We start from the raw sequence: 72,089 nt of genomic DNA on the forward strand, positions 1-72,089 counted from the left end.
AATAGACAGAGGAGACATTCTGCTACTCAGGGCTGCAGCTGTCATTAGTGCAGCAGATGCAGTTGCATTGGCACCCAGCTGTGTAACAGGCTCACAAAGCCCTGATTATGGGTTTTAATGGTTTTTGTTTACAAATGTGATATTTAGTGTAGTTTTTTGAGCTATTGAAAAAGTACCTCTGAAATGATCACATAAACCACATTATGCACACATCTCTGCCCTTCCCATTCCCCCAATTCGAGCCATAAAACTTTGGAGGGGGGCCAGATTTCAAACAAGGTTGCCTACAGGGTCTCAGAGCAAAAAAGATTGAAGACTTCTGCTTTAGAAGATAAGAATTTTGTGGGCAAACTTGAGTTAAAAAATATTTAAACTGAAGGAAGTGTGGTAATCTGACATAGAGAACATAATTACCAAGACTGGAAAGAATGCACACGTGATTCCAGCAGAAATAGCAATCTAGGCACATTTTAGGTTAATCCAGTTCAAATATTTACTCAAGGTGTACATCCCCGGCACTGTAACTCCTACTTCCTTATAATCCATTACGGAGAGGAGAGATTTTATACGTAGAATATGGAGTTGATATGTGGTCCAGACTATTTGGGTGGCAGATGCTGAGCTTCTATTAAGGGTCTTGGGATGGAGATTCATTCTAACTCTTTGGGTTTTACATTTGGGATATTAGAGGATCTTGAGATGTTTAGCTGCAGTAAGTGGTTAATTATTCATGGCTGCACACAGCCAAGTGATACATTGTGCCGATCTGGCAGGCCAAAGAGACAGCGGATGTTAGATAGTGGATCAGTGACATGGACAAATGTGTTGTTATGGAGCTTTGGCTTGCCAGAAAAAGCATCAGAAAATGTAAGGGCTTTGTGTCTTGGCAAGACATGAGCGAGGGAACGGTAACAATGGCCCTCCTGTGCAGTGGAAAGGATTTCCACTTTTAGGAAGACCTTGAAGACTTTTCTTTTCTCCACAGTTTAGTCTGTTTTTTGTCCAGCTTTCTTAATCGTGTTGTGTTATTCAGATCTCCAAGCGCCGGGACGCCTCTTGGCTGCGGCATCCGTGCGCTATATAAAAAATAGTTAACATAACATAACATAACATTTATGAGAATGCGGAGTTAAAGACCGAGTTACGGTACGTGGATGCTGTGAAAGAGCAGGCAGTGGCAGTTGAGGATGAAACACAAGAGGAAGGCCTTCAGAGTTAAGCAAAAAGTCTGAACCAATCAGAAGAATGGCAATGGTGCTTGAGAAACAATTTCAGAAGGAGAGTCAGCCAGAACAGGTTGAACTGCTTTGGTGGTACGGTTGCCTTGATTGATCAATTTGTCCACCATTTTGAGTTTTGCACCCATATTTTCTTCCGCTTGCTAAGTTTTCCCTCAGATCTTTAGGACTAACGTTTTGAGGATTGCTCCTGTGTCAGCTTCAGACCGTCTATCCTGCTGTTCTTATTGTGACAGGCTCCAGTTAACAGCATCTCATGGTGCTTCCGAGCTCGTCTCTAAGGGCTTTCTGTGTTCAGCACCAGCTTTACCACTGGGAGCATCGGGCGAGTTAATATTTGTTAAGACTAAGCCTGGGCAGAGTTCTACTACACGGAACTGTACGAAGTGCAAAAAAACACTACGCTACGCAAAGCTCTGCGAGCGGCAGAGTGCATTGGATAAATGCTGTTTGCGGTGATTTTTAGTGCCAGGTGCTTGTCTGCATTGTGCAACCATCGCAAACAGCACTATGCACAGCGCAAGCTGGCGCTGCTTCCTTTCTGCCGCTCAAATAGATTTTTACTCGAGCAGCAGCTTTCTCAACGCGAACAGACAGTTTCTCAACACAAGTGGTCTCGAGCATACACGACCACTCACAATGAGAAATCTGACCGCATTGTGTTGAGAAATCTTGATGATGATCGCAAACAAAGAAAAATCTCACCGGGAGGTGACATTGACGAACGCGAGCAAGGAATAAAACTCCATTCTGCAGAGTTTTTCAAAACTGTGAGAGCTCTGCGTAACACGTAGTACGGAAATCTATGCAAACTCCGCGAGTGGAGCGTAGTTTACTGCCCAGACTTAGTTAAGAACCGACTTAATTACCACACCCATTAAACTAATACAGATATCCATATTTGCAGTGTGTATTTAACCATTTCCAATCTAAGGCTGTCTCAACCATCCATCCCAAATATCGAATAGACAAAGCAAGATACAGTCAATGCTTTCTCTCTTACATCCCTATCCCACTCACCCATTTCCCCCTGACATTATCGAGTTGGTTCAGGTTTTGTTTGTGCCTGGCTTATGAATCTCTATTGCCGGAGGATTGGTGGATCTCCATGGACTCCGATCTTAACACCATCCAAGCAGTGGCTCAGGGTATTAATAAGATACAAGAAGATATTGAGGTTGCCTGACAAGAAGGATGCCTTTTGTTAACTAGAATAAGAAGATTGGGTAAAGGTAAAGAATATCCAGGAATCAGTAGCTCCAGTATAGCTTTGGTTTCGGACATTTCCATGAAATCCAGAGATATTTTGGCAACTCTTAACATAGGGTCTGGTATACCCAATATAAGGACATGAATGAGTCCTCCTCAGTAGTATGAGTGAGGCCTACACATGGTTCAGGCATTTTTGGCTTAATGTTACCTTCATTTTTTGAAGAAGCCAAAAGCCATTCCTATTGATATTACAAAAGTGTTTTGTATTCTCTCAAAATGTACCCTAAGAAACTATTATCTAGGCCATTCTTAATATAAAGTCTCCCATTGTCCAATTTACAGAACGTTTTGACTAGCTTCATTAAAATGTTTTATCAGTGTCAGGCTACTCAGTGAGCTCTTTTAGGCCTACTGACAATTAGGCAAGGGAACAGAGACATAGTTAATATCATTAATTTCCAACAGCCCCAAGCTGAAGATAACTGAGCAAATGGGTCTACAATTCTGTCATTTTATAATAGGCCTCTAGAGAAGCTAAAGCTGGTGGCGAACCGCCCCACTGATTGTGAACCAGACCAGCAGGCCTGTCATTAGGGAGCACACCCCTGCTATCAATAATTCTAATTTTCACATCCGGATTACCTATAATACCCCTCAGAGATTTTAAATACTACTGCGCTGACAGATTGCCGAGCATCTGTTTGTTTCAGTGATAAAGATTTTTGTAAAAAGCAAGAATTTCCACTTATAAAAAAAGACTGGTAGAAGCTATTGTTGGCATTGATGTCACACCGCTGGGGTCAGACGTACTGTGTGAAACAAGACTCTTACTTGCAATGGAAAATGGCAATTTAGAATCTTTAACTTCCGATGTTGTCACTGCCCCGATATTTGTATTAGCTCTCTGAACCACTTGGCTATGAAGTATGAACACACCATCCTGAGATCAACGGAAGGAGGAATACCAGATTATCAGAAGTGAATATTTCAGACAGAATTGTTGGCTAAGTCAGAGGTACATTTCAACCTACCGTGATAATGCTTTGCCAATCATGCTCATCAGAAAGAACGGAATATTTCCCCTACTTATAGGGACTTTCAAGACGTATTTAGCAAGAAGATTAATTCACTCCACAACTAATATATGAAAGTGCAATTGACCTTCTACCAAGTGCTCAGATTTCACATGGCAGAAGCTACGTCTTATCACCAAAGGAAGATGTTGTTTTAAAAGATTATTTTGAAGAAAACCTGCTAGAGTATTTGTCCACCATCGGGATTCTCCTGCAGGTGCTGCTCTATTTTTCATACCAAAACCAGATGGTGAATGTCAGAAATGGATGGATTATAGATTTAAATGTGATTATCATTCACAATCACCATCCTCTCCCCCTCATTTCTGTCCTCTTGGATGAAGTCAAAATAGCCAAGGTGTTTCCCAGCTTCTATCTCAGTGAAGCCTGTAGCTTGGTCCATAGCAGGGAGGGGTAGAAAAGGAAGACAGCTTTCAACAGCAAATGTAGGCATTATGAATATCTGCCCCCACTGTCGTCCAGCATTTCGTAAACAACATATTTCAAGACATTCTAGATACTTGTGTTGGAATATATCAAGATATATTTTGGTATTTTTCACAAACTTTGCCAGACCCTAGAAGATATCTCAAGGAAGTTTTAAATATCAAAAGAATTCCTTATATGCTAAGTTGGAAATGTGCATGTTTGAAACCAACACTGTTTTGTTTCTGGACTTTTCATTGCGATAATAGAATTCAGATGGATCCAGGCAAAGCACTATCCAGCTCAGAAGGCAATTAAACAGGTATAAACATTTCTAGGGTTTGTTAAGTCAGATTAAAGAAAATGTATATCTACGTTACACAGCGAATTTGAAAGCAGAGTTCCACATAAAATATCCACATTATGCCAATAATTGCCATCATTATGTCAGAAGTGCACTTCATCAAGCCACAGATGGTTCAAAACAGAGATAGGGAGCAACAGGAAAGATGGGGTGGCGGCGAAGAGGAAGGTGCTAGGGATGTGGCAGGTGACAAGGAAGGGATGGGTGATAGAGTTTGTGAGTGGGAGAGGAATTGTCACGGTGCTAGGGACTGGTAATGTTTTGAGTGTGACAGTCACTTGATTGGCGAAAGGGACTGTGCGGTTCAGAGGATGGGAACTGTTACAGGGAATGGGGGGGTTGATAGGGACTGGGATGTGACAGTGTTAAGGAGGGTGACAGTGATAAGGAGTATAACCACCTGTCACTACCCAGGGTGAAACAGGTGACAGTGATAGGGAGTGCAACAAAGATGAGGCGAGTGATAGGTATGGCAAGGGTGATAGGGAATAGGAGTGTGACTATATTTGGACAGTCACAAAGAGGGAAGGGGTGACTGGAAGAAATTGGAATTGTGCAGAGATGGGAGTGTGACAGTTACTGGTAAGATGACAGGGACTGGTAAAGTGATAGGGACTCAGAGGGTGACAGGTACTGTGACAGCACGAGGGACTAAAAGTGTAACATGAACTAGGAAGGTAACAGATAGTGAGAGACACAAGGGCGGTGGCAAGGATAAGGAGGGTGACGGGGACTGGGGGGTGTGAGATGGGGAGGGTGGCAGTGATATGATTGTGACTGGGTTGCCTGGGAGTGCGACAGGTATTGGGATGACAAAAGGACTGGTAAAGTGATAAAGTAAAATGAAAAGCATTACAAGGATTGCAAGAGTGGCAGGAACCGCAGGTGTGAAAGACAGATAAAGGAACAGGGAGATTGGCATGATTTAGGATGAGATTGGGACTGGGACTGTGAAAGACGGAAGGTGATAGTGATAGCAAGAGTGGTAGGAACTGTGTGCAGAGATGCCTACGGGCATTCGTGCGCTATATAAATCTCTCTCACAATCGCAGATGGTGAAGAGTGGCAGGGATGGGTTATGACAGCGATTGGGACGGCAAGGTGAAGTGGAGTGGGAGGTGACAGGGATGTAGAGAGGGTTGTATGATGATCCAACGCTTACATTTTTTTCGCGTGCGTTTACAGCGCGGCAGTTACATCGCAACGGCGATCACAGTGGCAATGTTTGCATCGCACGTTGTTGCGACGCTAATGTGGCCTTCTAATTGGATAGCCTATCACATCGCAGACTTTACATCGCGCGACATGACAACACAATGTTTGTGCCCTACCACACGTGTGAAATGTTTACAGCCAATGCGTGATCCCGGATCTCATGCTTGGCACCCAGTTGGTGGGGGGGTATATATCGTATTGCCCACCGTGTCTGCAGCCATTTGTGTCTGTGTTGTGGATGTGAGCAGCCGTGACCCTGTGGACAGACTTTGAAATAGGTAAGTGTCCTGAAATGTGCGTCTTCTGTCCAAAATTGTCCTTTTTTATTTTACATTTGTCTGTCTCATTATTTGTAATGTCGGTGCAGATAAGAGATCATGGTTGTTTGTCTTGCGTATTTATCCAGGAAGATTCCACCGTTTTGTGGAGTATGCACACAAAATACTCGTAAGCCCTGCTTGGGCACAGAACCCCTGATTGTTCTCTTCAACGCGTCCACCTGCTTTATTTCGATCTATAAGTGCTTTGTGTTGATATTTACCTTTTTGTGGCAGGAGCATCACCACAAAAAGTTACATTTCAACACGAAGCACTTACAGATCGAAATAAAGCAGGTGCACGCGTTGAAGGGCACAAATAAACCCCATAGTTTGCAGCTAGAGCTTTCCTGATTCAACGTAATTCAGACCAATAAACGTTGGATTAAAAACAGGAAATGGGTAGATTAAATTTAGCAATGTAGAAAATAAAAGCTTTGTATGTCAATCTGCCCTAGTCTTCAGCTATCCCTGTAATGGGCGACGTAAGCGCAGCACCTCTGTTTTAAGTTTTTTTTTTCGGAGGTCTTTGGGTAAACCAGATATCGATTTAAATAAGCTTGCTCGTGTGTTTTTTGTTGTTTTTGGATTCAGCAAAAGGTTTTTATTTGCATATTAGAATCCATCAGTTATTGCCGTTTGCCCATAGAAAATCTACATTTTGTTTGCTGTTGGGTCAATACTCCGTTCCTATTATAAAACGTCAGCTTTGAAAGTGCTAATTTAAGACAAGGCTGTGCAACAGACTTGCGCTAAAAGGGCCCATATTACGTTATGGACTCACTGTCCTTGTTTGCACCATAGTGCATCTTTGAACTGGTTTGCCATCATGGACAGTGCACCCCGATACAAGTAACAGCCACGAACAAGAGCCTGCTCTGTTTGTAGCTCCCTCTTAGTGCGCATCTTAAAAGCCCGTTTGCAAAGTCATTCCCTCATTTGCATCGGGCCCACACTTTCACAAGATAGCTCTGGCGCACATGAGATGCTTGTTGCCCCTTAATTAATGCTACAGTGCCCCAAGTACCGTACGCAAAAATGAGGCGTACACGCCATTTGTGCCCCGGGGCACTGCATGGTGTGTAAGACAGACCTTAGTGTCTTTAATTGTTCAGTAGCTCAAGCAGCTAGATGCACAAAAACAACACTGCTGCAACAATAAGAAGCACAACAATTTAGGACAAATATTCTGGTCACACATTGCCACCTAAAGAAATCCACTTTCGTAATAAGGCAGTAATCTTTCTTTATCGCAGGTGGTAGGTGTGCGTTGTAGTGATAATGTGTGTAATGGGTAGTAATGCATAGCTGTATCTCTGTAGAAGAGGTTGGTGGTTGGATGAGTTGGTGGGTGGATGGATGGGTTGGTGGATGGGTTGGTGGATGGATGGGTGGATGGATGGGTTGGTGGATGGGTGGGTGCATGGATGGGTTGGTGGTTGGATGGGTGCATTATAATATTTAACACCCCCTGTAATCTCAACCGCTTGGAGAACAGTGGTGTGTGGATGATGGATGGGACCTTTAAAAGTACGGCCACCCTTTTCACCCAAATCTACACCATTCACGGGTACGTTAACGGCATTGTAGTCCCTTTAGTCTACAGTTTACTACCAGACAAACAATCCTCAATGTATACTGAGTTTTTGTCAGTCCTGAAATCCAAAATCCCAAACAAAAGTCCGAGAAAAGTAATCATGAACTTTGAATTACCCATGATAAATGCTATAAAGAAATTGTACATGGATACCCAAGTACAAGGATGTTTTTTCCTCTTTTCTCAGGCTATTTGGCACAAAATTCAAAAAACATCCCTTATTGAGGATTATGTGTCTGATAGTAAACTACAGTTTGAGCTTAAAAAACTATCTGGAGTTTGCTTTGTTCCTCCTAATAGTGTAGACGAGTACTACACATCGATTACAAAGTCTGAATACTTTATGGTAAACGAAGATAAATTGGCACCAATATTAAATTATTTTGAAGACACATGGATTGGTCATCTAAGCAGGTCAGGTTGCCGGAAGAAACCATATTTTCTTGTGGACTGGTGGAACTGCAACTCCACCTGCTTAGAGGGAGTAGCAAAGACAAACAATGCCATAGAGGGTTGGCACAAATCTTTAAACAAAAGTATTGGCAAACCGCACCCAAATTTCTACAGTTTTCTTGAGATTTTGCAAAAGGAGCAAAGTTACCAGGAAATGCGCATGTCACAATCTTTAGCATTTAATCTACATCCACGTGTTTCCCACCGTTCAAAGAAAATGTCTGCCCGACTTTTGGCAGTTTTAAAACTTTTCACCTTGTCTGTGCCTTCTGACTACCTTGCTTCCATCGCACATGTACTTACTTCCTTTGGGTAAAAAAGTTGGTACTTGTCTATGTTGGATTTCATCATCTGAATTCTTACTGTAGTGTACCATAATCCTATCTGTAAATTGTACACCTTTTTAAAAAATATAATTTTAGGGATATGTACCATCCTTAAATTGTTAATGCATTGTGTCATTGTTTTTTGTTGTTAATTTTGTTTGCTATTAAATACCTAGTAAGTATTTAGGTATTTGATATCAATGCAATGTAAAGAAAATAAAAATGTCCAAACGTGTTTATTGTGTTTTTTTGTATGTGACATTACATATCACCTTCATTTATATTTTAGAATTACACAATGGCTTCATTTTTGCATGGGACATCACCGCATTGTGTCCGTCTCATCATTCATAAATGGACACTTACATCCATCATGCATCCATCCACTCATCCATCATGCATTCATCCATCATGCATCCATCCACCCATCCATCCACCCATAAAGCCATCATTCATCCATCCACCCATCCATCATGCATCCACCCATCCATCATGCATCCACCCATCCATCATGCATCCACCCACCCATCAATCCTGCACCCATCCACCCATCTATCGTGCATCCATCCACCCATCCATCCACCCATCAAGCCATCATGCATCCATCCACCCATCCATTATGCATCCATCCACCCATCCATCATGCATCCATCCACCCATCCATCATGCATCCATCCATCCATCCATCCATGCATCATGCATGCATCCATCCGCCCATCATGCATCCATCCATCCACCCATCCATCCACCCATCCATCCATCCATCATCCGCCCATCCGTCCATCCTCATACATCCATCCAACCATCCATCATGCATCCATCCACCCATCCATCATGCTTCCATCCATCCATCATGCATCCATCCACCCATCCATCATGCATCCATCCACCCATCCATCCATCCATCCATCCATCATGCATCCACCCATCCATCATGCATCCATCCATCCATCATGCATTCATCCACCCATCCTGCATCCATCCACCCAACCATCCAACCATCCATCCATCCATCATGCATGCATCCATCCATCCATCCATCCACCAATCCATCCACCCATCCATCCACCCATCCATCCATCCACCCATCCATCCACCCATCCATCATCCACCCATCCATCCATCATCCACCCATCCATCCAGCCCCATGCATCCATCCAACCATCCATCTTGCATCCATCCACCCATACATCATACATCCATCCACCCATCATGCATCCATCCACCCATCCATCATGCATCCATCCACCCATCCATCCATCCATCCATCCATCATGCATTCACCCATCCATCATGCATCCATCCACCCATCCATCATGCATCCATCCACCCAACCATCCAACCATCCATCCATGCATCATGCATGCATCTATCCATCCATCATGCACCCATCCATCCACCCATCCATCCACCCATCCATCCATCCATCATCCACCCATCCATCCACCCTCATGCATCCATCTACCCATCCATCATGCATCCATCCACCCATCCATCACCCATCCATCCAGCCACCCATCATGCATCCATCCACCCATCCACCATCCATCCATCAGCCACCCACACATCATGAATCCACCCCCCATACATCCACCACCCACACATCACCAGCCCGCACCCCTTTCCAGCTGCAAACGAGTTACATACATCCACCACCCACACATCATGCATCCATGCACCCATACATCCACCACCCACACATCACCAGCCCCGCACCCCTTTCCAGCTGCAAGCGAGTTATTCCAAAGCACAATTAGTTGCCATTAATTTAGTTTTTCTCATCGTACTTGTGTTTGCACAATTATTTCCGCTGCATCGTACTTTTTTTCAAAGCCGAATTCAACCTCTTGGCATATTTCATCATGCTTGTGTTTGCACAATTATTTCCGCTGCAGGCTCTCCGTTGTCTTTGTAGTTATTTAATCATGTTTGCACAATTATTTCCGCTGCAGGCAACGCACAATTAGTTGCCATTAATTTGCACGCAACGCACAATTAGTTGCGGCGTGCTTGTGTTTTTAGTTATTTCATCGTCCGTTGTCTTTTAGTTGCATCGTGCTTGTGTTTGCACAATTATTTTCGCTGCAGGCTCTCCGTTGTCTTTGTAGTTATTTAATCGTACTTACCTTTTTTCAAAGCAGAATTCAACCTCTTGGCATCGCAGGCGTAAGCGTGCAGGCAACGCACAATTAGTTGGCATTTCATCGTCCGTAGCGTTGTAATCGCATGCGATGTTAATGGCATCGCGCCGTTGTCGCATGCGTAGTGAATGCATGCGATGCCAACGATCCTGCGATGTAAAAGTCGTGGTGCGATGGCACCACGATGTTTTGACATCGATGTAATGGGTGTTTCCCGTAGAGAGTGACAGGGATGGGGAGGGTAAGAAGACACAGTAGGGTGATAAGGAGAACAACAAGCCTGAGAGCGTTAGAGGTGGGTATGGTGACAGGGATGTGACTGTGATAGGGTTCGAGAGCGAGACGGGTATTGGGATGGTGACAGAGGAGTGGGAGTGAGATAGGACTCAGGAAAATCTACCTGCTCCCACTACAGATTTATCAGCCAAGCTAGCCACACGCTCCCTAAAGCCCCCCTACTTATTAGACAAATCTCATCTTCCCCCACCTCCAATCAATACCCACCTGCACCCAGCTCCGTCACTAGCCACCTCATTACTTACCTGAGCCATTTCCCTTCACACACCCCATCCCACCCACTAGTAGCTGTCTGACACAACTCCCTCCACATCCCTCCCCACACCTCATTCACTAACCACCAGCTCCTACAACCTTGGCTTTACTTTAGCCACTCGCCTACCTCATCAGTCACAACCTACTTGCTTCCACATCCACTACCAGCCTTACCTCTATGCCCCTGCCTCACCTCAGGGACAATCCACCTGACTCACCGCAGTCACTACTCACCTGTACTAAATTGTATTGCTAGCCACCTCTCACTTGGTGACTGGCTGCCACAGCTCTATCTCATATGTCACTACCCAGTTGCCACCACAACCCCTGCCACCACCTCAGTAAATACCCACTCCAAGCCCCTACCCTAGCAACATAACCACCACATCCCAATCCCACCTTGCCGCCTGCACTCCTGTCCCCACCAAGGCTGCAATATAGCTGCCCCCAGTGGGGTAACACAGGCCCCTGCAGACCCTGTAGTGCGGTAGAGTGGGGGAGCTCCAGGCCCCCCCTTCAGTGCAGGATCCTGGCCTGAGATTTCCTATGTAAGTCCAAAAGGGGGACCCTCCGTGCACTTTGCAGTGGGGCCCCCTCAAGTTTCCTTACGCCACTGCTGCCCCGACAAAGAGAGAAAATCACCCCAGCCCTGCTGGCCCCCGAGACACCATACAGCAGTGTACAGCTGCACTTCTCCCGTACTGTGCCCCTGGAGACGCCAACACATGTCCCCATCCAGCCCCCAAAACCCGAGATATCACCCTATTTCCACTTTTCTTGAGCCCCTCTAACCCAGAGGCACTCAGATCACACAACATCCAGCATTACCCCCATGCACCCAGCCAGCCTGCTGTGTTCTCCTTATAACTTACACAAAAGGATATTTGCCTGACCCCTTTCCTAGGGGTCTCTTTGTTTGCCTGTCGGTAGCAGCCCAGCCCCAGAGACACTGCACCTGATGCTCCATCGTCTTCTGGATGACAGTACCTAGCCGTGCCCTGGTAGATCACGATGCGGCATGCACCCGCACATGCTGAGGTAAGCCAAGAAGACGACGCACACATGCTGAGGTTACGCAAGAAGACAAAACAATGAATTGCACAGCATTTCCTTTAACGTGCAAGTATTTAATTTGCAAAATATAAGTCAGAAAGATGAGGACTGGGTCCACTTTTGCAAGCTAATTGCTGACATTTTAGTCTTACATGCAATTTATGTTTGTGTGAATTTTCACAACCCCTCCCTTCTTCCCACATACTTCGAAGGACACAAGGTTATGGAAAAAGAAAAGGCCGCAGTTTATTGCATATCACATAAAGAAAGGATCAACATCTCACAACGTTCATGGTTGGTCATCAGGGACCCATGTTTTGTCATAACTTTGCATCTCTTGGTAATCACGTCCCACTAGTCCTGTTTCGTTTTAGCAGACAATCTTTGCAGACAGTCTCACAGGCTTTGCCCACCGGGTTCCCCGTGGGCCCCCATTGGTCAGCTGCAGTTCCAAACCACGCTACTTCACACCAGCCCACAGGGGGGACACCAGAAACAAAATATAAGCTGCAGATGAGGGGGAGAGGTCGTGGCATCTTTGACCTCCTTTTAAATCTGCCACTGACGTGAAACTAAAATAAGTGGTGCAAGCATGCCTAAAACACAGGGCAGGAGACACGTACATGCTTTCCATGAGCCGGAAGGCAGATGTCCACATAGGTTTATTATTTAGGAATGTTGAGTATGTGCTAAACAAAGACAGCGTGTCAGCAGAGGCACAGTTCAGTTCTTCGAATCACTTTTCATCTTCATACACCTGTAGGCTTTAGAGTAGAGTTCTTGAATGAGTCCCCCTCGCTGCAAGAGGGAAGAAGAAGGCGGATTAATAGGTTTTACCACTGGCATGTTTTTGACATTTGTATGGTGAAAAGATGTTACCAAGCTTCAAGTCACAGAATGGGTAGCAGCCACAGGGCAAGCTTCCTTCATACACAGACAGTATAGTACAGCACCAGTACTGCAGACTTCCATTGCGCATACCGAACAAGTACAACAGGTGCAATGGCAGTACATGCCTTCCTCCTGCCCACTGCACAGTAATAGCACAAGCAGCAGCAGGACACTCCCCTTACACAGACGAGAGGTGTGCTACATCCAGGAGTTCTGTGCTGCACAAGAGGAGAGGAGGTAAATTATGAGCAGCAAGTGTCCAAGCATCCATCACAGGCACAGAACAGTCCCAGTACAAGCAGCAGCTGTACACGTGTCTGTTAGACAGACTGAAGACAGAGAGCACAGGCACCATGTGCTAGCTTCCCTTGCGCTCACACAGAACAGTCACAGTACAATCAGCATTTGTGCAAGCTTCTGTTAGACGGACACAAGAGTGAGAGCACAGGCAAAAGTGTTAGCTCCCCTGCGCTCACAAAGAACAGTCACAGTACAAGCAGCAGCTTTGCAAGCTTCTGTTAAACAGACAGAAGACTGAGAGCACAGACAATTGTGCTATCTTCCCTTGCGCTCATTCAGAACAGTCACAGAACAAGCAGTATTTGTGCAAGCTTCTGTTAGACGGACACAACAGTGAGATCACAGGCAACGGTGCTAGCTTCCCTTGTGCTCACACAGAACAGTGACAGTACAAGCAGTATTTATGCAAGCTTCTGTTAGACGGACACAAGACTGAGAGCACAGGCAACAGTGCCAGTTATGCTTGCGCACACTCATAACAGTCACAGTACAAGCAGCATTTGTGAAAGCTTCTGTTAGATGGACACAAGAGTGAGAGCACAGGCAACAAACAGTGCTCACTCCCCTGCGCTCACACAGATCAATCACAGTACAAGCAGCAGCTTTGCAAACTCCTGTTGGACAGACACAAGGGTGAGAGCACAGGCAACAGTGCTAGCTTCCCTAGCGCTCAAACAGAACAGTCACAGTACAAGCAGCATTTGTGCAAGCTTCTGTTAGACAGACACATGAATGAGAGCAAAGGCAAAAGTTCTAGGTTTCCCTGCACTCACATAGATCAGTCACAGAACAAGCAGCATCTGTGCAAGCTTCTGTTAGACAGACAGAAGACAGAGCACAGGCACACACAGAACAATCACAGTACAAGCAGCATTTGTGCAAGCTTCTGTTAGACAGACAGAAGACAGAGAGCACAGGCAACAGTGCTAGCTTTCCTTGCGTTCACACAGAACAGTTATAGCACTATAGGTAACAGTGCACACCCCCACGCAAAGACCAGTCACATCACAGGTAGCAGCACTGCAAGATTTCTTTGCTTTTGAGTATTTTCAAGATTGAATGTAGGATGACCTAAAAGCAGGTAAACAATATGACAAGACCTTGTGGAAAGTAGTAGGAATGTTAAAGTGTAGAGGTAGATAACAAAACCTGCAGAAAAGGGAGGATATGTTACAGCTGTTCAGTGTACAACACAATATACCTAGCTATGGAATCGACAGGGAGATGGAAGGCTTTCTATACTATAACGAGAACATTTAGGGGCATATTTACAAGGACTTATCTCCACAGGAACATGAGGTTTTGAGAAGTTTCTGTGGCGATAATCCCTTCACTTTGTTTACAAGGTGGCGTTAAACTACATTAAGTGGCTTAACACCGCCTTGTAAATAAGGCCCCCTTCCATGTTACACTTTTGCGTGAAAGGGGCGGGTAATGGGCGTTGCTGTGGGCATTCCGCCGCAACCCTCATTGATTTTGACGCTGCCCCCTATTTACAAGGATGGTGTAAATATGGGGCAGCTCCAAAATTAAGACCAAGGAAAACTTGGTCTTAACATGGCGAATTGAGGAAAAAAGTTTAATTTCTCCTCTTATTTTGCTGTTTCTATCTGTGCTGCATTATGCAGCACACATAGAAGCAGCAAATAGCCATGAATGATTTTTTATGTGCAGGAAGGTGTCCTTTCCTGCACATAAAAAATCATTTAAAAAATGACGTTTTGCAACTTCTATGTGTGCTGTACAATGTAGGACAAATAGGAGTTACATATCACCATTAGTGATTGTTTATGTGTAGGTAGGAGTACCTTCCTGCACATAAACAATCATTCCCTCAATGCAGGCACCCTTGCACTATGGTGCAAGGGTGCCTGCATGGGAGATAGGCAGCTGAGTTTAGTGCCAGCACTAGGGAAAACACAGGGATGTGTTGTACCATTGTAAATACGGTGCATCCATGCGTTTTCAGAGCGTTAGTAATTTTTGATTAACGCCACGCTTCGCCATTCACTTGTAAATATGTCCCATAGACTCATGAACGCAGAGGGAAGCGAAGTATACATTTCAAGAAGGATCAGTATTGAGTTAGTACAGAGCTGAAAAGTCATGCAAAATGTGAACACTGCTCTACAGATAAAACATAAGATAACATAACATATATTATTAGCACCAAGTGACAATGCTGGGTGTACTGATATTATACCACTGAGGTATAAAGAAGGCGCACTCCCTGGGTGCCTCCGGGTATTACAGTAGTCCCCACACCATCCCATAAATTACAAAGCAACATAAACTACATGAAGTGAATCACTTATGACCACTGGTTTACTTACAGCAATACAACATGTTGACCTTTGCGATGTCGGTTTCAGTGAACTGTCGAGATTGCCCAATAGGAGTATTAGGATCGGGCTTAGGCAAAATGGTGGGACTCCCATTGCGTGAGAAGGCATTCCTGTAATGAAACACAAGTATGAGCAGATGCAACGCAACTTCTACTATTGTGCCTTGTCCACATAGAGGCAATGACCCCTCTGTGAACACTCTAAGTGAAAAGGCTGGTCATCTTGCAAACACATAGTTAGAGTATTTGACAAGACTGCATGTTGATGGCAGCCTGTGAGCTGGAGTCAATGTTAGTTTCCATTAATCATGAACACCAATCGTGTTAAATCTTAAGAGCTAAGTACATCTCCATAAACTATAGCAAACTCTTTGCATTGCTTTCAAGATGGGATACAACCTTCTACATCCAGTAGAGAGGGTGTTCAATAACCTGATCTCAGATATGTTAGCTTTAGACAGAACTTGATATCTCTTTGGTAAAGCATAATATTGACCGCTCTTTCTAGTAGGCTTTTCCTTGATTACGTCTTCGATTTACCTGAGTGAGATTGCCCTTCCTGCACCATTTTCTGTGTCGCTTCAGGTGACAATGCAATAGTTTGTGACTCAACTGAATGGTCAAAAGTCATAAATGTAGCTAATTAATTATCAGGTGGTCACCTGAGGTCAAACAAAATCAAGATTTTGAGAAAATAAATACAGAATGAGTTTTTAGCCCTGAGAGAAACTTCTATTTCTCAGTGTCCTTAGTACAGAGGAATTTTAGGAGAATATTTTCAGTGTTTTCTCTTGTCCTTAGGAACCTGTGGGCTACACTGGGGATGTGGAATGATACATGACACTATTCTCATTCGTTCACTGTTTACCCTTATACATGCTTTGTATAGCAGTTGCACCACAGCAAAAGTGGCAGATATCCCAAGCCCGCTTTTTGTAAAACCCAGTAGTGAGATTTAACAAGCTTGCTTTACATATAATTAACATACTTTATCTGTGCTGCCTAGAAATGTTAGAATGACAGTGAATAATAGGTGTAGTAGGGTAGGCGTATCGGTGAAGGCATATGCAAGTGATAATGAGAGTAGCTCAGGGGCCATATTACACAAAGTGCTCCGGGGTGCAGGCGCTTGTGCAGCCCCTTCTGCAATATCAATAGCATTTACTGCACCCGCCTACAAGGAGCTCTCCAATCCTCTTTAAAAGTACAGGCGGGTGCCGCCTGCACTCTGAAAACAGGGAGCGGGTTCAAAGCAAACACTCAGTTTTTCACTTGAATGTGCTGCCCCCAGGGCATCGCAAGTTCGCGGGTGCCCTGGGGGCAGCGCATTCATCATAATACAGTGCATTTTTCTTTATTGCGCTAGGGGCACCTTTTAAAAGGTGCGCCCAGCACTATGAAGGAGAATGCACTGCATGTATGCATATAGCCCCTGATGCCATATCCAACCCAAGATTCCCAAGATCCGATAAATCATTTGTGCAGTATTTCATGAAGTGAAAACCGCTGTTCTCTGTTAAACAATGGCATCTCCAATTTTGTTTCACAAAACGTACCTCGAGTAGTGCATAATTGAAGCATAGTCATAACGTGTGCCAAGATTATTGGTGTTCACCTTCTCAAAATTATTTTCCAAGCCTAAGAAAAAATAATTACAAGAAATCATTATTCATGTTATTAAAATACGAGTTGATAAAGTCTCAAGTTCAGTTTCCCATAATATCATGACAAATACTACATTAAGGTACTAATAAGAAGTGTACTTCCACACTGCATATAGTAAGGAATGAGACAAGGAAAGCTGGATGAGGAGGCCTCTCGTTCTCAAGACAACTGAAGACTTCTCTGACATAACTGAAGGTCCTGTGCAATTTGGAGTAACCCTTGGTCCCCTTAATGTGGAAGAACATAGGAGACACAGAGAGATCAAGGAACCTGTTTGTATTGTGGGTATCATCTCTCCATAAACATCTTAATCATCTTCAGTCGCAGCTTGTGTTTGGGAAAAGAGGTGGGGCGGGGTGGGGGATGGATGGGGGATGGAGACAAATTAAACAACATAAAAAAGAACTTACTTGCTGCCCTCCACAATCGCACTTATCTGCTTCACTCCTCTCCACTGCAGGCAGGCACAGGTTCCCAGAATTTCCTGTGGCCAATATTGAAGCTGCTCACATGAGAGCAGCTTCAGGATTGGCCTGAGTCCTGATGATTTGCGCTCCCAGACAGACTGGGAGCCTGTGCCTGCTCTCTCCAACCCGGCAATGCAGCTGGGGTTGGAGAGAGCTTCGCTGCGCACCTGGGATTGGCCAGTCTGAGATGGCCGGCCATGCCCACATGCCCAGTGAAGGCAGTGCCCACCACTCCCCCTCCAGCCTGTCATCACCCTGGCCCTGCCCCAAGACTTGGCACATGAAAAATAAAAGGATAATAAAATGGGCTTTAAACCCGTTTTATTATCGTTTTATTTTTCACGTTTCTCAGAGTGCTGGCGAGGGGAGCAACGCTCCTTCGCCATAGCGGAGGAGCCGCCGCATCTTTCTGCCAGGTGCTGTTTTATTTTTGGCATCCTGGCCAGTGTCTCTCAGAAATTCTGGACAACAACAGTGTGGTGTCTGAAGAGGGTCACCCGTAGCCCCTTCCACCTTCAAGTAGTAAACAACACTCCTGGATCTGGAAGAATTCTTGAAGAAAGGATGGAAGAAAAGAAAGAATATTCTGACTGAAGCCAAACTCAGCAAGAATAGTGACTGAGACACTGATCCTGAAATTGACAGAGTCTCTCCATAGCACAGTAAATGCCAAAACAAGAAAAAGAAGTTAGTAATACATATCAGTGTTCATGGTTTATCAGCAAACTTCATAGATTTAAAGACAAAAAAACATTCTTTCTTCAGAGAATGTCGTAGTAAACAGGAAATGTGGACTTCACTGCCCACAACCCCAGCCCATGAGAAGGAAGGGTCACTGGGCCACACAGCATCACGCTATATAAGTTCTCTGGTTTCCCCACGGTGCAGGACGCACCCGGGCGAAGACAGGGCCAAGAGTGGACCTGTCTGCACACATCCACGCCCGACCAAGACCTGGGCTGGTCCCCCACTCATTGGCCCTGACTGACTTCCCTTTTAAGATATTTCGGTACCCCTTTCTTGCACATACGATTAATGGTCTAGGGGGGTGTTTCCATTTCCTATTTAATTGACTTGGCACTTATTTTGGTGCTTATTTTTTGCTCTCTGCACTTTTTATCACTTGGCCTAGGGGTCTGTTTGACAGCAGGAGGTGTCATGGGAAAGTGCAAAGTCTCCAGCTCAAAGGCGAGTATAGAATCGCATGACATCATTTTTTACACCTTTTTAGACCTGTGCAGTGGGTGTTATCGGGAAAGAAATCGACCTAGCTGAAAGGAACCTATCCTTGGATACAGGAGGTTTGACTCTTTCTCTGACTTCTGCCATCTGTTGTATCAATTTCCCTTGACCGGCGGTAGCTTGGGTGAGTCTAACGCCATCAGCGAGGGACAGACCGCTGTGCCGGCACTCTCCTGCTCAAAAAGGGCATCAGCAGTCCATCTGTCTTGGTTCCTGCTCTTCACTGGAGTGCCTTTTCACTTCCTGTAATCCACAATTGTTCATTTCTTCAATGGTGACTTCCTGGCACCAGTTTTGTTGTTTAGATACTTCGCATTTTCAACATTTGCAGTCTTGATCAAGTCAGGTGAAAAGGACGAATAATGACAAACTGCATACTTTGCTGATATCGTCAATCGTGCACTGTTGTAAAACTTGGTTTACACCTACACCATTATGCTGCAATGTATGCTTACGTTTGTTTCTTTTTAACCAGGACCTGAGCTTACTGGTCCAGTAATACCGGTTTGTTTGTGTGTCATCGTGGCTGTTCCATTTGTACCATTTATTGTCACAGTGAAAGGCTTGGCATTGCCTCCAGCTAATGACTTCACCATAAGGCTACATAACCCTTGCCTTCCCCATATACCCTCGTTCTCATAGCATCCCAAAAAAGCTGATATACAGAATACAGAGGTTCACCAAACCCAGGCAAATAAAATCAGTATATATTCTATTGCATCTACTCCGTATGGAGTAGATGCCATAGAAGACTTGATCTACTCCATACACCGTATGGAGTAGATCAAGTCTTAACCCAGCTTAGTTACCTCGCACCTTTTAGACTTACCCGGCATCACATTCTGGAGGAGGATGGTGACAAAGCCATCGCGGTCACTGCGGTTCTGCTCATGGTGGAATCCCAGGGCATGGAGGAGCTCGTGCTGCACCGTGCCGGTGAAGACACAGCCATTCCTCTGTAAGGACACCACCTGACGACCCCCGATCCGTCCAATGAAGGACCAGCATCTGCAGAAGGGGAAGGGCGCACTGTGATGAGTACTCTTACACTGGCTGCTCGCCTATACTAGACTCTCACCCGGCTACCTGTAGGCCTCACTGCCCTTCAAATAACTGGAACAAGGGGCAGAAGGTGAAATATATGTGTCCTTGGGTGTCTTTTTATAGGTTCTCACCACTTCAATATCGAAACCATACGTAAATAGCGCATCCCTTTCCTTACTTTCTAATGGCGCTTTAGTGAACCTCCTTATGGAATAAGTTTCTTTATGTTGCCACTCCTAACATACAGAGCCCATCGTTCCTCTATTGATAACCCCCCATACACCTATTACTAACAGTGCAAAGTGAGACCATCACTTATTGGCTCGTGAATCAATGGAAAACCGTCCCACTGTAACAAAACCATCCTACACCCCTCCGGCCCACCGGAGGAATGTCCGGTGCCCGCTACAGCCAGCCCTGCCCTGCCGGGATCAGTTTAGAGTTCTATCCCTTTAGTATCACAAGCCTGCAGGGTCCACAATTCGATTATCATTTATACTCAAGTTGTGTTAGCCCAACTATGAGTTTATCTGATTCATTCCAGTAAAGCCACACTACTTTTATGCAGCACTTCCAATGTGTGCTATACAATTGCTATATATTCTTCATTTCTCAGATAGAGACGTCTGTATCAGACGTGCTGATGTCAAACAGCATCCCTCACATATTCACATGCACTCACCTAAGAATCAGCCATTAGACACTGCCAACAACGGCAATCACACAACCTGTAATAAAAATTCTCATCTGGCACTATGCCAACAATGCCCTATCAGACACTGTGCCATCACATGGGCTGTCGAGAAAATACCCATCAAACACTTCCCTTGAAAATGCCACATGAAGCACACATACTGACCCATTCTGTGGTTCGATGAAGAGATAGTCGCGTTCGTTTGTTCGAGGTCTGAACGAAATACAGGTGCGTGTGGAAAATGATTGTATGGCACCCATAATCACTGCTCGCTCATTCGGGGCTAATAGGAACAAAGAATCAGAGAAACAAGTCAAAACACTAGTTGGGAGTTCACAAGATTATTGCAAGAACAGCCACACCTAAAGAGGCAGTCTACATTATTTTTGACCAACTCAATGAAACTGTTGGCATTGAAGTTCCACTTAAGTTGACCATATATGACTGCAGGCCAATGAGTAGACTAAAAGTCCAAGCTATATATGCAATAGCCACGGCTGGGTATGGCCTGCAGTAATGGCAGTTATGGGTCTCTGATTTGCTAATTCATGCCCATATGATCACAGAAATGTCCACATCATTGACATTGGTGGCTTTGGATAGTATTAGGTCTTTCGTGGATCAGGGTAAATTAGCAGCCCTGATCCTTTTAGATCTGTCTGCGGCTTTCTACACAGTGTCTCATCGCCTTTTGCTTCAGAGGCTGCATGAAATTGGTCTGCATTCCTCTACCTTGGAGTGGTTTAACTCGTTTTTAAGTAAAGATCTCATTCGATACAGCTGCCCAATTTTAAACCTAGCAATCAGGGACTGAAATGTGGAGTTGATCAGGGATCCTCCCAGAGTCTGACCTTGTTTAACATCTATTTGTCACCTTGGACTGTCAAGGCGTTAGGCCTTGAGATCTTTATGTATGCTGGTGATACTCAGCTGATTATTTCCATCGACTACAAGTACTCTGTGACTCAGGGGAATTTAAGTGGCTGCCTCTCTGAAGCAGCAGGGTGGTTGCAGGCATATTGTTTAAAACTTAATGCAGACAAAATATAAACATTGTTTTTTGGTTGGGTCTGCAAGGTATGGTATGGAATGATTCTTGGTGGCCTTTGTTGTTAGAATCCACACCAAGGTCTAAAAGGGTGGTGAAGAATCTGGGGGGTTTAATTGATGATTCTCTTTCAATGCAGGAGCTGGTTTGGTGGATCCCAGTGACATGGTGAAGGAATAGCATTCAAGTTAAGATTATGAGTAGGCTAGACTACGGCAATGCGCTATATATGGGTATGCCGGATTATTTGTTCACATGTCTTGTCTGTTCAGAATGCGGCGGCAAGACTGATTTGTAACTGGCCTAGCAGGAGTTCCACATTGGCCTGTCTCAATTCTCTTCACTGGCTTCCAGTTCGTAAGAGATTCATTTTTAGGCTAGTTTGCCACGCGCACAGAGCACTTTATAACAATGGTCCAGCAATCCTATGTGACAGAGTTACAATTTATAAGCCAACGCAGGATCTCTACTCTGCTATTGAGGCTTTGATATATTGTAGACGAATCAAGAAATCCAGAATGGGTGGATTTGGTGAAGGTTAGAACTGGGAGGTAAGAGGTCTAACTCTGGGATATCCCTTAGGGGACGAGGATGCGCTTTATAAATACTTTACTAATAATAATTTCTATGTCACAGGACATCAGTCAGTCTGAAAAGTTAATCACCGTTTTATTTTTATGGAACTGCATGCAAGTGATGAGACCAGGTTTTTCATTAATAATATCCAATTGCAGGAACAACTTAAAATCCATAAAAGTTTGTGAAACAAACAATGACTTATTACTTACAGTAGGCGGTAGAGATCTGAAAGGGCACTAGCACCTGCCCGTTGGCAGCGCTGGGCCAGCGGCACCGATCAGAGGCACATCGGTCTGCGTTTCCCAGGGGATCCACTGCGATGTCACCAAATACAAGGGGTGGCCAACCAAAGGGAGATTTACCTGAGAACAATGAAGACAGGAGAAGAGCAACTGAGGTTATATTCTGAATATTTCAGCCATCTACTGCAAAAGCTGGCAGGCTTCATGCTTGTTATGAACTCCTTTGCAGTTAATGCTTGCACCCTCCCCACTATAGCCACAGAGTACAAGCAGCTTCATGGAAACCTCTTTTTCGAACCCTCTGCCTGTAGTTATCTGTTTATGAACCCTACAAGGTCCTCTGTTAACACTGTTTCATGCCTGGAGAGCAGGAATGTGTCTGCATGTTACCACAAATTGTGAAATAAAAACAGATTTTGAAAGCAACTCACGTTAATGGTCTTAACTGAAGCATTTGCTACAAATCTCTAGGTGAAAGTTCATTTCCATAGGATAGGGTTGTGGGCGTCAAAAATACATCCTGTCATAAGGAAGTAGGATATGAATTCTGCTAGAGGTCTTGCAGTTCCGCTGCATCAAACCCATCCAGCCTTCTTCCTCCATAGAGTGACCACACCCCTGCAGGACATGCAAGATGGAGATGAGATATCAGCCATATGCATGTACAGCCTGAATGTCTGAGGAAATGCATGGTATGGCATGGTCTGTATTACATGTAGTTTACCAGCAGGATCAATTCCGTACTTTGCACTTGGTCGTAACACAGTATATACAGTGTTTTATTTATGGTTTAAAAGAAATTAATCTTTCACCTCCCACAGAGTCATCAAAGAAATGTTAATGGTTCTTGAACAATTAAAATGGGCCTGTGTGTCATGCCAAAAATGCACAGGTCATCTGTGTGAGCTTGGGAGCTAGAAGATATCCAAAATCCCATTCTGTTGGTTCCTTGGTGGCACCAAAATGGGTAGGAGGTGTTAGGATGGCATTTTCTTTAACTGGTCTTGTTGTGTTATCTTGCTTTCACGTATGTTGTTATTTCATGTTACTTTCATTGAAGCCTGTAAGAAGCTGCTTCTGATTCCAGAATGCTTAAGGTTTGGGGATCATCAGTTGCCGCAGGTAAATTGGAGACATTGGACAGGCATTTATGTACTGCCGTTTATGAGGAACAAATTTGGATTTTGAGATTAAAGACAGCATTGTGTCTTTACATTTGGTGACTAGTATTAAATGCCAGGAAAACCACGCAGTGCAGTGGCAGAGCTACAAAAAAGATTCATTGACAAATTTATAAACCTTTCCTACTGAGAGTGGAGACTAAGTGGTGGTCAGAAATAGTAAAACAGCATGTGGCTTATCGTACGCCTGAGAATACAATAGGATATTTTAGACCTACAGTATTTTTTCTAACTATTTTTATACTATAGATGAGGAAGGAAAGATGTCGGAGGATCAAAAGAAGAGGATTTTTTTGCATTTTGTTGGTCCAGAGGGATTGAAAGTATATGAACATATGGTTAAAGATACAGGTGAGGGAGGTGATGCAAATTTTTTTGATAAGGCTATAAGTGGCTTTGATCGATATTTTGCACCTAATGTGTGTAGTGGTATAACTGATTTGGAAAACACAGGAACCATCACTCAATCATGGTGGATAGATGTGGGGCATTTAAATTGCTCCCACTTATGTAAGAATATGCTAAACTCGCATGTGAACTAAAAGTTACGTGACTTTCAAGGATGTAGTAGGTTTGTATGCTGGTGAGGCACCTTGAGGAAGGTTTGACTACAGGGCCCACCTCCTCACAGTATCCCAAGGTGCAACAAGCTACCTATAATTAAGACTGAATGCAACAAGTACTGTCTTCACTAACAGTCGGGGTTCAGTAAGTATTGACTGCATAACACCCAGAGTTTATCATATTCTTTGGTCCTGAAGAAAGCCAATCTAGCTGAAACATGCTAACCACATCAAGGATAAGCGGGAGAAATGTAAATATCCCACAACTATCCCCCATGATTTTTTAATATTAATCGAGAGTCCTGAAAATATAATCACAACTTGTGGATATGAGTCTCAAGTTAATTTTATTTTCACCTTATGCTGTGACACACACACAGCCACAAGATCACTCCATCATAGAAACCAGCTCTGCTGTAATCAGGTGTCGCAGCACACCCTGGAAGCACTTGGCCACCAGGGTGGGAACCCAGGGATGAAGCATGTCACCTACTAGATAGGTGAGTGAGGGTTTGTTTATAAACACTATGGGCCTAACTACAAAGTCTGCCAAACACCTTTGCAGTCCTGGGGCCGACCGACCTCCGGTTGGCGGTCCCAACTGACTAATTAGAATGCGACCAAACACTGTTTTGTTGCACTCCTGCATGCATTACGGCCATAAACCGGCCGTAATACATGCTCCCATAGAGAAATTGGAGGTGCTGTTCATCCTTGCACCCTGTGACAGGCACCTCAAGGTACCTGCCATGAGGTGCAGGAATAAACTGGGGCACCATTGGTACCCCCACTGGTCCCCAACCAGAGGCTACACACACAAAGGTCCCCAAACAAACTTTACGACATGGTTTCCATGTTGGACAGGCCGGCATGAACACCATTCCGGAAATCGTGCATCGTAATCCCAAAGGAGGAAAGGCCCGCACTTTGGGATTACGAGCCGGTTCCGACTGGTTGACGGGCTCCTTGAGCCCCTCGGAATCCATCCGGAATGACTGGCCATTTACAATTCTGACCTGCTGATACATAATCAGCCAGTTGGAACTGAAACTGACGATTGGGGTTGGAAAGTCTCTGACCGAAGGTCGGAGGCTTTCCGACCTCCATTGCAATTGGCCCCCTTGTGTTTTCCAAATCAATGACACTTTGAACAGCAACAAAATAAGGTTATGGAAAATACATAAAAGATATAGGTAGAAGACTTGTTTTATTCTTGTTACTAATTTTTTAACTGTTGGGAAGGCAAACAAGTCTATACTTCTCCCTCTCCCTTTGTTTCATTAGTGGTATAATTTGACCCAAATTCTTTCAGAGGAAACAGGAACTTAACACACCAATTCATGAATATCTGGTGGATCTCAAAAGATTAGCACTAGATTGCAAGTTTAGACCTATACAAGAGGAATTAGTAAGGGACCAAGTTGTAATGCGTGTAAGAGATCCCACAGTTCAAGAGAGGTAAATAGGGATGCAGACGTAAAGGACATTTTAGCTATAATCAGGAAGGCAGAATTATCAAGAAGAAGCGTAACGGCCATTAATCTGACTTAAATGATACTCAGGTGGAGGAGGATCGTAAAGTGGGGACCAAGGATAATGAGAAATATACGAAATTTCAAAAGAATGAATCTAAGACTGCAGAGAAGAATAGAGGTCTTAAGTGTTATAGGTGTGATAGAGGTTCACATTTAGCATAGAATAAGACATGTCTTGCATTAAAGAAAAAGTGCTCGACATGTGGAATAATGGGGCACTTCTTGAAAGGTTGCAAAAGGAAAAAGAACTGGGTGAAATGTGTAGAAGAAAGGAGTTAGGGCGAGGAAGAATAGATAAATTCAGCAGAGATAAATAAAGTAAATGATGGTTTGGGGTCTTTCGTTTTAACTATTTGTACAATGTCCTTAAGGGGTGTTAAGATACAAATTGGGGCAGACTCAGGATCTCTCTATACAATCATAAATAAAGAGATGTGGAATAAGAAGTTTGCAACAAAACTAGGCCCTAAATTAGAAACGTCAGACATTAAGCTGAAAGGGTATTCTGGTGAAGGAATAATTCACTAGGGTATAGGTCTCTAATCTTTAGGCTCAAAAATCGGAAAACCGCCTGCAAGTTATATGTGGCAAAGAATGGACCCTCAGTTTCAGGTTGGTATGATCAAGGCAACCTGCACATACCACTTAAGCCTAACAGTAATGATCGTTGATGAAGGAGAGGTTGGAGGAAATACTGTGTTGTAAAAATGTCCAGACTTCTACCGAGTCCATCGTTTTGGCGGTTCACGATGAACTCAGGAAGGGGGTGGATCAGAATATCTCGCAGACACTAGTACTCCTGGAATTGTTGGCGGCTTTTGACACCGTCGACCACAATTTATTGGTTGAGCGGGTCGAGAACGCCGGCATCCGGGGCCTTCCACTAAAATGTATCACCTCCTTCCTCAATGACAGCTACCAAGCAGCCCGTCTCTCCGATTTCACGTCGGAGAAAAAAAGACTAACCTACGGGGTCCCCCAGGGCTCTTCTCTCTTTGCTCTTCTTTTTAATCTGTACATTTTCCCACTGATTTTAGATCTACGGAAGAGAAAAGTAGTCACTTTTAACTACGCCGATGACCTCCAGTTTGTCTTCACCATTGACTCGTCACCCTCCGCAATGGAGAACTTCCAATCAACCATGACCTTCATTAGAAACTGCATGAACTTAAACCAGTTAAAGCTCAATTCTGATAAGATGGAGCTAGTTCTCACTAGGACCTCAGCCAACCCCTGGAACTCTTACTTTTGGCCCCCTTCCTTGGGACATCCACCCTCTCCAGTCAGCTCGGTCAAAAGCCTTGGCGTCATAATCAGCAGCGACCTCACTTTAAAGACCCAGATTAATCCGGTAGTTTCCGTCTGTTTGTTTCATTTACGCAGGATTCGAAAAATCAGCAGATTTCTATCCTTCGAGGCCCTCATCCAAGTCACCCTGGCCTTAGTAATGTCGCGTATTGATTACGCTAATTCACTTTATGCCGGAATCTCTGCATACCAATCACACCGGTTACAACTTGTACAGCATCAAGCAGCCAGACTAGTTTATGGCCAGCTTAAATCATACCATGCGAAACCCCTGCTTAGAAGTACTCATTGGCTCTCAGTTGCTCAGCGCTGTCTCTTCAAACTGGGCTGCCAGATCCAGAGCTCTGTCATCCCACGGACCCGCCTTTATTGCCAACAGAATTCAGCGTTATGTTCCCTCTTGTGCGCTACGCTCTGCTAGTTCGAACCTCTTGACCTCTTGCTCATTCAAACAAAAAAAAACATGGTGGACTAAGATTCTCGATCTTGGTACCTCAGTTCTGGAACACCCTTCCCCCAGAATTGCACCAAATTCACTCCTATCCTCTGTTTAGGAAATCTCTCAAGATGTGGCTCTTCTCCCAGGCTTTTAATTAACATTTTTCACTGCACCTGTCCAAGCATTCCCGACTAGCGCCAAGAAACTGCTGGTGAACGTGCACTTAATAAATAATTTTATCATCAGTCACCGCTGTGGAATGGGTCAGTTATTTTCCTCTTTTACAGTCCAACAAGCACCTTTAAGTAAAACCTTTTGCGGCACTTGAACGTATATCACGATGTTCAAGAGAGTCAGCAAGACAGGTTTAATGGTCTGGAAGGGCAGCTAACCGGTAGGAAGCTTTGCTGCTTCCTTGACTCACTGGTGCACGCCAGTTGAAGCACACTTTTGCTCTGTATATTGCTCTGTATGTGTACATGGTCCCTACTCCGAGCCAACAGTTGAGGGTGCAGGGTCCCGGCTGACAGGCATCCAGGGTAGGCAGCACACACAGGCTGTCGGTGAGGTGGATTCAGGTTGGTGTCTGCAGCCACAGGGCAACCACTGAAATGTTTATGGGCCACTGCGTAGGCTGGAGATTGAAAGTAGGCAGCCCGGCGCTGTGGCATGCCAAGATAATAACTGGGTGTGCACATGTGTACCTCTATTTGCACATGACCAGTCCCACCCCAATGGTGCTGCAAATCCAACCCAAGATTGAGGAGCGTAGTCATGGGCTGCCCTGCCCATGTGCTACAACACTTGGCCAACAGGTTAGTATGCATAGATGGTCTCTGTGCGAATAACTGCGTGACATTAGTGACATCCCCATCAAGCACCTTCACTAGTATAGCATGAGACATCAATGCCTCAGAAGGCCGGTACTCACAGAGACCAAGAAGGCTGCTGCGCACCTCTGGTTGTTGTTTCTTGGATTCTGGAGGATCGGCACGTCTTCCAGCAGGTCCACTGTGGTGTATCTGTTACTCTCGCTGTGGATGCTTTCAATAGCCTCTATGCATTCATGTTTGTGTGAAAATAGTCATCATCTACACTGTCCCCTTGCCATGATGTGGTGTGGCCAGGACCGTTGGCTTAGCTGGTGGCGATCTGTGATAAGTAAGGTGTGCACCCCTCCCCTGTTCCAGGTGGGTCTTTATTGACCTTCTACTTTTGCATCTACTATTAGAAGTATTACCTATTTATCTGATAAAGAGCCCTCAGATGACCTGCAGTCTCCACTGTATTACATTACCGTACGGCGACATACTTGGATTACCACAGGCCTCCTGAAATAGTCCATGTGACCGGGTCAGGACCAATAAGTGCTGGTGCCGACCACAAGTATATACTAGCTCAAGTCAAGTACTTCCCTTAGCAGTCATCATGGCACCTTGCAGATCTTCTGTAACCTCTACCCATTGCTCCCAGCCATCGCCCTCGCTCTTAGCCATCCATTAGCAGGACTCACCAGAAGCTTCATTAACTTTCAGGATTTGAGTTGAAGGTTCAGGGTCTTCCTCCCCAGATCCGTACTCCCTCTGCGCATCGTACCATCCTGTGACAACAAATCAATGATATTTTAAAGTGAGGCATTGGATAATGGGACTTTGACATGAGAAAATAAAGTGACAATCAGCTCTCCCCCAAGCATCCATATGGCATTGAATCATTACCTAGGTGGTGTTTCTTCTCCCACGAAGCACCATGCCATCCTTTGCCAAGGGGCCAACTCTGTGCCTGGGGAAAATAAACATATCTGTGAAATACCATACCTCGGTACCTTGACCTTAAAACCATTAACCAATTGATAAGGTAGCCGTCAACATCAAATGACAAAGCTCAGGGAATGATTGTGCTAACAAGGCACATTTAGGCACCAACTGGGCTTCTCATCACTGGCCGGCTAAAGACAAGACAATAGGAAAAGAGACACCAAACCCTTTATCATAGCCCAGAAAGAACCTTGGAAAAGTACTTCCTGAGAGAGGAAGATGTGTTTGTCAGGAACATGGACATGCTTACTGTGCCTTTACCGGAACCATTACGTTTACGCTGTTTCGCGCGTTCAAAGGCTCTGCAAACATTCGGCCACCATGGAGGTATTTGGCACACTTTAACACGAAATCCATTGGAAATACTTGTTGAAAAATGTGGTGCGTATTCGTCATGTGGTATGAACCCACTGCTTCTGATAGTAAGAATAATTGATGAACAAACGCATGGAAAGTTGTAAAGAAGCCAGCAAAACTAAAGTCACAATTGATTTGCGTCACTTGCTTCCACATCTGAGCCCTAGCAGTCAGGCGCTTTTGTGGATAATTGACATTACATTTTCCCTATACTTCAGCAAAGGGAGATGTCCGTCCCGGTGGCAGGCATCTCTTTATGTTAAAGTATAGGGAAAAGTAAAAACACTTAAGACTTGAACACATTGTTAAAATATTTGTAATGTTAAATAATAATGGCAATTAATGTGATGTATTTATTTTAAATTTAGAACAAACTAAAAGATGCTAAAGCACTATTAACTTAATTTTGAACTAAATATTTAATTAATTTAAATATATTACATTAAATAAAAAATTCTTTTTCTTCAGTTTACATTTAAAAAATCTCCACCTAAAGTTAAAAATATATATTTTTGTACTTTGTACTAATAATTAATAAATGTAATGTATAGAATTATGTAAAAGTAATAAACACTGATTTGTGAATATATTTTACAATTAATAAATATGTTTCATTTTGGATATTATTTTAATTTTAAATTACATATATATTATTAAAAAGTTTAAATCATTTAATTTCATTAAACATTATTTCCTACAGGCCTTTATTTTAAGTCTTTACCTTCATTTTTTTCTCATTATATTTTAATTGAGTTTTTACACTGCAACAATATTAAGTTTCATATATTATAAGTCTGTTGCTCTGATGCAAGTATATGTCATATAATATACACAGGAGATTACAGCTGAGGGGAAATACCTCATTTTTCCTTACAGAACTAGCAAATATTTCTAATGGCGCATTTAGTTATCAACCAACATTAAACCATGAGAAAATAGGAAGCTAACTCATCCAAGTACAGTAGCATTTCACCCCCATTTAGTAAGCTGCCCAGTGCATTAACAAGCATGTCTTCATACTATTATTTTGACCCTTCCATCGTACAAGCTAAGCAACAAACGTGTTTTTCAGTGTTAGCACCAAATCAAATATGTTCCCATCCACACAACATTGATCTATACTTTCATTGGTTTTGATGTGAGGTTATTGCAGTTCCAGTGGTTGGCCATGTGTGGTGCTGGACTTACTTCAGCCTTAACTGGAGCATATTTACTAGTGTTTTGGGTCCTTTTTGGCTGTAGTAACTTTAGAAGTGCACTTTGTAAATAGCAATGGGTTTACACTTTTTGAATGTGGGTGCACATCAATTTCATAACCCTCAATAACCTCTGATAACTTGTTTTTACTTCTCCATAAACCCCACTTATTTTGTAGAAACTATGCCCCATTTATCAACCACTGCCCTGGCCTCTCCCACCTTTACTACTAAGTAATAGACTGGCATGTGTGCGGACCGCTTCATAGAAAAAAAAGGAGAATTTAAAGTGGGGATTTACACTTGTATGTTTGTGAATAGTATTTTGGTAGTAGTTTAGTAGTAATACTAAAAGTACAATAAAATGCAGTTTGTGACTAAGTCCCAAAATGTATCTACTCCTAATGCCTAGTAGCCATCAACATTGTGTCTGTCTAAGCTCCCAAACACAGGGGCTTCAGTGAACGTTATGGCCCTTGACACACACACATATAGCAGTCCTTCTCTGCTTACTGGTCAATGGCTGTAGCTATGGTGACTACCATTACAGCATTGGCCAAACGAACAGTTTGTTGCATCCTACCAAACCTTGATCTTGATGCAGGGTGTTATAAACTCCAGCTACATCCACACTCTCACCACACCGCAATGTTTACTACTCACACAAGCCTGCATATATAGAAGTGCCTCAGCTTCAGAGTCTTATCAGAGGCTGATAATTTCAAGAATGAATTTTATGAGAGTATTGGTGGCCTGCAGTGCTTTAAATGGAACAAAATAAGTGCAGGTACTCACCAAATTGAGATGTGGACTATAGGGCGGGGCTTTGGGTGTGGCTAGGGGGCGGAGCTATGGGCAGCGCAAAGGGATCCGGCCAGGGGCACCATTTAAGCATTCATGCACGCAGACAGGGCATTCAGTTAATGTATTTTAGAAACATGAACATTAGTTGTTGCCCCCATTACTAATCCTTGATCCCACGCGCAGTGCTACCTTATCACTATCACCTCCTTCCTCCTCAGTCTGGTTGCAAACAAGTGCTGCTGTAGTCTGCTATGCCAGCAGGAAGCTGCCTCTTCGATTTCCAGAGTCACAAGAAATGCCTGTGAGCAAACCCTGCTCTCACACCTACAGTGTTATGGACTAGACAGAGCCTGAGTGGAGACTGCGTCAAGCATCACAGTGTGAGTCTGGCCCCTCCCAATATTCCTGCCAACTCTGAATGAATGCCTACGGGCCGCCGATAAATGAACACATTGAAAGGGGAGATTAGCACTCGATCAGAGTGCTTCAGGAAAACGGACCCACTCGTTGTCAGCTGTGTTGCGCTTTTTAGTAAATGCCAATTTCACTGAGCTTGACTCACATCCCCATGAGTACCAGTACTCTCTTTGGACAAAGAGAAGTTCCGGTACTCAAGCGCCGAAAATTTAGAAGTGCTGGTACTCAGTACCGGTAAGTACCGGCCCATTTAATGCACTGGTGGCCTGTCGACTATCATGAAGGTTAGTCATGCCACTGGGGTTCCTGGGCAATTCCAATGACAGCACAGACTCATTCTGACGCTTCAGGACCCGACAAGACAAGTGCCAGATCGGGTGTGTCGCATCAGCAGTGCGCACCTTCTACCTCACCAAGGCCAAAGCCAGTCACCAAAATACGCATCCTTAACCCTGTACACAACTGTGTCAGGGTAAGAGCAAGGCTTACCGCTGACTAAATATTCTGACTCGTCCAGCCATCATTTGTACGCCCCCATACAGCGTTACATTTTTTTTTGTTTCATTCCCCTCTCTCTACAGCTGGTAATTTCAATGAGTGGGGTCTCTCTGTGCTCCCAGATCAGACCTAGCTGACTGCCTCCCAGCAGAGACCAGCCTGTGAAGACACAGCGACCCCTACTCCCCCTCGCCTGATTCATCTATTTGGTACCCCATCTCCTTTTCGCCTGTACAAAATTGGGGCTGAGAGGGAAGGAGAAGAGATAGGACGATGGAAAGAAAGGAAAACAGGAAGAGTAAGGAACTGATAACAGGACAAAACAAAGCTTTGGCAAAGCCAATAGGTCCCAACTATCAGAGAGCTTTTGGCTTTGGCAATGTGTTTTAGCTATTATGTACACCAGTGTGGCTGCTGTTCAACATGGCTTACAGTGGGTGGAGTGATGTGGAAGGTGCGAGTTGGGCAGGGGTAGAATTGGACAAGAGTTGAGTGGGGTGGATTGTGGTAGATTGGAGTGGGGTAGACTGGAGTGGAGTCGAGTAGATTGGAGTTGGGTAGATTGGATTGGAATGGGGTAGATTGGGTGGATTTTAGCAGGCTCACATAGAATGGAGTGTGGGTAGATTGGGGTAGAGTGGAGTGTGGTGGAGTGTGGTGGGGTAGAGTGGAGTGGGGTAGGGTAGATTGTGGGAGTAGGGTAGATTGGAGTGGTGTGGGTAGGGTGGGGTGAGTGGAATAGGTTGAAGTGGGGTGGAGTGGGGTAGAGTGGGGGTAGATTGGAGTGGTGTGAGGTAGAGTGTAATGAGTGGGGTAGGTTGAAGTGGGGTGCGGTGGGGTAGATTGGGTGGAGTGTAGTAGTGAATGTTTTTTTTATTGTTTCAGTTAATCAAAACTAGAACAATGTTTCATTTAAAATACACAAGTCTTAATAGTTGAATGCCTGAATAAAGGGCATCAATGCTAAGTAAAACATAGCAGCACCAAATAGTATCACTTGATAAAATCCGCTACAGAAGCAAAAACCTTGAATGTTTACAGGTCAATCATCAGCAGAGTGAAGTTGTTTGAACTGGAGTAGATTGGGATAGATTGGAGTGGAGGAGTGGGGTAGATTGAATTGGGGTAGGTTGGGCTGAAGTTGGGTAGATTAGATTGGAGTGGTGTAGATTGGGGTAGAGGGAAGTATATTGATGTACATTGGAGTGGGTGCCATAAAATGGGTAAGAGTGAAGTGCATTGGATTGGGGTATAGTGGAGTGGGGTAGATTAAAGTGGAGAGGAGTAAATTAGAGTGGAGTGGGGTAGATTAGAGTGGAGTAGATTAGAGTGGAGAGGAGTGGAGTAGAGTAGAGAAGAGTGGGTGGATTATGGTTGGGTAGATCAGAGGGCAGTGGGGTAGACTGCAGTGGAGTGGGGTGGATTGGAGTGAGATAGGAGTGGGCTAGACAGGAGTAGATACTGGTAGATTGGAAAGAGGTAGGTTATAGTTGTGTAGGGTAGATTAGAGTGGAGTGGGTAGAGTTGAGTAGGGTAATTTGGAGCGGAGTAGATTGGAGTGGAGTTGGATAGAGTGTGTGGGTTGGATGGGGTGGATTGGGTTGGGTAGACTGGGTTAGGGCGGGGTAGATTGGATTGAGGCAGAGGGGAGAGGGTGGATGGGATGGGGTACGTTGGAGTAGGGTAATTAGGGTTGGAGTTGGGTAGGGTAGATTGAAATGGGGTGGAGTGGGCTGGATTGGGGTGGGTTAGATTGGACTGGAGTGGAGTGGGGTAGATGTGGGTGGTCTGTGGTAGATTGGAGTGAATTAGAGTGTATTAGATTGGGTAGAGTAGAAGAGAGTATGGTGAATTGGGCAGAGTGGGTAGATTGGGTGGATTGGAGTGGAGTGGATTGTGGTGATGTGGGGTAGATTAGATTGAGTGGGGAGATTAGAGTAGGGAGGAGTTGGATAGATTGCAGTAGAGTTTGAAGTGGGGTAAATTGGAATGAAGTGGGGTAATATGGACTGTGGTAGATTGGAGTGGAGTGGGGTAGATTGACGCAAATTCAGGCAGATTGGTGTGGAGTGGGTTGGACTGGGGTAGATTAGACTGGGATGAGTAGGGGTACATTGGAGTGGGGTAAATTGGAAAGGACTGGAGTGTAGTGGGGTAGAATGGAGTGGTGTGGTGTATACCGGAGTGGTGTGGGGTAGATTGGAGTGGTGTGGCATGCCTTTAGAGTGTCTTAGAGTGGAGGGTCCTAGAGTGAAGTGGCATGCCATGAAGTGGAGTTGAGTGACCAAGAATGAGTGGCGTGGCAAAGAGTGGAAAGGAGTGGCAAAGAGTGGAAAGGGGTGGAGTGGAGCGGAATAACATAGTGTGGAGTATGCATGGTGTGGTAGCGCACTTTCATTACAGACAACACATTTTCAATAAAATTACCATTACATTTGCACTGAAATACGGTTTTACTGCATGCAAATGATACCGCGTGCAAATGTCATCACCTAGCGTATTGATGTGTTTTGAGCATATTCAAATATTTGTTTCTACCTCACTTCAGAATTACAAATAAAATGTGCTTCATTTGTACTAATTCAAATATATTCAGCAACATCAGCACACTTTTTTTTTGTTATGTGCTAGAACAAATAACATCCTACACCCTCCCTCTTGCATGTATACTCAGCATAGTTGTCATATAATTTCTCTCACTTCGAAGTCAGACAGAGAAAAGTAAACACCAAGCTTCCTCAGAAGAGAGTGTTTGCTATTTGATCATTGTCTTTGAATGCACAGCAAATGCACCAATAGAAGAGCAAGATTTAAAGTCCTGTTTACAGAAATCGAGTTCATGGAAGAATACAGTAAACGAGGTTTGTGTAACGGGAGGGACGAACTCAAGCTGGACAGCCTAAAGCAAATAAAGCCAGCAAATAGATAGCCAGAAAATGTGAGTTACACACCACAAAGCAATTGTAAGCAACAAGCGGAAGGCATTCCTAGGTCAGCTTTCTGAATGTTCCCAAGAGGTCTTTAGCAAACCAGACAGCTGTTCTGCCTGGTAGGCTTCTACCTAAAAAATGAACAAGCACCAGAAGAGTATATGTAACAAAATATTAAGAAAAAGCTCTTTGTGAAGTCAGCTCCATGTGCATTCCTCTGAATCTAGGCACCTCCAACCCAGTTCGCTCAAACTTGAGGCCCTGCTATGGAGTAATCACGCGTGAGGTACACACGTGTCAATCTCTTTTGAAGGTGTGCCGAGCAACATCTCTTCCTGGTTTAAGGTTCAAATTGTGGAGAGTCGCCACCTTTCTGCATGCATGGAATGATCTAGCAGCTAGAGGTGTGCCAGTCAACAAATTAAAGGGGTGCTAAACCAAAGCCAAGCCAAGAGAGTGGCTTGGCTCTAAAAAGCCAGTCCACGAGCTGCACAATGAAAATATTTGGCATGTAAATCATCGTGAAATAAGCCAAGAGGTGGACGACACAATAAATGAACATGGAGAGCTGAGCCAGAGCTAAGCAAAAGGTCATCTCTGGATCTAAGAGCCAGAGTTTGTGCCAGTCTTAAAAATATTTGTCATGTAAATCATTAAACAAACCAGGTTAAAATATGGTATGGTGTCTTCAACATTAATAAAAGTGTATTTCTTTAACACATGGAAGCATTTCACCTTATCACAGCAAAGTATGTATCTGCGTTGAGACATCCTTTCTTAAAAGTGAAAGTTTTTAACCATGAACTGTGAAACATTCCTGTCCTTGCCCTGCTATTAGTGAACAAAGAATCAAGGCTGTTGTCTCGTGCACCCTATATGTGGCATAGAGCCTTAGTTTATAGGAAGCAACATTATACGATATTAAATCAAACACAAGAGGTTTTTGTTTAGCCTGCATGCTGTAGTCACATATTTGAAGGTGGTCTCTTATGTGATAATGAGCACAAAAGGAGGTTCTTTAAAATAAGGTATCTGCCTAGGATCACACAATTTGGTCAAAGACAAAAAGAGAAGCTGGGATTGATCCCAAATTTTCAGTTTCTCACTGTGCAATTCAGACACTATATGGGTATATCTTTCTAACATTACAGAGTCATATTTTGTCTTAATTTTTGGAGTATGAGTATGAGAATAGAGTGTGATGACAGGCAGAATCCACATTTTATTTTTGGCAGTTTTTCATAGCGCAAACCTTGCATAAAGTTCATAAGTGAGCTTTACAAAAGACACAAGCTACATTACTATTTTTTTTTATTTTGGCACAGGGATACTTGCCAGGATTTACAGGATGGTGAGCCAAGGCCATGATTTGAACCTGGGTTCCCATGTAACATGTTCGACAGCTGTAGCCATTAGGCCACATCTACTGTGAAACCTCACATCGTTTTGGGCTCGATATTCTAAGCAGATCTTAAGGTGAACCACAGCCAGGCATTCCAAGCACCTCTAGCCTTCAGTGGCTCACCCAACTCTAAAAAAACACTATGTAAGAATATGACAAAGTTTATTTAATGTGGCCCATGATGTATTAGGGTGAAACGCTTCTGCTTGTTAAAGAAATACACTCTTTTGAATGTTATATATACGGCACACTTTCCCTGTTTGCGCTATGGCGCCCCTTTACATAGGTGTGCCAATGCGCAAACAAGGAAAGTGCGCTGTATTACAGTAAATGCGCTGGCCACAGGGCAGCCGTGAACTTGTGCTGTCCTGAGAGCAGCACATTCAACTGAAATACGGAGAGGCTGCTTCAAAGCAGGCAGGAGGCAACCCACCGGCACTTTCAAAAGGAGGGAGAGATCCTTCTGCAGGCGGGTGCCATGAGTGACTGCATCCACCTGCAAAGGGATATCTAAGGGGTTCAAGGGGACCCCATTTCTCTCCTCCAGAGGACTGCCTTGAGGAGGCGCACTGAAAGTGTGTCACCTTTTTGTGGCACACTATCAGTGCATCTCCTAACAGCATGTTTGCCTTTGCGTCCACGTCCATAATACGGGTGCAGAGCCAAAGAGATTCCCTCACTTGCATAGGAACACCTGCTTGAGATAGTGCTGGTGTGTGTGCCAGTGCTATCTGTATTACAGAAGGGGCGGCACAGGTGTCTGCGGCCCCTCCTGTAATACCAAAGTGCCCCAGGAGCACAGAAAGCAGGCACACATGCCTGTTGCGCCCAGGCGCGCAACGCCATTGGGCTTAAAGGGCTTCAGCCCCCCGTCGTGTGTGTTAGCCCGTCTGAGACAGCTTCCAGGCACACACACAGCCGCACCTGAGTATTTCACAGGTTTTTAAAACACCATTTGCTTGTTAATGAGGCTTTGTTGTTTTTTTCACCCTTTCTTAGAGCCCCTGCTTCTCCACTCTGCCTATTGCTCGAAGAATTAGTACGACCGACCTTTTTTCTTAGGCACCTCCACCCCGCCAACCCTCCCCTCCCATACCCCGCCACCCCCCACCCCGCTTCCCCCAGGAAATTTGCCACTAGTTGCGCCACTGGTTGCAGCCCTAGGGCCCTTTCTATAATATGGCACAGACTGTATGAATCACTGCAAGGAGACATTTATTAAAAGTGAAAGTCTTTAAACGAGAACTTTTTCACCTACCTCCCACACGACAAAGCCATTGCTGAACTAAGAGGCAAGTCATTTTTCTTTTGTACCTTACATGTGGTCTAGGTTCTATAAAGAGGGAGCAACCTTATAGCCTACTATAACAAACACAGGAGGGTTTTGTACAGCAGTGATCCTGAAGTTATTTGAACGTGCTCTTGGATTCGATAATGAGGAAAAATAAGGTTAGGTGAAATAAAGTATTTGCCCAGGATCGCACAACTTGGTTAAGCAGAGAGGTCGGACTGTTTGACAGGTTTTCTTGTTACACATTTGGCAATTCAGCCACCAGATGGAAATCTCTTTCCCTTGTTTGTTTGGTATCGGAGGTTAATGCTTTGACGTTAATTCTTAGCCCCTGAGGTGAGAGTGTGGGTAGCAGGTAGAAGCCACCCTCTAAAGCTCGTTTTGGGTTCGACGGTCCGAGGGGCGCTAGAGGGGGGCCAGGCGGGATCCGGCGTGGCCTTTCAGTGGCTCGCACACCTCTGCTAGCAGATCCGACCTGGCCTACACCATCCGCCCACTGCCCTCTCTTTGCCCGTTTGATAGGACTGTCGAATTCTGTCCTTGATTTTGTATTTCCCTTTAAGGCGACCAAAACCTACCAAAAGGAGATACTAAAGCATACATAAAACCCCTAAATCCATACTAGCACGACACATTAGTTAATACAAAAAGTAGTTAACTGGAGCGCTTAAAAACAGCGGATGTTTAACATGAGGCGCTACATATACTTGAAAACCAGCTATTATTATCATCCATCTCACCATTCTGACGCGACCTGGCAGCGGGCCCCCGAGGGGCGTGGCCGGGAGCAGGGCGAGGGCAGCGCACAGGAGCAGCAGGGTCATGGTTCCTCCAGGTTCGGCCGGACTTCTGGCGCTCTCCGTGACCCCTGCTTTATACCCCTGCCCAAGGTGCAGCAGGAGGCCTCTGGACGGGAGGAAGTCTTTGGTAACCCTCTGTGTGTCCCAACCGACGGATCCCCCGCTGGCCAGGGCCGTCCTAAATGAGGCGCCAAACTCCAAGAGTCGTGCGGAGAGCAGAGAGTCTAGACGCGTGCAACAGAGCTGTTAGCCACAGTCTTCACTTTCCAAAAAACATAACACGCGCCTGCACCATCATGCCACTCAAAAGTTTTAGTTAGAAACAATTTGAAAATATGAAGTGTGCTTTATACAACCCGGTGGAAGAAAGAAAGCAGCAAAAGAGCGTCAGTGTTCTTGCCATTAATGTCTACTTCATACGAGTTTACATTGTTTTGCATCATAGCCTCTAAAAAGACCTGAGGCACTTTCGGTGAAATTACTACATCTTTCTTTTCTATTGGGTATTTCAATTTGCGAGGTTTTCACTATTTGGCCGCATCTTTTACTGTACAGATATTTATATTTCTCAGTTATTAACATGTTGTGTATGTTCAAAAACTCACAACCGTGGTTGGATATTAAAATGTTTCTTGCAACTCTGATAGCTGTGTTATACTCTACCCCACATCACATCATATCACAAATAGAGTGTCTATAACAATGTTCACTCTAGTCTGTCTCCTGCTATGTTATGTGGCAGCCAATAAAATTAAAGTACCTTGAGGGGACGTCTTTGAGCGGATAATAATCTTGGGCAAATCCTTTTTCCTTAATATCCCATTGGTTGCTTGATTACACCGAATGTTACAATTAGGGTGCTTCAAAGCACACGGCACGTCAAGAGAAGAGGATGAACACATAGAGGGCAGAAGTCGAGGGTAAATGCGGGTATATGTCATCTCTATATGTATATGGTGTGTTGCCCCCTAACGATTTGCCAGATACCTGATGCCAACTTGACTGAGTGTGTGCTGGGAACCTCCTAACCAGGCCCCAGCACCTATGTTCTTTCCTAAAACTGTACCTTTGTACCCACAATTGGCACACCTTTGGGCCACCTGTAAGTCCCTTGTAAAAGGTACCCCTGGTACCAAGTGACTTGTGACCAGAGAGGGCCTCTGAGGGCTACAGCATGTATTATGCCACCCTCGGAGAACTTCACATTAACACCCCCACCCTGACAGTGCAGACTGTGTTTTGGAGGAGACAAAACTAAAGAGTCTCGCACACATCCCTGTGTGTCATGCCCACCAACACTGTCTGTGGCATGGGTAAGTCACCCCTCTAGCAGGCCTTACAGTCCTTAAGGCAGGGTGCACCATATCCAGGTGAGGGCATAGCAGCAAGAGCTATATGCCCCTACAGTGTCTGTGCCATTCACAGACATTGTAAGTGCAGTGAAGCAATTTTGAGTACACGGGCCGGGAGTTTGTCAACACGAACCCCACAGCTCCATGATGGCTTTACTGAAGACTGGGAAATTTGGTTTCAAACGTCCCAGCACATTAAACCAAGACTGTTGCCAGTGTTGGATTTAAAGAAAAATGCACACAGAGGGCGTTTTAGAGATGCTCTCTGAAAGACGACATCCCTTGGTGTGGTTTCTGACAGGCTCCCAGCCATCTACCACCACCATACAGATTTCTTGACCCCTGTGTAGAAAGCCCTTTGGCTCTTTGGGGCCGGGAACAAACCACATCCTAGGCAGATGTGTCAAGCCTCCTCTCCCAGGATGGGCAGGTCCTTGAAGAAGGAGTTTCAAAGGCCTGACACCTTTGTTAGATACCCCCAGACTTTTGCTGCTATCGGCAACTGGCTCCCACTGGTTCTGACCCCCATTTTGGGGTGCGTGAACAGGCAGGAAAACCTAGCCAGGAAGGGAGGTGTGCCCACCTTTGTCAGCTTCACCCCTCGGGTGGGTGAGGCGATGTGAAGCACACATCTCAGTGGCCACCATCTTGTACATGGGGAGACCCCTCCAATCAGGAAGAGGCTTATGCCCCCTCCCTCTGGAGGGTGGCATACTAGGGAGTGTAGACAACCCAGTGAAGGGACCCATTGGTCCCAACGTGCACACCCCTGTAACACCCCTAAATCTTTTATTTAGGAGCACCCCTGAACCTTGCCTCTTCAGATTCAAATTGACAGGAAGAAGAACCGAAGATCAGTGCTGCGAAAGAGGGTGACCGCCAAAATGGCTTTGGTCCCGGCCCTATCGGCCTGTCTCCTGCTCTGACCCTTTGCAAGCTGAACCCAGCGTGTCATGAAGCTAGCAGCTTCCAAGAACCCTGGGGACCTGCCCTGCCTTCTAAAAGATCGTTTATCTCCTGTGGACATCAGGTTTGTCCGACACCAACCCAAGCCAGTACTCCAGATCCAGTAAATGTAAATAAATGTAAATGTGGGTGTACTTGTAAAGCGCACTGCGACTCCATGGAGTATCCTGGCGCTGAAGACCACTGGGGAACCCGTCCTCGTTTTCCCTGTGAAATGGTCCCTTTCTGGGTATCTCCAAGGTGAAACCAGGCATCCCCGGCGTCTGTGGGGGGCCGTTGTAGAGATGAGGCAAGCTTAATGCCCAGAGTTGCCGAGTGTGTTCCCTGGTTAGAGTAGGCACTGAGGCGAGAATTATCGAGTCCGTTTTGACCCTGGTCCACGACCCTGCCGCGTCGGGAATTGAACCCTGGTCCCGGGCCGTTCTCTGCTTACGGGTCTGCCGCCTCTAACCAGTGAGCCACATCACTCCACTCCGAGTGGCCCAATACCCCAGCAAGGCCCCCCGACCATCCAGACCTGATTGGCAGTGTTGGACAACCTCCACAACCTTCTTGTTAGTTTTGCCCCTCTTTGCAGGGTCATCCCTGAACTTTTTGCCTTCCTCCTAGCCTTTTTTACGTCTTGCCTAGCGACGCAGTGCATGTACTGCTCGCTTGCGAGATCTATTGTCGATATAGCTTCGGAAGCGGGGGGGAAGCTCCACCACTGCTTCTGATTGACGCAGCTCCAAAATGTAAAATTAATACTTGTATACCGCACTACTCACCCGCAAGGGTCTCAAGGCGCTTGTACGAATACCGCTGTGGAACCCATCCTGGCTTTCTCTGTGAGGTGTCCACTCCTGGGCACCCCCAAGGTGGAGGCCAGGCATCCATAGCGTTGTGGGGGCCGTTGTGGAGATTAAGCAAGCTATTGCCCAGAGTTGCAGAGTGGGACTCCATGATTGGAATAGGCACCGAGGCGAGAATTATCAGGTCCGTGGAATTTTTGAGCCCAAGACCCGCCGAGGCGGGGAATTGAACCCTGGTCCCAGGCTAGACCTCTGCATCAGGGTCTGCCGCTCTAACCATTGACAGAATTGGATAAATGCACAGCAATTTGATTTATCTCAAAGTTCAACAATTAGTCGTTTTTATGGTGCACCGTAAGGTGACGTCGAGGGTCCTACGACGTCAAGCTACATAACACAGATGTGGCACTAGAGGATCTCTAGTGTCATCCCTTCACGGGCACACAAATGTTTGTCTTCCCACACAAAGAAGACTTTCAATCCAATGTTTCAATTGTTCATAAGGTTTATTTCATTCTTGTAGAAGAATTTATCATCATTATTTGATATTGTTCATTCGATAACATTCATGCGTTTGTAGATCAGACATTGTCATAATAAAGCATCCAATGCATTTCGGGCATTATATAGCATGCCCTTCATCAGGGAAATAGACACTGTAAAACAAAGAATAATAAAATCATATCATCAGAAATTATGTGAGTCTTATTTACATCAATCATGGCATTTAACAGTACAAAATCTGCATAAATGTGTGCATTTTACTATGTGTGAACTGTATGTGAACTGCAAGGGTTCAGTGATTCACATGCTGTGGTTAGTACAAGTGAAGAAACAGAGAGAATTTCTCAAAAGAAAAAAGCTATCACTCACATGACTGGGTCTCTAGCAATGCGTGTTATTCTGCAAATTAAAAATAAAACGGTATTACAAGAGTAGCCTCAACTGGTGGGGCAGTCCATACGGCTGAGGTCATTCTATCAAAAAGACGGGTGGTCTGAGTAATCCCTCAAAACTAACCTTGCTCTGGAATAAGCGCGCGATTACGTCCTTCTCTCCTCGTACTCCGCGGTGGCACAATGAAATGCCGATCGCGTTCACCTATTTAACCTGGATTTCTGTCATGTGACGAATCACATGGCATGGCCATGAAAGAAAGACTATTTACCGAGGGTGGCGAACCGTCGACTACTATCTGAGACACGCCCCTGTCACTAAGAGTAGTTTTAAAAAATAATTATCATAATGAGAGATATAAAGAACCGGTTACGATATGGGCTAACGAAAATACATAAATTGACGAAGGAAGAAAAATAGTTGTGAATGGAAAGAAATGTCGGGAATAGAACTTCTCGCTATTGGGATGTTAGATGAGCTGTTCTATGATTAGAGCTATTATAGAATGTGCAAGATAGCCAAGAATATTAGAAATGTAAGGTGTAAGTGTCAAATATATGTATGAACTCACATGGTATACACAAGGAACAGTCAGGGGAGCAATTAATTATAGGTAACATGCAAGTTCAATCCTTTCATTTAACCCCAGGGGTTTCTGGCAGGATAAATTTTGTATCCAAAAGTTCTCTCTTTGCAACAGGTATTTAGAATTGTCTCTGCCTTCTATTTTCTGGACCGTTTCAAGAATGATGAATTTGATCTGGGAGATATTATGATGTTCCTCAACAAAATGAGAAGATAATGCAGATTTCATATTTTTCAAACGAATGTTCGACTTGTGTTCAGTTAGACGTACTTTAATCCGACGTTCCGTCTTCCCTACATACATTTTGCCGCAAGGACATCTGATCCCATAGATGACATTGGTCGATTCACAGGTGGCATTTACCTTAAGTTTAATAGGGTAACCTTTTGAAGGATGACAGAATATGTTGCCTCGGATTACATTGTTACAACTTCCACAGTTAAGGCAAGGTTTCGTGCCAGAGAATTTAGTTGTAGATGTTGAGGTTGTGGATGTTTTATGTTGAAGAATTTCTCCAAGATTCTTTGATCTAGTATAAGCAAAGATGGGAGGTTGATTGAATGACTGTTTGAAATCAGGTTCAAGATTCAGTATGGACCAATGTTTTAAAATGGTTTGTTTGTATTTCCTACTGGATGTTGAATATCTAGATACCACCACTGTACGTGTTTGTTCAGATTTTGTTTTGATGGTAAGAAGTTTCTCTCTATCCAATGAATCAACCTTTTTCTTTGTTTCCTCTAGTAAAGGTTCAGGGTAACCTCTATCCAAAAATTTCTTTTTGACTTCACTTAACTTAACACCTAGTGCATTTTCATCTGAGGTGATTCTCTTGACTCTTGTCATTTGTGAAAACGGCAAATTGTTAATCAAATTGGGTTGATGAAAACTCGAATATAACAACATGTTGTTCCTGTCCGTTGGTTTAGTGTAAACGTCTGTTTTAAAGCCTTCTGGAGTTCTGGTAACTTTTACATCCAAGAAATTTACTGCAATTTCTGATGTGGTCCATGTAAGTTGGATTCGTGCATCCAAATTGTTGAATTTGGTGAGTTCCGTTATTAGTTTCTCCTCTGTGTTAGACCAAAGAATGAAAAAATCATCTATGTATCTGATCATAGTTTTGAGATTGCGAGACCATTCTGTGTTCAAAAAGATATGTTGATTTTCATACCACTGCATGAATATGTTCGCATACGTGGGTGCCGCCGAATTGCCCATAGCCATGCCTGTTAGTTGTTGATACCAGTCGTCATTAACCTTAAAATAGCTATGGTATAAAATAAAACACATCAGCTCCATGAGAAAAGTTTGAAATTGTTGATCAAGATCTGTGTTTAAAAGAGCAGACTCTATTGCCTCTAAGCCCATGTCATGGGGTATGCTGGTGTATAAACTACAAACATCTGCAGTACACATAATTAGTTTTTCAGATGGATCCAACTTAATTTGTTGAAGTATTTGTAAAAACTGGGATGTATCTCTGACATAAGTTTGCATCGATTGTACTGTCGGCTGTAGATACCTGTCGATGAGTTGGCCAATCGGTTCATGTAGACTCCCTCTCGTCGATACTATAGGTCGCATCGGCGGGTCATAGGTATTCTTATGTATTTTTGGTGTCATCCGCAATGTGGGACTCTTAGGATTGAGTGTAACCAAGAAGTTCTTTGTCCGATCTGAAATGGTACCTTGTTTGTATGCGCCATCAATGATGTGTTTTAAAACTTTGGAGTACTCCAGTGTGGGATTGTGATCCAGTTTGCAGTACGTGTTTGTATCATTAATGTGTTCTGTCACTTTATTGTTATACATATCCATGTTCATTATGACGATCGCGCCGCCTTTATCAGCTTTTGTGAATATGATTTTATCATTTAAAGCCAATTTCTGCAAGGTATCGAGATCCTTTTGTGTGGTGTTTCTTCTTTTAGGTTTGTAGTGTTTAATCTTGCGGAGGTCTTGTTTCACCAAATTTTCAAATAAGTCTAGCGTCTTGTGACTAGTTGGAGCTTGGAAGGTACTGTGAGATCGTAGGCCTAGCAGTTGATCTTTCTCAATGCTCGGTCGGTCCGGTATCGTGTTATCGAAAAAATGCCTGAGTCTGAGTTTCCGCATCAGTTTAAAAAAACTGACTTCAAGTTCCAAACTGTTCGTAGTGGTAGTTGGGACGAATGATGTTCCTTTTTGTAATAAGCTTAACTCATACGGGCTCAAAGTTTGATCACTGATGTTGATTACTAGATATTCTGAGGCTGAGTCTTTTTGGATTTTTTCTCTTTCTCCTTCTCCTTGGTTATGGCTGCCGTGCTGCGTGTGGTCGGCGGGTCCCTTTCTTTGTCCTTTGCCTGTTCCTTTTCCTGACCCTCTCCTGGGTCTCCTTTTTGAGTTTGGCCCTGTTCTAAAAAAGGACTAGTTTCTGTGGTTTTGCTGGTAGTAGGTTGGTCAGTTGTTGTTTGCTCCTGTGGTACCGGAATTGATTGAGGTTTTCGTGGTTTTTGACTAGTATCACTATCTGAGGAAGATGTCGCTGTGTTGGAATTGTAAGGACGATTTTTGCGTTTTTGCGCATATACCTCAGCCCATGTATATACTTCTCCTAGGCGGTAGTCCAATGTATCTCTTTTAAATTTACGGATTTTCCGTTCATTGATTTCTTTGGAGTGTCGATCTATTTGGCTTTTGATGTCCTCAAGGGTGGTTTTTAGTTCATCTGCCGTCAACATCTTCGATAATTCAGATTGTGTTTCCTCAATTTCCATGCTTAATTCTTCCAGAATAGAGGATAATTCTTGTATGATCAGGAGGATTAAGTCTAAAGAGCATTTATTCAATATTTCGTACCAGCGCTCCTGGAATTTTTTGGAATGTCTGCAAAGGGATGGTTTAAGTGCAATTCTTAGCCCCCTAGGTATGCGTGAATTCCGGTGATATTTGATAAGAGTACTAGCATGAAGTTGCTGATTCGTTTTCCTCTTTAGTAGATAGATTAGTTGTCTTATGTTTTGCTCTTTTGACCGGCTCGTGGTTTCCTGTGTGAGTTCATCCCTGATTAGGGAGTAAATTTGATCAACATCCTTTGTTTCAAACGCAAAAGTGGAGGCTCTGGCCTCTGTGCTTTTAGAGATATCCTCGTAATTACTCATGTTTCAAGTTATACTAATCTTTAATGCGTGCTATTAATCCTGGGGACACTGAAGTGGATACAATAACAGAATTGGATAAATGCACAGCAATTTGATTTATCTCAAAGTTCAACAATTAGTCGTTTTTATGGTGCACCGTAAGGTGACGTCGAGGGTCCTACGACGTCAAGCTACATAACACAGATGTGGCACTAGAGGATCTCTAGTGTCATCCCTTCACGGGCACACAAATGTTTGTCTTCCCACACAAAGAAGACTTTCAATCCAATGTTTCAATTGTTCATAAGGTTTATTTCATTCTTGTAGAAGAATTTATCATCATTATTTGATATTGTTCATTCGATAACATTCATGCGTTTGTAGATCAGACATTGTCATAATAAAGCATCCAATGCATTTCGGGCATTATATAGCATGCCCTTCATCAGGGAAATAGACACTGTAAAACAAAGAATAATAAAATCATATCATCAGAAATTATGTGAGTCTTATTTACATCAATCATGGCATTTAACAGTACAAAATCTGCATAAATGTGTGCATTTTACTATGTGTGAACTGTATGTGAACTGCAAGGGTTCAGTGATTCACATGCTGTGGTTAGTACAAGTGAAGAAACAGAGAGAATTTCTCAAAAGAAAAAAGCTATCACTCACATGACTGGGTCTCTAGCAATGCGTGTTATTCTGCAAATTAAAAATAAAACGGTATTACAAGAGTAGCCTCAACTGGTGGGGCAGTCCATACGGCTGAGGTCATTCTATCAAAAAGACGGGTGGTCTGAGTAATCCCTCAAAACTAACCTTGCTCTGGAATAAGCGCGCGATTACGTCCTTCTCTCCTCGTACTCCGCGGTGGCACAATGAAATGCCGATCGCGTTCACCTATTTAACCTGGATTTCTGTCATGTGACGAATCACATGGCATGGCCATGAAAGAAAGACTATTTACCGAGGGTGGCGAACCGTCGACTACTATCTGAGACACGCCCCTGTCACTAACCATTGAGCCACAAATGTGAGATTTTCATTGGAAGGGAGGCATGTATTGTTCCCTTACCTGTCTTCTGCTTGCCGTGCCTGCCTGGACAGGCGATGTGCAGACGTAGGGTGTGCGCGCATGGCGCGTGTTGGAACTGGCCCTTCTTGCAGGGTCATCCTCAAACTTTTTGCTTCTTCCTCCCTTATTTTTCCTGACCCGTGGCTGTTGGCAATAGGACTCTGCGCACTTTACCACTGCTGATCAGTGCTAAAGTGCATATGCTCTCTGTGTAAATTGTTATTCTGATTGAATATACATGTTTGGCATATTTGTATCACCATGAATTCCCTAGTAAAGTGCACTCGGTGTGCCAGGGCTGGTGATGACAAATGCTACTAGTGGGCCTGCAGCACTGATTGTGCCACCCACAGGAGTAGCCCTAAAATGATGTCTCAGGCCTGACACTGCAGTGCCTGTGTGCAGTTTAGAACTGCCATGTCTTCCTAGTCAATGTCCCCACTGACCAGGCCTAACCCTTCCCTTTTTGTGCACATCAGTCACCCCTATGGAAGACCCAAGGTACCCCCCTGGGCAGGGTGCAGTGTATGTAAAAGGTATAGCATGTACTAGTGCAGGTGACATGCTGTGGTAGTGAATGGCAGCCATTTTCGTTTTTCACTACTGTAAGGCTATCTTGCTCCATAGGTTAACATGGGGGATGCTGGCTACAGTGGTTAACAGCATTTCTTCCCATAGGAACAAGATAGGACATAAGTATCTAGTATCCCTGAACTCAGAATTTAATAACACATCTTTTAGGAAAGGTTGTTTTTAAATCCTGTGTTTGAGAACAGCACTTTTAGAAAGTTGCTGTTCTCTTGTCTGACCCTTCTGTGTGCCTGGGCCTGTTTGTGTATTGACTGTCTGGTTTGAGAGTGACAGGGGCTGGGGAATTCCCCAGTAGGCTGGATGAGCCAGCACTAGGCTGAATGACTGCAATTGCAACTGGAGTGGTGGGAGGAGTTAGCACCTGGGCTAAATAGGGCTGTGCCTGCCTTTCACAATGCTGGTTCCACCCCCCTGCTGGGCGGCTGAGGACCCTGCCCCTCACTCTGAAAGGAAAGATGCAGCCAGCAAAACAAAGTGCTCAGGATCCACCCAGAACTGGTTTAGACCGGGCTCAGGGCCCACATGCACCAAGAGAACAAAGACTTTAGGGGTAAAAGTACAGGACCCCTGACAACAGAAAATTAGATCATCCTGGAAATCAAGAAGGAACCTCTGCCAAGGAGAAAGCTGAAACTGAAGAAGGAAGATTGTCCTGCTGTTGCTCTGCTGGACTGACCTGCTGCTTTGCTGCCAAGGAGAGGGGAAGGACTTTGCTGTGTGCTGTGTCCCCTGTCTTGAAGGAATCTCCAAGGGCCTGAGAAGAGCTGGCTCCCTGTTTTGAAGTCCCAGGAACAAAAGGACTTCACCCCCAGCTTCCCTGAACTCTGCTGAGAGAGTTCTGTCCCTCCTAGAGTGCTTGATCCAGTTGTGGGGCCTCTGGAGGTTGTACCTGTGCTGGGAAGCTTGAAACTAAGCTTGAGAGACTTTTTGAATCTGAAAAGTGTCGCATCGCTCGCTTGCGGAGCGCATCCCCGACAGTGCGAGAAGTTTCCCGCCGCTACGAAGGTCGAGATCGTCGCAGCGCCTGACGTCGCTGCCAGAGCCGTCGCATCCTTCGTTTGCGGGACGCACCAGACCGGTGCGGGAGAATTGAACATCGCTGCGAGTATCGTCGCAGAGCCTGTCGTCGCTGGGTGAAATCGCCGCACCACTTGCTTGCGGGTCGCATCACGTCCCTGCGAGTGTCGTCGCAGAATCAACGCATCGAGGAGCTGCGAGAGAGAGGATCCCCGCTGGACCGCGCATCGTCGCCCCGGAGATCGTCGCAGCCCCTACGAGATCGTCGCATCGTGCCTTTGCGAGAACAGACTTCCTACGGAACCTACGCACCGGAATCCATACAAGTGGCCTTCCTCCCCATACAGACCGGATTCGTCGCAACACGCCCGCTGCTGCAGCGGGGCTGTCGCATCGCCTCCCCAGGGTCTCAGGAGCAACGCATCACTTGTTTTCCACCGCACCAGCTTCTGCTTTTGGAACTTTGTTGCAACTAAAGGTACTGTGAGTAAACGTGACGCAACTGTGAACTTTTCACGCATCAGTAGAGAATTCTATCGCAGCGTAGAGAATTCTAACGCAACCTTAAGAACTCTTTTTGAAACCATATTCTTGAACTGTGTATGTTGGATTTTTGTCGTTTTGGTCTTCTGTAGTTTAGATTAAAAATACCTTTATTTTTCTAAACTGTTGTGGAGTCAGTTTGTGGTGTTTTCACTGTGTTACTGTGAGTGTTGGTACAAATACTTTACGCATTGCCTCTGGTTAGCCTAGACTGCTCGTGCCAAGCTACCTAGAGGGTGAGCAGGGGTTATCTCAGAGAGTTATTCTATTCTATTCTATTCTGGGTTTGGTGAAGCGCAACAGCTACCCCAGCAATGGGGCGTCCCGGCGCTGAGAGACAGATACACTCCTTGAAGGACGGGGAAGGGGAGGGAAGTTAGAGGTGCACTAGAGGGGGGGGGAAAGGAGGGTCTTGATTGTCTTGCGAAAGACAGAGAGACAGTCAATGGAGCGTATGCTGAGGGGAAGATCGTTCCACATTTTTGGACCGAGAACCCTAAAGGATCGGCCACCAGTGCGACAGAGCTTAAATCTGGGGACTTCCAAGAGAAGTTGACTAGAGGAGCGTAATTTACGGCCAGGGACATAGGGGCAGGCCAAGTTTCGCAGCAACGGGGGATTTCTCATTTTGACGATTTTAAAGATCGTGATGAGCGTTTTGAATTTAATTCTATGTTCCACAGGCAACCAGTGGAGTTTGCGAATGGTGGCTCTGGCTGAGCATCTGCGTGGGAGACCAACCAGCATTCTCGCCGCCGCGTTCTGGATTCGTTGGAGCCTAACGGTTTCTGCTTTGTTTGCTCCAAGTAGAAGGATGTTCGCATAGTCCAGGCGTGACAGGATGGTTGCCTGGACAATCAGCTGGCGAGTCTTAGGGTCAAAGAATCCAAGTATAGGCCTAAGGTTTCTCAGAAGGCCTATACAGGTTGCAGCTACCTTTTTGGTGTGTGTCTGGAAGCTGAGGTTGGCATCCATCCAGACACCCAAGTTTTTTACACAGTTTTTTGGGAGTGGGGTGGCACCAAGGGATGACGGCCACCAGTGCTCATTCCATAGGCTGGTGTTTCTGCCAAGGAGGAGCACCTCAGTTTTACCGGCGTTAAGTTGGAGGTAGTTATTCGTCATCCATTGTGCCACGGCTGTCATGCCTTCTCTGAACCTGGATGCCGAGACGGACGGGCTTTCAGTGAGGGTGACGACCAACTGAGTGTCGTCAGCGTACGATACCAGCGTGAGCCCCCACTCCTTGGCCACAGCCGCAAGCGGCTGGACATATAGATTAAAGAGGGAGGGGCTCAGCGCTGAGCCTTGGGGGACTCCTTGTGCTATCGGATGGGATTTTGAAAGATATGGGGGGCTGAAACCCTGAAGGATCTGTCCTTAAGAAAGGAGTGGAACCAAGCTAGGGCAAGGCCAGACACACCGGCCCTCTCCAGACGTTTCAGAAGAATGTTATGAGATACCGTGTCAAAGGCTGCGCTGAGATCTAAAAGAATCAGCGCAGCACTTTGACCGGAGTCTAAAATCGTCCGGAGATGTTCGGTGGTGGCCAATAGGGCGGATTCGGTGCTATGGCCCGCTCTAAAGCCATTTTGAGATGGGTCCAGGATTCCATGAAGGTCCACATGTTTAGAGAGAATGCCATTGACGTGGGCTTCTGCTATTTTAGATATCCAGGGGAGGAGGGATATTGGCCGGAAACTTTCTGGCTTCGAAGGGTCCAGGGTGGGTTTTTTAATTATTGGTGATACCCAAGCTTATTTCCAGGCTATAGGTACAGAGGCAGAGGAGAAGGAAAGATTGAGAATATCCATCATGGGGGGTAGGAAAAAATCAATCGAATCCAGAAAGTGAGAGGGGCCCATAGGGTCCGCCGGGGAGCCCGATTTCACTTTCCTACAAAGTTACGTCAACTCGTTGGCCGTGATGGCAGGAATTTGAGTAAGTGGGCTGATGGTGGAGGTAGGGTCCTCGAGTTCCCCAGAATAGGGGGAGTTCTGCAAAAAAGTTGCGTAGATGTTTTGAACTTTCTCTACAAAGTAAGTGGCCAACTGCTCACAATGTTCGTTGGATGTGATTTTAGGAGTGGGTGACCTGGATTTTTGTAGTTCATTGACAAGTTTGAAGATCACTTTAGAGGGGTTCGGGTTGGAATTGATTTTGTCGGCATAGAAAGCTGCACGGGTAGTGCCGATGGCTTTGTGATAGGTCTTAAGCTTGGATAGATAGTTAGCCTTATCCTGCCTGTCAAAGTTTTTCCTCCATTGTCGCTCGGCTCTTTTACAATCCTTGCGCATAGCTTTAAGGGTATCGTCATACCAGGGATTAGAAGGTGTGATTCGCCCTTTAGTAAGCTTGGCTGGGATGAGAGTATCAAGCCCATCTGTGATCCAGGTAGTTATGTTATGTTATGTTAATTGGGTTCTTCTATAGCGCAACGGCTACTCGCAGTGGAGTGTCCCGGCGCTTTGGCGAAGAGGACCTTTAGTGGAAAGGAAACATAACTGAGGTTAAAAGACTTCACAATTCATAAGTAAAAAGCCAGGTTTTTAATGCCTTCCTGAAAGACATCAGGCTGGGGGCTTGTCTAAGGGCAAGAGGCAATCTATTCCACGCATGTGGGGCCAGGTAGTGAAAAGAGCGCCCCCCTTGTCTAGTTCGTTTGATGGAAGGAACGAACATTAGAAACAAGGAGGCAGAACGAAGAGCTCTGCTCGGTTTGTACAAAGCAAGACGCTTTTTGATGTACCCAGGGCCTGAGTCATGAAGAGCCTTGTAAGTTAACGTCAAGCTCTTAAACAGCACCCTTTTGGCTATAGGGAGCCAGTGCAATTCCCTCAGCAAGTTAGAGGCACTAGCTCTTCTCGGGAGACCATAGATAGCCCGAGCAGCTGAGTTTTGCACAACCTGAAGTCTCCTTACTAGGTATTTGGGGAGACCCAGATAAAGGACGTTAACATAGTCCATACGTGACCCTACCAATGCTTGGACGATGACCCTGCGATGGTTCACAGAAATCAGAGGGAGGAATTTCCTGAGCATCCTTAGGATGCCAAAGCATTTCCCAGCAAGACATGCTATTTGGGGTCCAAAAGTCAACTCGTTGTCGACAATGATGCCCAGATTTTTGGCCTTGGTGCTAGCGTTGGCAGGGGGAAACAGATCCTGAGGCCACCAATTCTTCCAGTTAGGTTCAGAGACACACCCGAAAAAAAGCAGCTCCGATTTGTCGGAGTTGCATTTCAGGCCGTGTCTCTTGAACCAATCAAAGACTGCTTCTAGGCAGCCTCTGATACGAGTCCCATCAAACATCTCGTTCCTGTTCTGAGTGAACAAGAGCTGGGTGTCATCAGCGTAAGACACGATCTGAGCGCCAAACGACTCCGCAACCTCTGCAAGGGGGGCCATAAAGATGTTGAAAAGCAGGGGACTAAGAATAGACCCCTGAGGGACCCCCACTTCCAGGGCTGACATAGCTGCGGAGTGAGGTGGCGCCCAGATCGTTTGCCGACGGCTGGCTAGAAATGACTTAAGCCAGTTCCACACCGTCCCCCTAAGACCACACTCCCAGAGTCGAATTAGGAGGGTATCATGGGGGACGGTGTCAAACGCCGCCGACAAGTCTAACATAACCAACATGGCCTTGCCTCCCGAGTCTAAGACCTCTCTAATGGCGGTGGTGACTTCCAGCAATGCGGTCTCTGTGCTGTAATTCGCACGAAACCCAGATTGCGTACTGTGCAACAAGTTGTTATTCTCGATAAAATCCGAGATGGATCGGTGCACATGTTTTTCCGCCACCTTCGCCAGAGCGGGGAGGAGAGAAATAGGCCTATAGTTGGCGTGTATGATGGGATCAAGATTAGGTTTTTTAATTAATGGAAGAATAAGGGCACTCTTCCAGGCCTGTGGAACAATGCCAGACGATAGTGAAGAGTTCAAAATGGAGTTTATGGGTCCATTTAGCACAGAGGCTATTTTATTAAGACAGGAGATCGGGCAAGGATCTAAAGGGGAGCCCGATTTCAGGTAGTGAAAGAGGTATAGGTTGTGTCTATATCATGGTTGGCCTCACAGTGAAAACCTCCAAGGGTTTCATGAAGAGTAGAGGAAGAAAGCTTGTGCCATGGTCTTTTTAAGCGACGGTTGGATTCAGTTTTGTACTGACGTTCTGGGGCTGGGACCGTTAGCTTAATGAGGTGGTGGTCCGTCCATCCCATAGGGGTAGGGACCTCTGTGACTGCCTTTTTGATATTAGTAAAAACCGGGTCTAGGGTATGGCCGGCTGTATGAGTAGGAGCATGAATGAGTGAGTTAAGCTGTAAAGCCGAGAGATCGGTGAGGAGATTGGCAATAATGTGGTCATTAGTTAAATCAAAATGCAGGTTGAGGTCACCCAGAATCGTGAAATTTGCGGATTTAGTAATGAGCGCCGTAGACGTCTCAAGAAGGGCGTCAATGAATTTGGAGGCAGGGCCTGGTGGGCGGTAGATGTATAGACCCGTCATAGTAAACTGAGGGCTAATGCTGATTTTAAAGTGGGCGCATTCACAGTCAGGGAGAGTTTCGCGGTTTATAGTGATCATGTGAAACTCATCTGGAAGCGTAAGGTTAGGGATGGTAGAGATGCCATCTCGTAACCATGTTTCACAGAGGAAGAGGATGTCTGGATTTTCGTTCAATAGGAGCGAGTTTACCTCTAGGTGGTGTTTAGAGAGGGATCTGACATTGAGCTGCAGTATCGTCAGAGGTGGAGGTATGGTTCTGTCACGGAATATCCAAACACGAGTAGGAGTGACAGTTGAAAAATGGCAGTTGTTACAATGGAGTTGCGAGTGACCAAGAGTACCTGTAACATCCGAGCACCGTTGACTATAATTCACAGCAAGGAGTTACTCGCGGTCATAGCGGATGGGCATGTGGGGCGTGGTAGGACCAGGGGGACTGGCGACTGGCGATGTCGTGGCGATGACGGGCGCAGACGGGCTTGCCTTAGGCGCGCAAACGGCGCTCCCGCTGGGCTCGTCCGCTGCGCTTCCGGTGACAGCACATGATGTAGGGGTCGGGGGGCGTGGCCTTCAGGGGGCGTGGCCTCCGTCCTCGCCGGGTTTGGCGTTTTTATCAAGGAAATGCACAACAACGAGTCAGCGCTAGATCCACTGCTCGCTGTGCTCGTGAGTGGGGTAAGAGAGTGCCCTGGCGCTAAGAAGCGCGTAGTGAAGTTAAAAAACAGTTTATGCAGTGACACAAATATTTTAGATTAACAGGTCTAAAAGCTCCCGGCTTTCCGCCTCAGGAGTGCGCGATGGTCAGATTGAAGCGCTTGTGATCAGCGCTTTAACTACTACGTCAGGGGGGCGTGGCCTTCAGGGGGCGTGGCCTCAGTCCTCGCCGGGTTTGGCGTTTTTATCAAGGAAATGCACAACAACGAGTCAGCGCTAGATCCACTGCTCGCTGTGCTCGTGAGTGGGGTAAGAGAGTGCCCTGGCGCTAAGAAGCGCGTAGTGAAGTTAAAAAACAGTTTATGCAGTGACACAAATATTTTAGATTAACAGGTCTAAAAGCTCCCGGCTTTCCGCCTCAGGAGTGCGCGATGGTTATCTCCTTGCCCTGACTAGAAGCAAGGGTCCCTATTTGGACAGTGGTACCTACCTCTGCCAACTAGAGACCCCCAGATCTAACATTGGTGGTCAGGCGGTGGGATTTGAACTTGTATTTGTACTAGACCCACAGTAATTGGTGTACATCACTAGTGAGTGCAGACCACTACGCCACCACATACTGTTTGTTTTTTCCGGTGTCCTCCTGAAAGTATTTTTTGGATATTGAGATTCTGGCTAATGTTGCACCTGTAAAATCCTGCCAAAATGGAAGTCAACTTTTTCCACCTGTGCATCTACACAGAAGAGGAGATACAAGCCTTTTGCAAGAAGAGGGGGCTGCCCGTGGAGAAAGGTTCCACAAGGAGGGATCTTGAGGCATGCCTGTATTCCCATGAGGCCAGAATTTGGGAAGCAACATTAGCAGATGATTCTGAGGAGGAGGACTTCTCTGACAGTGAGGAAGAGAAAGATGAGTGGCTCCTTGCTGCTGAGCAAAGGTGCAGAGAATTAGACCGGCTAAACAAGGAAGGTATGATCCGGTGGGCCTTAGCCCAGAAAGAAAAATGGGATGCTCAAGGAAGGAGCTTTGCTGAGTTGGAGGTGGAGTCCAGCTCAGATGGTGGCAGCATGTTTATGATATCTAGTGCTGAGAGAAAGGTACAAACACCCAGAGATGTGGCGCCTGACTTGAGGGAGGGGGTCGACATACACCAGGGGGTTCAGGTTTATGATGTAGTTCCATTGGAGTGCAGTGTCCCTGAATTAGATTGGGGGACTGGCACAGGGGACCATATTCCTAGTGGTGGGAGGGACACTCTACTGACTCTAGATGAGAGGTACAGGGAGAGGGGTTCCCCCATGGTAGAAACCTTGGTGTGTGTATGTGAAGACCAGCCAGAAGAGTGTGGGTTGTGTGACAGAGACAGTCAGATACTGTCTTGCCAGTCTCAGGAGAGTGGTGTGGGGTACTTGTGTGAGGCACTGGAGGGTGAGGCAAAGGGTAGCTTGGTTAACAACTGTGTGGGGCTGTGTGATTCATTTGTTGGAGAGCATATTTTAAGTCCCTGTTTTCCAGAGCTATGCCAACACCCGGTGGAGTGTGAGTTCTCTGACCCCAGAGAGCTTGCATTGGAGGCAGACCTCTTGGTGGATTCCAAAGGGTCTGAAGAGGCATTGGGGAGTGATCCCAAAAGGAGTGGCTTAGATATCTTCCAGACCTGTGAGGTGGAAGAGGTTCAGTGTAGTCCAGTTAGGTCCCAGTGTAGTGGGAGGGGTGTAGGGGCTCATGTCCGGACTCAGCGGAGAAGGAATGAGTGTGGGACGGTGTGTTCCATGGTGCCCGAAACCCAGTCTCAGGGCCTGGAGGGTTCCTTAAGGGAACACCAGGTTGGGGACCTAGACTGTACTTGTAGGCAATTTGAGGAGGATCTCCTAGTGTCTAGTGAACGGGGAGTGCCTGTAACCAGGCCTCCATCGGTTTTGGTGTCTGGCAGTGCCGCTCCATTTGGGAGGGTACAGAAGTCCAGACTGAGGGGTGAGAGGGGGAAGGAGTCCCCAGTGGGAGAACCAGTGGGTCAGGGACCAGTCGGAAGGGCTGAGTCCCCAGTGAGTGACCATGGTGACCTCACTTCTGTCCTGGGGGATCTTCCCGCGCTGTCAGGTGGACAGGGGTCGGGAGATTTGCGCCAGGCAGACTGTCACAGGACACATGAGTTGTGTGTCACCCTCAAGGGGGTACTATGTGAGTCCCCAGAAGTCCTGGCGTGCCAGGCAAATGCACAACCGCAGGTTTTGGTCCCTGGGTTGGGAGATCAGGTTCAGGATTTGCCTGACCTGGAAGGAAGGACATCTGTAACCAGTGTCCTGACCAATATGGTTCCCAGGGGTACCCCTCCAGTAGGGAGGGTGCAGCACTCTGGAAGGGGGTGCAGAGGGAGGGAGCCCTCGCCCCTGACCCTGGTACAACCTGAGGGGTTAAACCCTCGGTTGGGAGACCAGTTGCTGGAGGGAGGTCCTGAACTGGTAGGAAAGTTGTGTTCTTGGTTGTCTTGGTGGACAGGGTTGCCCCTGGAAGGAGGGCAGGAGTCTCACCCTGGGGGTGGACTGGGCCACACCTTTGTGTTGGCCAGGTGGGTACTGTCTACCAGTATAGGCACCTCAGTGAGTGAAGTCCTGGTTCGCCAGGCAAGTGTTCCACTGGAGGGGTTAGTCCCTGGGTGGGGAAGCCAGGTTCAGGTGTTGTCTGACCTGGAGGCTTGGGAGCCTAGGTTTGAGGGCCAGGCCCGGGGTATCCCCCCTGACCTGGAAAACCAGTTGCAGGATAGCACCCATGAACTGGTGGATGAATGGTGCGGGACACCTGCCACAGGTGCCCTGGCTATTCTAGAAGGGGGTACCGCTCCAGGTGGGAGGGTACAGAGCCCCAAGGAAGAGGAGGACCGGGTGTGGAGAAGCCCATCACAGCCTCCTGTCCAGCTGCTGGATACAGGTCCAGGACTGGTGGGTCAGTGCCAGAGTGTCAGACCTGACCTGACAAGAGAGGGAGTGGACAAAGGGTGCCAAGCACCTGGGGCTACTGTCCCCCACCCTCTGACGCCACAGAGGTTTGAGCGCCCTGAGAGGCATGAGGCCTGGGTCTCATCCCCGATCACTGTTGGTGGTCACTGTGGCTTGCTGTTGGTCTGTTGGGACACACCTGTGAGGAAATTAAGGCTAGGTGCCGCACAGGTGGTGTCCACAGGTGAGGAGAAGGGTTCCTCATGGATTGGCATGGTGGACCCTGAGAGTATGGATAGAGTGATTGAACTGGGTTTAGGACGGCGTAGAACAGGACTGCCCTGCTGTGTGGGCCAGTTTCCGTGTTCTATCGCCTTAAGCAGGGAATCCCATCGAGGTATTGTTTGGTCTACCCTGGCTTTAGGCTGGAAGGGGGTTGTGTTGGAACTGGCCCTTCTTGCAGGGTCATCCTCAAACTTTTTGCTTCTTCCTCCCTTATTTTTCCTGACCCGTGGCTGTCGGCAATAGGACTCTGCGCACTTTACCACTGCTGATCAGTGCTAAAGTGCATATGCTCTCTGTGTAAATTGTTATTCTGATTCAATATACATGTTTGGCATATTTGTATCACCATGAATTCCCTAGTAAAGTGCACTGGGTGTGCCAGGGCTGGTGATGACAAATGCTACTAGTGGGCCTGCAGCACTGATTGTGCCACCCACAGGAGTAGCCCTAAAATGATGTCTCAGGCCTGACACTGCAGTGCCTGTGTGCAGTTTAGAACTGCCATGTCTTCCTGGTCAATGTCCCCACTGACCAGGCCTAACCCTTCCCTTTTTGTGCACATCAGTCACCCCTATGGAAGGCCCAAGGTACCCCCCTGGGCAGGGTGCAGTGTATGTAAAAGGTAGAGCATGTACTAGTGCAGGTGACATGCTGTGGTAGTGAATGGCAGCCATTTTCGTTTTTCACTACTGTAAGGCTATCTTGCTCCATAGGTTAACATGGGGGATGCTGGCTACAGTGGTTAACAGCATTTCTTCCCATAGGAACAAGATAGGACATAAGTATCTAGTATCCCTGAACTCAGAATTTAATAACACATCTTTTAGGAAAGGTTGTTTTTAAATCCTGTGTTTGAGAACAGCACTTTTAGAAAGTTGCTGTTCTCTTGTCTGACCCTTCTGTGTGCCTGGGCCTGTTTGTGTATTGACTGTCTGGTTTGAGAGTGACAGGGGCTGGGGAATTCCCCAGGAGGCTGGATGAGCCAGCACTAGGCTGAATGACTGCAATTGCAACTGGAGTGGTGGGAGGAGTTAGCACCTGGGCTGAATAGGGCTGTGCCTGCCTTCCACAATGCTGGCTCCACCCCCCTGCTGGGCGGCTGAGGACCCTGCCCCTCACTCTGAAAGGAAAGATGCAGCCAGCAAAACAAAGTGCTCAGGATCCACCCAGAACTGGTTTAGACCGGGCTCAGGGCCCGCATGCACCAAGAGAACAAAGACTTTAGGGGTATAAGTACAGGACCCCTGACAACAGAAAATTAGATCATCCTGGAAATCAAGAAGGAACCTCTGCCAAGGAGAAAGCTGAAACTGAAGAAGGAAGATTGTCCTGCTGTTGCTCTGCTGGACTGACCTGCTGCTTTGCTGCCAAGGAGAGGGGAAGGACTTTGCTGTGTGCTGTGTCCCCTGTCTTGAAGGAATCTCCAAGGGCATGAGAAGAGCTGGCTCCCTGTTTTGAAGTCCCACGAACAAAAGGACTTCACCCCCAGCTTCCCTGAACTCTGCTGAGAGAGTTCTGTCCCTCCTAGAGTGCTTGATCCAGTTGTGGGGCCTCTGGAGGTTGTACCTGTGCTGGGAAGCTTGAAACTAAGCTTGAGAGACTTTTTGAATCTGAAAAGTGTCGCATCGCTCGCTTGCGGAGCGCATCCCCGACAGTGCGAGAAGTTTCCCGCCGCTACGAAGGTCAAGATCGTCGCAGCGCCTGACGCCGCTGCCAGAGCCGTCGCATCCTTCGTTTGCGGGACGCACCAGACCGGTGCGGGAGAATTGAACATCGCTGCGAGTATCGTCGCAGAGCCTGTCGTCGCTGGGTGAAATCGCCGCACCGCTTGCTTGCGGGTCGCATCACGTCGCTGCGAGTGTCGTCGCAGAATCAACGCATCGAGGAGCTGCGAGAGAGAGGATCCCCGCTGGACCGCGCATCGTCGCCCCGGAGATCGTCGCAGCCCCTACGAGATCGTCGCATCGTGCCTTTGCGAGAACAGACTTCCTACGGAACCTACACACCGGAATCCATACAAGTGGCCTTCCTCCCCATACAGACTGGATTCGTCGCAACACGCCCGCTGCTGCAGCGGGGCTGTCGCATCGCCTCCCCAGGGTCTCAGGAGCAACGCATCGCTTGTTTTCCACCGCACCAGCTTCTGCTTTTGGAACTTTGTTGCAACTAAAGGTACTGTGAGTAAACGTGACGCAACTGTGAACTTTTCACGCATCAGTAGAGAATTCTATCGCAACGTAGAGAATTCTAACGCAACCTTAAGAACTCTTTTTGAAACCATATTCTTGAACTGTGTATGTTGGATTTTTGTCGTTTTGGTCTTGTGTAGTTTAGATTAAAAATACCTTTATTTTTCTAAACTGTTGTGGAGTCAGTTTGTGGTGTTTTCACTGTGTTACTGTGAGTGTTGGTACAAATACTTTACGCATTGCCTCTGGTTAGCCTAGACTGCTTGTGCCAAGCTACCTAGAGGGTGAGCAGGGGTTATCTCAGAGAGTTATCTCCTTGCCCTGACTAGAAGCAAGGGTCCCTATTTGGACAGTGGTACCTACCTCTGCCAACTAGAGACCCCCAGATCTAACAGCGCGCTTCCACTTTAATTGCATAGTATTTTCCCCAGTCCCGCGGGCGTCTTTTTTCATCACATTGCGCGCTTTCTATTTCGCATGCTGCATTGGTATGTATACACAGATGCTTTAGCACGCGTTTTGTCACTGTAAAGCTGGCGAGCTTTCACTTGTATTTGTATTATTTATTTATTTTATTGAGGCGCAGCTTTCTCCCATTTTTGTTGCGCTGTGTGTGACATGTGCACCACTGTGCTCCGAGGAAGCTGGATTGCCATTAGAAACCCTCCGATCCCCTTGCACGGTAGAGTATCTGCTTTCTTTTGCACAATGTTTATTAAACTTTCTAACAATTAATTGTCCTGTTACGCAACACTTGGTGCACGCGCGGCTAACCTTAGACATCAATCGTAACTTTGGCTTCTTCCCGTTTGTTTTCGTTGCGCTGTGTGTGTCATGCGCACCACCCTCCCCCATGCACCCACCCTTAACCCCTTCTTCCACTATGTTCCACTAGCGGGTCCCATCACAACCCTGCACATCTGCTATAGTGTGTTAGAAAAGTCTACACTGTAATGCAGGTCTTCCATCACCCTGGTGACTTCAGTAGACACATCAGGTGAGCGGTGCTGAGAAGCGTGCACAGAACCTGCTCACACCTGCACTGTTGTATATGAAGAGAAGAGGGATTTATTATTGCCTCTTATATCGTGACGAAAAAGCATGCCAAGCGCCTTCTCTGCTGTGATTACTCGCTCACTCTTCCCCTATCTCTCTCCTTTACATTCTTCCTCCCCTGTTCTTCCCCTGTAATGACCAGTCATTGCGCTGCATCTCTCTTCATGCTCTGATGGCTGAGACGGAGCTCAGAAGCTCTCCATTCTCAGTTTTGGTCCATGATTAATCTCAGCCACAGATAACTCCTCTGGGACGCAATGCAGTCCATCTGTTTTTCGGTTACTGTGCCTTTACAAACTGGGAAAAACATAAACAAATTAACCCTGGTCCCTCTGGAATAGGAAGAGTCCAGTCCAAACTGCCAGGCTCATCCCTTCTGACCTGTATTGCTTAGTTGTTGGGCGTTACCAATAAGATCCAGCCCGAACCCTAGGCTCACTGAGGTAAGTAACCCATATCTGGTTTCATCAGTCACACTTAGGAAGTTTCACTTAAAAAACAGATAACCCACATTTCAGTTCATAGTATTCTCTCTGAACTTTAGCACAATAAACGCCATTTTGTAAAAATATTTTCTTAACTGAAAAAAACAGGCTTTCCAGGCTGTTTCTGGGTTTAGCAGTTCGCTACCGATATGAGCAATTGTTTATGGTGAGAGGTATACAGTGTTTGCCTTTGCATGCTCTTACCAGGACTTTATCAACATATAGCTCAGTGATTTAAGTGCTGAGCTATTTAGCTAACCTGCAAGTAAAAGTTCAAGTGTGGAAAACAACCATTCCGCCATTAATCCGAGGTTGGTAAAATATGAACTGGTGAGTTGGGTGATACTGACACCTGTTATTTCACAGCACTAACAAACTGGTGAAGAAAGCAGGCCAAGAGTATCAATCTAGTACTCAATGCTGATAGTATTCTTAATATATCAAACTTAAAACAACCTCTTCCTCTGCTTTCCAGCAAGTTCATGGGGTATAGAATTCTCTAAGGAACATAGAGGGTGTCTGTGTAAACAACATTAAAAAAACAGTAACCTTTGGGATTCTAATGAAACAGTTCTTAAGCCGTAGATCTAACCTTTGATAAGGAGTAAAACTGTACAAATAATATTAGTCATTTGGCCTAAAATATTGTTACAGAAAAGGCAAGACTCAAGCAAGAGTAAGATATATCTTGTTCAATCCAAAAACAGACTAACATGTCCACTGCTCAAATTAATTTCATATTTCCCCAGACTAATGCACAACTAATCCTTTTTTGATTCTGAAGTAGCTTGCTGCTCGCCTAAAAGAGCTTAGACACCTCATCAATTCAATTTCAATGTATTTTATTATGTTTTGGCTCTTGATAAGGGCCACATAAAATTCACAATACAAATTACAAACAGAAGGAAAAAAAGAAAAAAAAAGGAATTCAATCACACATACGAAACTAATTGCATCTATTGACAAATAGACAAGAGAAAACAATGTCAGACCTCTCCAAACTCCTTAATAAATAGCTAAAAAACCTTTAAAAAAGTTAAAAATGTGGAAGCAAAACATTTCATTTGGAGGACAGTATAGAAATTGTAAACACCTCATCAGAAGTAGCAAGCACTTTATAAATGCTTTGTATTTATAGTCCTTGTTTACGAGAAGCAAGACTGGCAGTAAAATAGGCGCAGTTACTGCCAGCCTGGCTTCTTGCAAGCAATGACTATAAATACAAAGTGCGTGTTAAGCACTAATTGTAGCCTTTCAAAACACATTAATAAAATGCATTGACATTTACAATACCAATAGTTCAAACTCTGGCAAATGCGAGACCTATTGCATTGCAAATGCTTGCTCTGACATGGTGTTGCTGGTTTTAGGACTCTGGGCACTTTAGCACTGCAGTTCAGTGTAAAGTGCGTGTGCTCTCTGTGATAAATATGGTAACGATTGTCTACACCTGTTTGGCATATTTAATTTACCTGTCAGTCCCTTGTAAAGTGGTATCTCATATACCGGGGGCTGGTAAATTAAATGCTACTGGTGGGCGTGCAGCGCTGATTGCGCCACCCACCAAATTAGCCTTTCAAACTTGTCTCAGGCCTCTGCCATTGTAGGGCCTGTGCGCGCAGTGTTACTGCCGCTGTGACATGGTACCTAAAGTGTGTGCCATGTCTGTGCCCCCCCCTTTTACTGCATGTCAGTCACCCCTAAGGTAAGCCCTAGCTAGCCCTATGGACAGGGTGTATTGTAGGTGAAAGGTAGGACATGTACCTTAGGTGTGTGACATTTCCTGGTAGTGACAAACAGCCATTTTGGTTTCTCACTGCTGTGAGGCTGCCCTCCCATAGGAATGCATTGGGGATACCCTGATAAGTGTTTCAGTGGTAATTCCTGATATGAGAGAAGCAGCGTGGTCAAGTTTGGTATATTTGCAATAGTGATAATAAATGCTGCGCAATGGTGTGCGCAGATTTATTATTAACAACATTAACAACAAAGAAACCTAGGGGTCTAGCGAAGAGGATAACGAAGGAACCTCAATCCATCATCGACAAAGTCTGAATTAGTACAGCGATGATTAACATTGAGTTAGTGAGATAAACAGTGTATAAACAGAAGATGTGTTTGTGATTGTGAATAGAACCCGCTAAGTGTTCATAGGATACCCATCAAAGTATTGTATGATCAATTTTATCATCTGGTCATCCAACAGAGGTAATGAGTCTCTAGATCATTGAGACCGAATTCTTACCCTGTAGCAGAGCGGGGTCGCTGCCCACAAGCTCTTTATGGCCAAGTGATATTTAACTAATGGGTAAAGGTGCAGTGCAAAAAATCAAAAAAGTGGTGAATTAAGATAGGATAGAGGACAAAAAGGGAAGACAGTTTTATTGGGAATATGACCTCTTCCTAGTTAAAAACAAGATGAACAGCGCAAGAGAGCAGTGTAGAACAAATAACTGCATAGGGACCAACATGTTTCAGCCTTCAAGGGGAAGACCCAAGGCTTTCTTCAGGGCCTCTGTTCATAACGTTGCTACTGCAAAGTGTTAAATCAAGTTACAAAAAAATGAAACATATAATAAGTGAAAAAATCCAAAAGGATACAATAGATTAGTTACTGATCCTCCGTGTAAGTGGTTCCTTTTTTAGATCTACAATAACACAAACAGAAACACAAAACTAATGTTTAAAAGGAAGAATATGCCACTCCGTTCCTTTTGAATAGAATGGAAATAACACTCACCCAGCATTACCGGGGAATAGACCTCACCTCACCTGGACTCAAACTCAGGGTTAATGAGGCCACGCTCTAGGAGAAAATAAGGATACACATGCTTAAATGCAAGCGGGTGAACAAACCTTTTCCACTCCTTCAAGCATTCTCCAAACTAACATTACTGTTATCCTTACTCCTAGTCTCTATACTATTCAGGCATCCCTAAATCACAAGGGGCTCAAGACCTTGCCAGGACACTCTCAACTAATATACTCGTATATCAAACTTAAGTTCTTCAAAAAGCTTTTGCTCTCACAAAAGTCACCAATGCAGGAGACCTCGTACCTCATTTGCAACGCCAGACAAATTCTAACAACAGAGGGCATTGTGGGCGTCTGTATCGTTGCTAGACCTTACCTATCCGTCGTTGCCTCGAACAGATCCCGAGTAAGAGGGAGGCAACGCACGGATTGACAAAGGTATACTTGTACGTCCCGATAGTAACCACGGCTCCAATCATTCGTCACCTCTTGAAAGTAAAACGTGTCAGAATAAGTAAAACCTCATGTTTTTTAGAAGCATCGCAAGCTGGATATGATTAAAGATGCTTGCCATTGCTGATGGGAAAAAATTATTATTATTGTTATTCGATTGGCGTCTTACCCCTGCCTGCACCGGCTCTCCGAGGTCCCATACCGGAAGAGCTGGGGCTGGCGCGTAGTCTCGCGATTTTCCGAAACTACAAAATGATGTCAGAATCTTACAATTAGTAGTTCTGTATGAGTCAAAGACGTCTGTGCGGCATATGTGTATAACGAGCCAAACTGTTCAATGTTTTGGGTTCTTATATAAACACGAGGGAGTCCTAGTTTGCTAAAAGGACTTAGGGGCTATGGAATGCTTATCAAATACCCCTCAATGTGTAGGATTATCACGCAAACCCAAGGGAGTCATGAAGAACTGAAAAACGACTTAAAGACTATAGAATACCCCTCAATTGTAGAAGCGAAATAACAATCTATAGGCAAAGATTCCTCAGACTATAGATAGTAATTTTAGATAGTAATTTTTAGACAGTAGGAAAGGTAACCTTAGGGCAAGTGACCCGCCATATATGTCCAACATTAGATGGTAATGCGGTGTCTAATACTAAATTAAAATTAGCAATATATAGCTAAGTCCCTGCCATCAAATGAAGCTGATTATTATCTTCATGTGAATTCAAAGGTTGGTCCAGGGTATTTCATCATTAAGCCCCTGACTGTCCAAGCGTAATCTGTATATCCATTTCTGTTCCTTCATCAGAAGGAATTTGGACACATCAGCAATGTGAGATGGAATGTATGGCTTTTCCAAGACTATCCATCTGAACTCAGTTTCCTTATGATTTTGTTCTAGGAAATGTTTGGTTAATTTAGACACGCTCTTTTTACACCTAAATGAGCTCTAATGCTCTAGCGTGCGTGTCCGAACCTTACGGGTTGTCATCCCGATGTATCTCTTGTTGCATGGGCAGGTCAACTGATAGATAACATTGGAGCTGTTACAGTTAGAGAAATGTTTTAGCAACCAAGGGCGATTCATCCCTATATCAATCTGAGTTGTTCTGCACGTTTGGGCACACATGGAACACCCACCACAAGGGTGGTGTCCCTGTACTGCTGGTAAATCCCATAGAGTATCACTTGTTTCTTTTGATATCTCCTTTGGACGGGTGTGCACTAAACAGTCTCCCAGATTCCTTGAACGCTTAAAAGCGAACAAAGGTTGCTCTATTTTCTCATTTGTACAATTGAGAATACGCCAGTGGCGTCTTACAATCCTTTGAATTAGGTTAGATTTAGTATTAAAGTGCTGACAAAAGTCAACCGTGTAAGAGGTGGCTTCTCAATTGAAGGCTCCAAAAGGGCCTCGCGGTTGTTGTTACTAGCTCGTTTAAGGGAGCGTTTAATCAGTTGTTTAGGATAGTGTCTGGCTTGCAGTTGGCTTGTGAGATTAGCCGCATGTCTGGAGAAAGTCTCAGTGGTGGAACAGTTCCTTCGAACATGAAGGAACTGCCCATAAGGCAGATTGTCGCGAAACGACTTGGGATGTTGGCTTTCGTACAACAGGAGTGAATTCCCAGCCATAGGCTTACAGAATAATTCACTTTGGAGTCCCATCGGGGTGACATAAATGGAGAGGTCCAGGAAGGCTATTCTCTCCTTGTTCACCTCAATGGTAAAACGCAGAAACCTGTTACGGGTGTTGAGCCATTCATGGAAAAGTATTACCGAATCCTCCTCACCACGCCATACCATTAAAATATCATCAATATAGCGTTTCCACCATATTATTGACGATAAAAATGGATTGCTGGCTGTTAGTATTTGTCCCTGTTCAAAAGAATGAACATAGAGATTCGCCAGACTTGGTGCAAAAATGCTGCCCATACTCGTGCCCGAGATTTGTAGGTACAGCTTATCCTCATATCTGAAAAAGTTCTCCTTCATGGCGATTTTAGCTAACGACATTTTGAAGGGAACAGGAGTGACGGTATCTAGATCAGTGCCCCCAGAATGGAACACATTTATTATACCTATTTTAAGAATGACATTTCTAGAAGTTGGCATTTCTGTGTGCTATGTGTCTGCCTGCCTAATGTGGATTGCATTCCTAGCTTTGGAGTGACAGGGGCTGGTGAGGTGTGTGTGGCACCCGGCAGGGTGAGTCAGCGCTAGGCAGAAGAGGGGATATGTATTTGGAGCAGTGAGAGGAGTAGTCCCCTGATCCTGAATAGGTCTGTGCCTGCCTAGGTGAATGCTGGCTCTGCCACCCTCTGGTGTGTCTGATGAAGAGCCTCCACCTGACAAAGGGGAAGAGGAGCCTTGTCAACAAAGTGCTCCAAAACCACCCAGAACCAGTTTAGGCTGGTTCCCCTAAGCCCTGTGCCAGGGCAGACAAAGCAAATGTTGGTATGAATATTGGGGCTGTGACCCCATGAAAACGTTGTGCTTTTGTGCTTCCCTGCGACCTATTGATGCCGCGCCCTGGGAGGAACCGCCATGAGGGACTTCCTGCCTGCTGGAGGGCCCTGTGCTGGCCTGCCTGGCCCTAGCTATGCCCCTTGAACTGTAAGGACTCTTAGCACGTCATGAGCGCTATCTTTTTATAGCCAAAGAGAAGAGGAGCGTGTGGTTACTTCAGCGCTGAGCTGCAACTTACTTCGAGGGAATCCCGATGTATGGATTCCTCCACCTGGATGCGAGAGAAGCAGGAGCCCACCCGCATTGTTTCATGCTCCTTGAAGCGGAAGCCCACCCCGCGTTTTGCCAATCGGAGCGGGAGCCCACCCCGCTTTCATGCATTTTTGAAAAGCAGATGTCCACCCCACATTTGATGTTCGTTAAAAAGCGGTTGCCCACCCCGCAACCCACCAAGAAAAAGGGAGCTGCCTCCACTGCAAGCAGCGAAACCAGAAGTCAGGCGTCCGTTGCCTGACCAGGCCCGTCAAAGAAGCCAATCCCTGCCTGGCGCCAGGAAGAGGTGCGGGACGCAGGAAACGGCTTCCAGCATTGAGGCGTGGCACCCGTGGTAGTGAGGAGAGCCCAGCATGCAGCCCAGACCGTCCGAAGCCTCGCGAGCTCCTGAGAGAAGTCCAGTGTCCCAGGAGAGGGACCAGGCAAAACCTGGAGAGGCCGAGAGTGGGACCTGCCGAGGCACATTGCCGGTGCCTGTCCCAGGTGAGAGGCTGTGGGAGAGGTGGAGGGAAGTGTGGCTCTATTTTCCACGCAGTAGCAGCTGCCCCAGATGGCAGTGGGCAGCTGCTTTGAGTCACTACACGCCCCAGAGCCAGTTTCTCGAGGCACATTGTCGGTGCCTGAGGCTCATGAGGCACGACAGTGCCAGTGCCCGTTTTGCCTTCCTCAGCTGCGCCGCGAGAGCGCAGGCCGCTGCAACGTTTGGGGGCCATTTGTTTGGTGACATTCAGAATGGGGTGAGATACACCCCACGACATGGCGCTTTGCGTATATCGCTTTAGCTGCAGTGGCAGCTACGCCCTGGCTTTCTGGACAGAGGGCATAGGGGCCCCCTTTGAGAGGCCAGTTGGACTGGGGTCATTTCTGTGTTTAGGCCTAAGGTGATGCCTAATGCTAGTGCATAATGTGGTTTATGCCTAATAAGATGCATACTGTGTTTCATGCCTAATGTCATGCGATAATGTCTCAGGAGGATGCCTAATGTTATGCTTATGAGGTCCATGCATAATGTGACTTATGCCTAATGTGATGGAGACCTAATGTGTTTGTGTTGCAGGTAATGATGCTAAGTACAGTATTCTGCCAGTAGTTACAGGTTGTGCGTTATATGTGTTACTAGTGCTTTCTAAAGGTTCTGACAATGCCCAATTGGCCCTGTCCTGAGTATATAATCTCCTGTAAGTATTGCCTAGTGCCAGTTGGCACAGTGTATATATGTGAATATGATTCTAATGTGTTTTGGATAAAACAAAGGCTATTTTTTATATAACCTTGTGTGGAGTTTATTTTGTGGTGTGCCTTGTGTGTTGCTGCTGTAGGAGTGTGTTGCGCAAACACTTTACACATTGCCTCTGGGATAAGCCTGACTGCTCGTGCCAAGCTCCCAAGGGGGTGAGCAGGGGTTATCTTCAGCGTGTAACCCCCTTGCCCTGACTAGAGTGGTAGTTTCTTCCTGGCTTAGGCGCATTCCCTAGCCAACCAGAAATCCCATTTCTAACACTTCTCCTCGATGCCTGCATCCTAGTTCTGCAGGGTTCTCCCAATCGCGACCGGAGCAGGTGAGAAGAATGTGACATGAAAGTACACCCCTAAACCCACAGCTCCTGAGTCCTGAGGTGCCCGGCTGATGGTGTCCTGGTATCCAGAAACTCTTCATCTTCATCCTCCAGTCATTTGTTCCCTTCATCCAGTCTCCTGGCCCCAGACTGCAGTCCTTTTCCATGCCCGGCATCCTCTGTTGAAAAGCATTGGGATCCTGACACCTCCTGAATACCTGCATCCGGCTGCCCCTGCGCCACTGGTGTTGTGGACTTGCTGCCAACCTGGGACTCCCTTTGCCCTGCCCTTAACCTTAAGAGAGACCGAGTGGCCTGCCCACGAGCAGGCCCCAACAAAGGTGCCCCCTATCCCCATTGGTTAATATTAGCATCCTGCCCTCTGCCCCCAGCTACCCAAATGCCCGCTGGTGGTGCCCCTTGAGTGCAACCTGAACCTTGGAGAACTCCAATCCTAAAACTGTTTTACTCCCCTGTAAACTTAACACTTCCTTTTCCCCATAGGACTGAATGGTGGGTTTTCTCAGAAAATTCTTGTGTTGAACTGTCTTGTACTGCACAAAAAGTAACCTCTTGCCTTCAGAAGAGTTAACCTGCTTACAAAAGTCCTTTGTTGTCTAAACTGAGTTAGGAGTGTGTTTCATATCATAACTAGAACAGAAGTAAAAAAGTAATCGGAAAGTAACTAGAAGCATTTTTAATCTAACTATTCCTACAAAATATTTCTCTGGAGGGTGTTTACTGTATTTTTAAAAGTCACATTATATGAAGAGTTTAACTTACCAGCTTCTAAGTAAATCTTGGTACTAGAAATAAAACAGCAAACTAACTTTTTATACAAACAATTAGTCTGGATTCAGTCTTTATGTGTGTGATATAATTACTTGCCTGAGTGTGTACAACAAATGCTTAACACCACCCTCTTGATGAGCCTGACTGCTCAACCACACTACCACAAAAGAGAGTATTATCTACTTTAGCCTCTGCTATACCTCTGGAGATCCACTGGACTCTGTGCAAACTATACGCTACCTTTATATAGCATATACAGAGCCAGCTCCTACAGCTTTCTACCAACTCTTTTCACAGAGTGGACACTGTATCCCCTGTCAAGACGTTGGGCCCCACAGAAATATGCTAAACTTGTCCAGGGGACACGTTGAGCAGCACCTGCATTTTGTCTGTTTTCATTCCGAGCAGCAATGTGCAGGTGATGGGGCTTTGTTATTTTAAAGGCTGAAGTTAAGGGGCCATCACACCTCCTTTCGATTGAGTATCCTGCCTGGGAACTATCTTAAACCTCACACCTAACTGCAAATGCAATGGACGAGAAACAAAGGCTCACAGCTTATTACTTCACAGGTATTTAAGAGTAGCATAGTTTTTACTTTGTTCAATCCCTCTTTATAATACATATGCAAGCACTATAAGAATGTCTGTCCCAGTATTTACACAAATAACAATTAAATGCACTATTTTGTTTTATTTATTTTATAGTGCGACTCATCTCAATTGAGGGTGTGGGAACAATTTACAACATGTACACATTATACAATAACATAAATATTATGTACAGGATATGTTACATAAGACAGTGAGGGTTACAAGGTGTTGGAGTCAGATGTTCTATAGAACAAGAATTAAAAATTATAGATTTCAAGTAACAAAACGATCTCTGTGTTAAAAGCAGTGTCATCAGCCAGGATAGCTTGACTCCAGTGGCGTGGAGAGCACGAGAAGAACATATTGGCATACCCGTCCCACTCAGGGTGACAAATGCAAAAACAACAATTGATGGACAGAATGCAGAACAATGTCATACATTCACCCCAGTACAGAGATCTGGGCCTAAATCCATCGTTTTTTTGCTCACCACACCATTCCAGCACAGCATAGAAGGAATAGATGTCTGGGCATACCCGTTCCTCTTGGCGACCCGCTTAGACAACAAAAAGGTGATGGACGGCAATGCATGAATTTATCCGAACCACTGTTAATTGCGCTGTGTCAAATTCCAAATAATCGCCTTTTAGCTTGTTTGTGCTATTTGAGAAGAATGACAAACTACAAGCCAGCCTGCCATGCTCCATTAGGAAGGATCCAGTGAAGGTGTATGCCACATCCCCGATAAACAAGAAGACAAGCAACCCCAGCTTGTGTTAGCTTTGTGGAGTCTCAACAATGTGTTGCAGCTTGAGTGCCTATAGCACAGCAAGCAGAGGACCTGTATCTGGGCAAACCCACAACACTTGAGGTAATTCAAACATTATATAAGTCACTGAATCCCTAGTGATCACCGTGGGGACATTACATAACATTGTTTTTATCTCATCTGTGCCACTGCAGAATTGCACCAACCATATGCAAAGTAGACTTGGTGGAGTGCTGATGTGAACTGTTCACCCCGTTGGGCTCTGCTAGCTGAGTGGCAATTCAACACCTGAGACTGGTTTCAGCCTTGTTGGGGCTCATCAGTGCAGCCTACGCCCCTATAGCAC

General features: G+C 45.5%; 1 protein-coding gene across 1 annotated transcript; it reads right to left on the reverse strand.

Moving 5' to 3' along the window:
* Positions 1 to 12,126: 12,126 nt before the first annotated feature.
* On the reverse strand, positions 12,127 to 39,102 carry LOC144753709 (hatching enzyme 1.2-like). The gene is made up of 9 exons (XM_078641301.1): positions 38,962 to 39,102; positions 29,228 to 29,291; positions 29,023 to 29,109; positions 22,451 to 22,603; positions 20,780 to 20,897; positions 19,706 to 19,884; positions 17,059 to 17,140; positions 15,492 to 15,613; positions 12,127 to 12,765 (listed from the first exon to the last, which is right to left on the reverse strand). Exons 1-9 carry the CDS (start codon positions 39,043 to 39,045, stop codon positions 12,734 to 12,736), a joined length of 921 nt encoding a protein of 306 aa, XP_078497427.1. The 5' UTR covers positions 39,046 to 39,102; the 3' UTR covers positions 12,127 to 12,733.
* Positions 39,103 to 72,089: the final 32,987 nt, after the last annotated feature.

This window comes from Lissotriton helveticus, chromosome 5_1 (assembly GCF_964261635.1).
Source record: "Lissotriton helveticus chromosome 5_1, aLisHel1.1, whole genome shotgun sequence".
Lineage (NCBI taxonomy): Eukaryota > Metazoa > Chordata > Amphibia > Caudata > Salamandridae > Lissotriton > Lissotriton helveticus.

What these genes read in the sequence shown, in the direction of transcription:
- LOC144753709 (XM_078641301.1), bottom strand. Translation starts at nt 39,045, where the DNA reads ATGACCCTGCTGCTCCTGTGCGCTGCCCTCGCCCTGCTCCCGGCCACG. An exon ending in TGCCAGGTCGCGTCAGAATG is followed by an intron (nt 29,292 to 38,961) that starts GTGAGATGGATG and finishes TATTTTCCCCAG; the next exon opens with GCACAGAGTTGGCCCCTTGG. An exon ending in GGAGAAGAAACACCACCTAG is followed by an intron (nt 29,110 to 29,227) that starts GTAATGATTCAA and finishes TTGTTGTCACAG; the next exon opens with GATGGTACGATGCGCAGAGG.